At 43.2% G+C, this 72089-nt stretch overlaps 1 protein-coding gene and 1 long non-coding RNA gene across 2 annotated transcripts; both read right to left on the reverse strand.

The window, feature by feature from the left end:
* Positions 1–28889: 28889 nt before the first annotated feature.
* LOC123031617 lies at positions 28890–38032 on the reverse strand. The gene is made up of 3 exons (XR_006416336.1): positions 37789–38032; positions 36590–36592; positions 28890–28901 (listed from the first exon to the last, which is right to left on the reverse strand). It is a non-coding gene; the product is annotated as an uncharacterized LOC123031617 (long non-coding RNA).
* A 14465-nt stretch (positions 38033–52497) lies between these two features.
* HTR1A (5-hydroxytryptamine receptor 1A) lies at positions 52498–53817 on the reverse strand. Its single transcript, XM_044446119.1, has one exon. It carries the CDS (start codon positions 53815–53817, stop codon positions 52498–52500), a length of 1320 nt encoding a protein of 439 aa, XP_044302054.1.
* Between the last annotated feature and the right edge of the window lie 18272 nt (positions 53818–72089).

The raw sequence follows: 72089 nt of genomic DNA on the forward strand, positions 1-72089 counted from the left end.
ATAGCACGATGTCTTCAGCTAATCCAGGGTCTTCTTGGGTGCTTTTATAAAAGAAGATGATGTGGCAAGTTTCAATCATAAAATATCTAGGCTGGCCCATATCTTCCTGCTCCTTTTCCACACCAGTATACACTGCAGCTGAGTTCTGTAAGGCATGCAATTAAACAGTGCTGACATCTGTGTAGTCTCAGGAGCTGAACAAGTATCAGACCATACCCTGAAAAGCTGTCTTTGGTTTAAGTCACCTACTGCTGGGGGGTGGGGGTGGGGGTAGATTTTACAAAGCATTTCTAGAATCATAGCAGAAATTTACTCCATCAGTATGCTGGTAGGCTGGTTGCTGTATCCAATGCCTACTCGATTTAGGAGGGGGTGGAAAGAAACTAAAATGGCACAAACACAACAGGCATACTCACAACGTTATTGGAAAGTGTCCATGAACTGGGGCTGTGGAGGCAAAAATGCTCAAATACACACTTCACGCAATCCCTAGTCAAGTGCTTTCTGAACCTAGACAATACACTGGTTGGGGTGGGAACTGACAACAAGCAATTGAGTTCTATCTCCTTATTGGGAGTTCTGCTCCATCACCTTTTACAAGGTGAAGAGGCAACTTTCACCATCTGAGACAGAATCCAGAAGTTCCAAGTTTCTACATCCTCAAATGGAAAAGGTTCCTTTCTATAGAACTCATCCTTCCAGCTTGTGTGGGGTGATGGCGAGGAATGAAGGCACTTGTGACCCCATCTTTGTTCTTCCTTTTTTGTGTGACTTAAACACAGAAGAAGATATCTTGAAAGTCCAGGGTCGGTCTTTCATTTGGGACAGTCTGCATATAGTACTGGATTATTAGAGATGTAAAGATATTTGTATATTTATTTTATTTAACTTCTATACTGCCCAACAGCTGAAACTCTCTGGGTGTTTACAAGCGTTCCCTGACAATGTGTCAGCTCAGGGCCCAGGTGATTTGGAATGCCAAGATTCAGCCGATGAAAATTTTGAAAGCATCTCTAGACTTTCAATACCTTAATCCTTTTTCCCAAAGGTGCAAGCAAAATAATTAATACATAAAGATGAACACATACTTAATATAACTGCTCTGCAAAGAAGTTACCATGCAATGCTTTACTGTTTCCTAGTTCATACTCTCAACATAAATATGGTGGAGAAGCATGACTATGCATCAGCTCCTACCATACCCAACGTGTCTAATAAGCTACATACAGAAATATGCACAGGTAATTTGTAAAATTTGCTCTTCTCAAAGGCAAACTGAAATCTTAAGAAGCTACATTGGATAATGCCTGGAACAATGCCCTTTCAGACTACATTCTGTACAGAACTGGCTGAAGCTTTATCCATAGATCAGGATTAGGGTTGCTGGGCTACAACTCCCATCATTCTTCCCCACTGATTATGCTGACTAGGAATGAGGGGAATTGCAATCTGGAAACATATGAGGAAGTATGTCCCCTACCCATCAATTAAGTACTACTTGAGATGCATCTGCTCTCAAGGCCAGTTCTAGCAAGTAGTATCATTCCTTTTAAAGTTGCTTTTAACTGATGTAAAAACTGCTAGGTGTGTGTGTTTGTTTTTAGATGGTTTTTATTGTATATCTGTTTGCTTTAATTCAGAAGCCTCTTAAGAATTCTGGTAAATTAATGGGTGGAATATGAAAATCAAATCTAATCAATCATCTGGCATCCTGGAAAAAGGCCTCCACATTTAGAGAGGGGGAAGAAAGAATATTAGGATGGCAAATATAGAATAGAATTGCTTTTTAAAAAAGAAATAAATGAAATAAAACACTGCAGAGCACACCAAGCCATAAATTAAATTTCTTGTGATCAAAATATGTGTGCATGAATGCTAATAAACCAGGGAGATGGTGAGCCTATAAAGTAAAGACAGAAAGAAAGAGAAAAGAGACTGATATCTAAATTGAAGGATGGAGAAGGATGACTGCAAGTACAAAGTATACATATCAAGAAAATAGCGGAAGATTTCTTTGCAAAGCTATACCAGAATGATGAGATTTCAACTGAGAAAGTAAACGAATATATCCGAAAGGGAGACCTGCCAAAGTTACCAGAGAAATACCAAAAAGTATTGAATCAAGAAGTAACAATCACAGAAGTAATAGAGGCAATTAAGTGACAAAAGAATGATAAAACTCCTGGCCCAGCAGAGTTTTATAAATCCTTTGAAGGAATTTTTGCTACACTTCTTAAGGATATATGTAATGCAGAATTGTTAAATGCTAAAATACCAAAGACAGAGGCAAATATCACATTAATACTGAAAGAAGACATGGACTTGACGCAGATTCAAAATTATAGACCAATGTCACTATTAAACGTGGATTACAAAATTTTTGCCTCCATAATGGCATAAAGATTGAAGAAGTATCTACCAGACTTTATTCACTCAGATCAAAATGGTTTTTTACCTAAAAGACCAATGAGGAATAACTTGAGAACTATCTTGGACATCTTAGAGTATTATGAGATACATACGGAAAAACCAATGGCACTATTATTCATGGATGCACAGAAGGCTTTTGACAATGTTAACTGGCAATTTATGAAGCAACAGCTAGCTCAAATGGAGTTTGGTGAAAAGTTTATTAATGTGATATCAAGCCTCTATCAAAAGCAGTCTGCTAGGATTATAATCAATGGAGAATTTACAAATATTATAGATATACAAAAGGGTACAAGTCAAGGATGCCCGCTATCACCTCTGTTGTTTATATTGATCTTTGAAGAGTTAAACAGAAATATCAGGGATGATATGGACATTAAAGGCACTAGAATCAAAGATGGAAGCTATAAACTGCAAGCATTTGCAGATGATCTAGTTTTCATAACGGAGGAATCCTTAGTAACAATGCCTAAACTCCTACAAAGGATTGAAGAATATGGCGAGGTTACTGGGATGAAAATAAATAGAGAAAAGATGAAATTGTTAGTAAAAAATTTCACACAGGAGCAGAGAAAAACTCTGCTGGAACAAGTAGACTTGCAGATTGTTAAAAAGGTTAAATATTTGGGAATTTATCTTACAGCTAAGGGTACCACTCTGAAAGAAGACAGTTATAATAAAATATTTAAGGATATTAAGAGTGATTTGGAAAAATGGGCTAATTTGCAGTTATCCTTGCTGGGAAGAATAGCACTAGCTAAAATGAATATTTTACCAAAGCTTTTGTTTCTATTCCAAATGATTCCTATAAAAATTGATAGAAAATTTTTTGATGAGTTAAATTTTCAAATCTCAAGATATGGAGAAAGAAGAAACCAAGAATTAAATTAAAAATACTTCAGGAGGCTAAAGAGAATGGGGGCTTTGGTCTCCCTGATTGGATGCTGTACTATCAAGCTTCTGTTTTAACGTGGCTAAAAGAATGGATAACTTTAACAAATAAGAGAATCTTGTATCTTGAAGGGCATGATTTGCAAATGGGTTGGCATGCTTATACGTGGCATGAAAAGGCTAAGCTACATGGCTCTTTTTAAAGTCACTATATTAGGAAATCATTAATGTCAGTGTGGGAAAAGACAAAATTGTATAATAAATTACCAAGATGGCTTTCACCTATGGAAGCTTTTGTATATCCAAATGCATTGAACTTTGAAGGGATCATAAGATATGATGTCATTCTGGATAATGATGGAGGATTGAAATTGAATCAAGACAAGGACTAATATTTCTTGGTGGCATAAGGTACAGATACAATCGAGATATGCTAAAGACTATAAAACATGGGGCTTTTATAAAGATTTAACAGCATTTGATCAGGTGATGCTTAAATCAGATGAGAAAATGATTAAAAGACTATATCATTTCTTACTCGAAAGGAGAATGGAAGATGAACAGGTTAAGGAAACTATGATAACGTGGGCACAAAACTTTGGATATAATATTGAATTAGAAAAATGACAAAAGCTGTGGGAGAGAAATATTAAGGTAACATTAGCAACTTCGTATAAAAAAAACCTGTATAAAATGTTTTATAGATGGTATCTGTCGCCAAATAGATTAGCTAAGATGTTTCCAAATATGTCAAATGGATGTTGGAAATGTAAACATAAACTGGGTACTTTTTATCATATGTGATGGACTTGCAATAATGCGAAAAAGTATTGGATTAAAATACATAAATGGCTTGAGAAAATGTTACAAAAATCCTTAGCTTTTAAACCTGAAGTCGTCTTATTAGGCATTATACCTGTTGATATTAGTAAACAAGAAATGTACTTGATTTTACATGTAATTACTGCGGCGAGGATTGCATTTGCTCAACACTGGAAAAGTGAAGAACTACCCACCGACGAACTCATCCTAAAAACGATCTTGGACTGTGCAGAAATGGATAGATTGTCATTGAAGAAGAAAGAAGATACTGATTTCTATCAAACTTGGGCCTCTTTTTATTATTGGCTAGAGAAACAGGACTTCGTATAGATTTAAATCTGTTTTTAAGTTATCATAAATGGAAAAAAATGTGAGGGCTGACCCAGCAGGTCCGATGTTTCTGATGATTGATGTTGTTTTTAGTTTTTCTTTGTTTTAGGGTTATAATTTTGAATAAAACTTATTATTAAAAAAAAAGACTAAGAGCAGGAGGAAGAGAATGATGTAAGCTGCTTTGAGTTCTTTAAACAAGAAAATGGTGGGATATTACTCAAATAAATAAATGTATGTATTTAAAAAAATATGTGTGCATGTACTGCATATTCTATATAGAGCACATTATGATCTTTTGTGATATTTTTCTTAACCTTTATGCAAGCAAAATTTTAAAAATGAAGCAAAATATGTACCAGCAGTTCTTGGGGTGGAAGTAAAAGAGTAGCTACTATTCTCAAATAATCTGGCTCATGGCAAGGATCTAAAGTGTTAGCATGGTCCCTGGAGAAGCATGTTGTTCAGTATCTGTTGTTCTGCAAACCAAGTTCTGTACAACTTCTTAAGAAACCCTATGGGAGTAAATACCATATCAGTCCCCTTTGTTACTTCTTCCGCCTTCTTTACTAACAATTTTCCCTATATCTCCATGGAGAAGAAACCCAGACACACCTAATAGGATGTTGTAACTCCAACCCCTATACCAGATTAATTCTGCAGATGTCTTTAGCACATCTAGCATTTATTTCATGCATATCAGAAATACTAGCATTCCTTGGTCCAGAAAGCAAAACTCAGCGATACGAATAAGTCCCTGAAAGTATAGCTTGAATATAGCTGCCAAAACACTGACCAATGGTTGACGTTGCTAACCAGTAATTATTTCATGAATTTGACCAGTTAAGATCTGCAAGTAGCCATTACTGGAGTCTGAAAAGAGTAAATTTCATTCTAAGCCAGCCGACAAAGATAGTGGCCCATCTCCTGATGTTCCCAGATCTCCCTTCTTCTGCCTTGGATTATTTCTTGACCAAACAAGTTTTTTAGGCAGTCCTTTTGGTGCTCTAGTCTCAGGCTGATTATTGCTTTTTAAGTAAATGCCAGCACTTTAAAATGTGTCCAGAAAGAGACCAACAGCTACTGTGGCCCCTCTTGAATTGGTAAGACATGGCCCAGGTAGGAGCTTGGACTGGGGGACTTCGCACTAAGCACTTTCCATGAAGTCTTCCATAGAGTACTATAGCCCCCCTTAGAAATTAGCAGTGTACGGATACCAGTCGCCAAACTAACAATACTCACATGGATACCAGTGACCAATTTAGCTACTCCAGTGGCAGACCAGACTAAACGGAGTGTCACAAAGTCATCCATTCCTCAGGTCACAATTCTAAGCCAACCCAGAGAGCCAGAATCTAAACAATAAAAATAGAATTGGTTACCTAGCCAACAGTGTGATTTTTATTGGGTTAGGGTTCACTAGCTCAATTACAATATGGAGTCCGATAGGGAACCATTTCATTTCCAGTGCAGTACATGCTTTCTAACCATGTAGATCCAAGTCTGTTTGCTTGTAATCTGACCTGGAAATAGACTTGGATATGCCCATTTATTTATTTTGTTTTAACTTTTGCTACTAATAACACTGCAATAAATGGCTAAACATAAGGAGCTAGAATAGTACTCTGCTAACTTTGATAAAGTCATCTGATTTGGTACAAGAAACTGACTCTTCAGACTGGCAAAAATCAAGAGAATCACATGAGCAAAAGCACTTATCTATTAAATGCCTGAAAGAATAAAAACAGAATTCATTGCTTCTGAAGCCAGGGCAGTTCAAGGTTTGTTAAAACAACAAAGATCCATACTTTTCATTGAGTGAGCAAGATACATACCAGTTATTGTAAGAATGGTAATTCAGTTCAATGAAAGCATTTCCAGATTAATGAAAACATTATGCCTTTGCACAGGGACGGGTGGTGTGAATTGGTGTCCTGCAACAGCAGTGGGTTGGACCCAATGGCCTTCACAGCCCCTTCCAACTCTACTATTCTATGAATCTAAAGCCATGTCCATCCAATGTGCAATCTTCTGAGCCAGGACTACAAGTTGTCCTGCACAGAGAGAACCTTGCAAGATTCAAACAGTTGGTGCTTTTTCATTTGATTTATTTCCTAGAAAGGTTTAGGGCTGCTTAATCTTTCATGCTCTTTATGGCAGAAAGAATTTATGTCTAATTAGAAGGCTTTATTTTCTCTACAATGCCTGGAGTGTGTCTTTACAAGAGTCTCTGATGTCTGGCCTCCCTTTACACCCAACACCTTGATTAATCCCCTCTTTCATATTTTCTCCCTTATTTATTGAATGCATGTCAGATTGTTTTGCTGTTCTTGTTTCTTGGCTTTCATTTTGTTTTGTTTTTCTTTGCCCAATATATTTCTAGGCAGATAAAAGATGGAGAAGGTTCAACAGCATTTACACACAGGGACTGTATGGTGCCCCCCTCCTGCCTCCGTGACTTTGGCCAATGCTCGCCACTAGATTCACTGCCATGATTCCTTTATCCGTCACATTTTCTTGGCTAGGCTGGGATCACTTTTAAACCTTAAAAATTAATACACAGTAGGCAAGGTCAAGGAGAAGGTGTCACAAAGGAGAACCGAGGGGATCTCTAATAAGGAGAACCACCAGGAGCTCCTCTAAGTACTTGCCAGCCCCTACACAGGCGTTCATCCTCAGGATGGGCTCCAAGTGGGAGGGAACAAGCACTAGGGTAGCTACTTGTGAATTGCCAAAAGAAAAAGCATAATGCCCAGAGAGAGGAGAAAAGAGGGCAGTGGACATTTGCAAATGCTATTTAAACATATAGCAGCAAATTTTAAATTGATAATTGCAATTCAAATAGTAATACAATACTTTTCACCATGCAGCAAAGGGAATCTCGTGTGCCTGCCTGCTCAGCCCATGGTCCAGGTGCTCCTTGTTGACAATCAGTCTTAGGTATCATTATCTTTAAACTATTGTCTTGCAAATAGAGGACTGCCCTGTAAAAGAGGACACCTGACCCCTCTAAGAGACATGCCAGCTCCATCCACCCACCCCATATCGCCATCCCTGTTCATATTCCCTGCACCTCTTTTGCTGGGCTCATGTGCTTGGGGAAGCCCCCATGGATGCAGGCGTCCCTCTGCGGCAGAGCTTTGCCCTCTTCATGGGAAGGGCAGTGGAAGGGGGAGCAGCTAATGCTCCCATCCCAACTCATGGGCATGCAGAGCTGGTTACGAATGCCTGCACAGGGCCAATGAGGTTGTTTTCTTCCTGAGACAGAAGGAAAATGGGGGTTACACATACAGAAGTGACTCTCCGAACAAAAAGAAACACGCTGACTTTCTCTCTTACTGCACCCTCTCCATCGATAAGCAGCATAACAACTCTGTGACAGGGACAACTTCCTTTATAGTTCCTTAAACTGATTTTAGGTTGCCTTTAAGGGCAGAACCTTCTCAAAAGTGGGCTACAAGCAGCTGGCACAGATTTGTGTCACATGCCCCTTGCCAGCTGTATCTGGACAGCTGCATTCTGCACCAGCAGACATCTCCAAAAATATTTTAAAGGAAGACACGCTCAGCCTGCACTGCAGTGGTCCAGCTGGATGCCAATAGCATATGAACAACAGTGGCCATCGCCACCACTAGAGATTCCCCAGTTAGTGCACAGCCCAGGAGCATATTGGTCCTTCAGGGACAGAGCAAGCCCATCTAAGATTAATTTATTATTCCATGCAGTTATTCAGTTGCTATGCTCGTAGCAGCCCCATCTTTTCTAGATGCACTGTCAGGTTGCTTATTCTCATCCATCTCAAACTCCCTCCAGACACCACTATGGGTGCTCAAGGGCCAACCTAGAATCATTAGATCAAAACAAGAGATAGAGTTGAGTGTCATCTGCATATCAAAGGCACTTAAGCTCAGACTTCTGAATGACTTCCCCAGTGATTTCATTTGAAAAGTTTAGTTCAGTTTAAAAGTTTAAGGGAGAAGATGGAACCTTGCAGAACTCCACAGACCAATGGCCAGTGAGTATAGCAAAAGTCCCCAAGCATCACCTTCAGACTGTTCATCTATGAAGGCCTGAAACTAACATGGCAGTGTGCTTCCTAAACCCAACCTAAATGAACAATTTAGAGGAGTATTGTTGTTGATGCTATCAAAAGCTGAGAGTTCTAGGAAACCAACAGGGTTGTGCTCCCGACCCCTCTGGCATAGATCTTTTACTAGGCAGCTGAAGCTGTTTCTTTCCCAAATTCATGCCTGAAAGTGGATTGGAATGGAGCCAAATAATCAACATCATCCAACATAACATTTTGCCCCTATACTAGTAGATTTGACACTGAATGGTAACTACCAGAAACAAATAGCTCCAAGCTAGGTTTCTTCAGCAGTGCCATCTCTGCTAACAGAGAACACCTTTTCCCTCAAAAGGGCATTAATCAATTCCAAGGTCGAAATATCAGCCCATTTCTGAATGGCATCACACGCTAGGATGAAGAAGGGTCCAGAGGGCAAGTGGTAGGCATTAATTCTCCAAGCAATATGTCCATGTCCTCAGGCTGTACAAGTTGAAAGATACCTGCAATAACACGACTGCTTAGTACTCTGGTCACAACCAGTTCTGACTCTGTTAAAACAATAGCATCTAAATTGGCAAGGAAACAAGCAAGCTTATCTGTAAAATGTCCAGCAAACTGATCACACTGGACCTTGAGGGCTCAAGTTGTTCTCCAGGGCCAGTGATGTACGGATGTTACAAAATGTGTTCTCATGGACTGCAGGTCGCTTCATTCTATCATCTGCTCGCCAATAGAACCATATTTCACACAAATGCATTTGTACACTCTCATGCAAATGCTCAGATACACAAATTTGTATTCTGGAAAATATAGAAATCCTTGCAAAATAAGCAAATCCCTGAAAAAAATGTGTGTTTTCATGCTTTTGTCTGTGAAGGAAATATGCATTTTTGATCAGCCTTTTAAATGTATTTTTCCAAACTGAATTTGCATAAAATTACATAATACTTTCATTTTAATATATTTTCTACAACTGAATTTGCATAAAATATTTTTTAAAAACTGGTCCACAAATTATGGAATTGATACAACCTCAGGGAAAGTAAGTTTGTAGAGAAATCTCTAGATCAGATACTAAGACATTTGAACTCATTTGAGTCTGTTGCAGATTTCTCCAACACTGAGGGCCTTCTGCAATGCACTACAAAAAGCATCTCTGGGTGACATGGTTCAGAAGTAATGGGTGGAGGAGAAGCATGAACTCTTCAGTGGCCCAGAATAGAATATAAGATGGATTCTGAACTGTGTTGGGTAGTTCCTGTTAAAATTTTTGCCAGTTGCTCTCCAGGTGCCAGCCCTGCCACTTCAATGTCCTCGACCCATCAGAACATGCTTTCTTCCTCTGACACACTCTCTCTCTCTTTCAGAGGTTTGACCACCTTGGACCCAAAGTACAAAGTGCTGACAGTAAGGCTGTAATCTCCTTCTCCCCCACTTCCTTCTATATATTTATATCAGATATGGAATGGCCATATATTTCCCACATCCAATCATCCAAGTAGGAGAGGAAGAGAAGAGTTTACCAGATAGTGTTTCGAGCAGCGCTTGTAGCCTAGCAAGCCAGATTGCAACTTCCCCCAGATGAGTTAGAGCACAAGCTTCCAGGGCAGTCACCTCTGAGAACCCGAGAATGCTACAAGCCAGAACTCTTTGGTAGGCTTATGGATATTGTATTTCCCATGGCCAGAAAGTTTCTTAATGGAGCCTGTATGACTAACCCATAAACAAGCTGTAACAGCAGCTTTCTGGTGGAATAACTACCTTTGCCTGTGAACACCGGGGGCATCTCATGGCCACTGCAGAAAAAGATATGCCACAGACAGACTTTGGTCCCATCCATCAAGGAAATTCTTACCATGCCCTTCATATTTCACCAGTCGACCTCAATTCAGAAAGCCCATGTCTGTGGGCAATATTTCATCTATATGATCTCTATACTTCCTCAAGTTATTGAACTGCTGTAGCACTGAGCAGTAGCATCACCCACAGCCATAAATTGTCCACTTACAAAGATTCAGCACTTTCTGAATTGGCTTTGAGTTCCCAATCCATTACATTTGGATGCAATGTTAATAAAGCATACATATTGGTTGGCTGGTGGTAGTGTTACAAGTGAAAGAACAATGCAACACTCTTAATAGCAGCATAGATCAGTTGAACGTTTGCTTCTCTGTGTCCTGGAACATTAAGGTAATAGATCAGTTGAACAGTTTGAGGGTAAGCAGCAGGTTTGACAGGCTGATCCACAACCTTGTGAACTCTAATAATGGTGCCAAAGTTTAGGACTGTGGGGTGTCTGATACTGAGCTTAAGAGCTTGCCCTTCCTAAAAATCATTATGAACCAACACCAAACTCCAATGAAGCTGTAGCCTCACTTGTCATACCTGTCACTGTTATCATGTCTGGCCAGTCTAAATGTCCCACTTTTATAATTGTTCAGTAAATACAAATACTCCCTAAAATGACAGGGAAAACAAAAAGGTCTTCTACCCTTTTTAAATAATTAACGGGCAAACCTCACTGTGGAGGGCATTTCACAGACCAGGAATTACCACTGAAAAGCCGTTCTTTTACATTCCTTTCACTGTGTGTTTAACTTTTTTATATATTAGGATATTCAATTATATAGAAGGATAGGGATGATCAACATGCTGTATGGATTGTGTGCATGTTACATGCCATCAAGTCATCTCCAATTTATGGTGACCCTATGAATGAAAGCCCTCCAAAATGTCCCGTCTATCACTGCTCCATTTTGCTCTTCAAAGCTCCAGGGTGTAGTTTCCTCTATGAATTCAACCCACCTCATATTTGGTCTTCCCCTTCATCTTCTGCCTTCAACTCTAGTCCTTTAAGGGAGCAACTATAACCTTGTGCAAGTTCATTTTTCTAATCAAAATCCAGTTGCCAATTACCCTTCTCCTTCCCCCATTCCAGTTAGCTCAGCCAAAATGGCTCAGAGCTCTAGAGCCGAAGTTGTACCTCTGGTAAGGAATTCATTGGAAGACTAGAGGGTTGAATTCAGATTTTCTGCTGTCTCTCATGATAAACCCCCAGCTTCCTGAGATGAACCATCTTTAACTGGGGAGCCTACTTCAGTTTCCCCTTCTGGTCTGGCACTTGATGACCAAAACCCAACGAAGAATTCAGTTGCCTTCTCAGATAACTTCTTGCTTCCTGAGGCTAAGTATCCAGAATATTTCCTGGAAGCCCACCTCTAGAGTCTTCCCCGACTTGTTCTTGACATTTCTGCCTTCAGTGATTCCAACTGCTATTTTGGAATCAGCTTTGTGTTTCCACTGCCCTGCTCTTTCCTTTTCTCAGATTTTTGTTTCCTGCCTGGCAGCTCCACCTGGCAATAGACTGTATTGAGTCTCTGGCATTCGTGTTTATACTCATGCAACAATCTGAAGGAGGCCTGTAACAGAGGCGAAGAATGCTGGAAGTTGTCAGAGCTTTTTTCTTTGTCTAACATGCATTGATTGAGCCCTGAGCTAATTTCTCCATTTGAGCTGTAGATAGTCCCCAGTTTAGTTAGCTTAGGAATCCTTGGAGTTACAGGATTAGGTTTTTGGTCAAACATCCACAGAATTGCACACAAACACTTTTGTTTGAAGCCCAGAGCTATAATCATCAATAATTGAGTCATTCATTCTTCTCAAATAATACCCATACAATAACCACATAAGAGAAAATTGCCTTGGTCAATATTCTCACCCCTTAGTATGGGAGTTGGTATTCTAATTCTAATAGTCCCAACTTGAAAATATATGAAAAAGACTGGAGAAAAAAAGGGAAAATATCATTTCACAAATTTGAAGGGCATGATGGGACTTCTGTAACTGATGGAGCATGGGACAATCACAAGGTGGAAGACCATGAAGGTAGGATTCCCTTTCACATGTTTTAGGAGTTGAGGTATGACCAAAGGAACATGCTAATTCCAGCATAGCCTCACTCAGGGATCCACCGATCACGAGACCCCTATTTCTGAAGAGGGCCAATTCTAAAAGCCAGAAACTAGCCTAAAATATGAGTTGCAGAAATATAGACATAAACTGATTTGTTTGCTTGCTTGTCTGCTATTTTAGGTTCTATTCATGATGCTTCAATCTTTCAGCTGACATTTTATTGTATTGATCTTTTGAAAAACTGTAATTATTATTTTCAGTTTGCCACTTCAGAAGTTCTTCTGGGTTGGAAAAATGAACTATGCATTTTAATATAAATAAATCTGTGTGCAAGGGCAAAAGGGGAGATGATTGCTGTATGATGTGACCCAGACAAAGGTTTTCAGTTGGATCTAAAACACACTTTGCCTACATTTTCCCCTGCTACTTTAAGTTAAGAAGGATAGGTTCAAGCAATTGTTCTGCTTATGGCAAAGTCCTATGCACGTTTAGACAGAAGAAAGGTTTTTCGGCTCCCACCACGCTCTGTCTAAACGTGCATAGAGTTGCACCTTTAGAGGAGCTGGCAGGATGTTCTGTAAATAGTGGTCACCTTGTTTGAGCATCCCTTTGTCTTCTAGGAAGTGGTGTCATATTAGGACCACAGACACTCAGCTTCAAATTCTCACTTGGCCACGAAACTCACTAAATGATTCCAGGCCAGTCAATTAAAGCCATTGTTTCATGCATTAGCCACTTTGTCCATCATTTTGGAATAAAAAATAGGATACAAACATTATAGTGAATAACTAGAATCATTCTAAAGCAGGAGTGAACAACTTGTGTTTCCCCAGCCTAAAACTCCCATCAGCACTTGCCATAATGGTTAATGGTGAAGGATGATGGGAGCTGTAGACCAAAATATCCAAAGGGCTGCAAGTTGCCCATCTCTTATCTAAAGGTATGAAGTATGACATCCATGATCATTACAGATGATCTTGCAAACTGCTTCCACAAAATGAGGAGCGCAAAGAAGATCAGAGGAGAGGCCTAGCAAGCAACAACAGCAACAACTTATCATCTGCTACTATTTAAATGTTCTACTGTAACTTTCAAAATCCTTCTGTCATGTGATTCAATGCATTTTTACTAAGAACATGAGAGTCTTTCAAGATATAACTGAAGTGCTTTCTCTCAGCAAGCTACAGGCATTTCTTCACTGATTGAGGCAGCCTATTTCAACCACAGGAAATGACCAGAGCAGTCAGGTCAGGCTGGGTGGAAAAGAACGAAATCTTTCTCATATTCAATCAGTCACCAATTACAATTTATCAGCAGGAGAGCAGGCCTGAAATGAGTTCCTTTTCAAATGCAACTCTCCACACACTGCCTTGGATGTGTGGATGCCTGAAATTCAGCAAATAAGCTGGCACACTTACTTATTTTCAAACAGTTTCTTTGTCTGAGATGTCTGAGAAAAACATCAAAATCTTTAAGTCGATGGAAATTTGTTGGATCATTTTTGCTTGTTTTGTTTAGCCCTGGGCTTTTCTGTTTTTTCTTTAGATCTCTCATCAGAGTTTCATTCTGGTATGATTAAATGTTAAAGAAGTCCAGGTCTCATTACTGAGAACAGAATGTTGTCACATCCAAACTACAGCAAAATTAAACACTCCAGTGCAAAGCCCTTTGGACTAGATCTCAAGTCAGATCTTCCATGCTTTTACTGTTCATGCAGCGAGAGAGTGTTTAATAGTCCCAACTGATGTAAGTAAACATCAGCTTGTCCAGTCTAAAGAACTTTTCTTCCATGCCATTGCAAATAAGTATGTTTTATTTATTATGCCACATGAGAAATTCCCACTGGAGAGTCCTTTTTGCACCATACTGGAATTTGGCCCATGACTTCATGGCTGATTGCTTTCTTCTGAAGCTACAGCAGTACAAAAGGCAAATGCTTTCATCCCTAGTTGTGCCATTCAGCTCTGCCTTTTATTATGCAAGTTTCTGCTCTGGCACACTCACAAAAATCTGTTCCTTTAGATGGAAATATTAACTTTATTTTCAGAGCAGTGTGGAGAGGCCAATACTACTATGGACTTGCCCACACTATTACGGGGAAATGTTTTTTTTTGAAAGGACAAAGCTAAAACTTACTCACTTACTGCCTTTCACGTGGTCACCTAGTGGTGACAGCCATTGGTCAGGCATCACAAGTTGTAAAATACAACCGTGTGTGTGTGTGTGTGTGTGTGTGTGTGTGTGTGTTCAGAAGTAGTCTTCATAGAGTTCAATAAGAATTACTGTCGGGTATATAAGGTTACAGACTGCCTTTCCAACATTTTGCTCTTCTCAAAGCGAGAAGGTTCTTTTTCCCCTCCTGAACTTGTAAAGCCAGAATCTTTGGTCTAAGAACAGAGGTGCAGAATGTTAGGCCAGGGGCTGAAATTAACCCACCAAGGCCTTCCACTCCATCTTTTCTCCGGAGCTCCCCAGAAAATTATGCTGCTTCTCCTTTCCCCACTCATATTCTCCCAACCACCAGTCACTGGTAGTTCCTCCTTCCACCTTCTGCAAGATTGAAATGCCACTCCTAAAGCTTAGTTCCTTGCTATAAGGCCTTTAAGTTACAATATGATGGTATTTATTTGGTGTGTTGAGGCCATCCCTTTTGTCCTTGGCCTGCCCACTTTTGACTCCAGCCCCACCTACTGGTGGGAGTCAACCCCTGAACACTTCTCTGAGGTGGGATTCAGGCTTGGGCTACAAAGGCTTCTGTGCTTCTACTCTAAGGTTTTACTTCTCAGTAAGCTTTGGTTACTTGGAAATGTAAGAACTAGGAAATAGTTAATGGAAAGCTACAAGCTACTATTTATGACTATTTTTCTGATTTCAGTGGAGTATCCTTACTTGCAAATATTTCTGGATATGAGCAGCTTCCTTTCCACTAATATACACCTAAATCTAGATGTTATTTTTGTACCTTTTGTTTGCATCCCAGACTAGTCTTGTCCAGGGCTCTGAGAGAAATTTGCAACAGGCTTTTACAAGTCATGCAGATTCGGCAGATTTACAGATTTAAGTGCAAAAGTGCAACTGCACTTTTTTTTACTGGAGAGGGGATTGTACAAATGCAGTAATGTGCATGAGCCCAAAAATGCACTTGCACAAAACTCATTAGCACATTTTGCAAAAAGGAATGGAAATCTCATACATCCTCCCTCCATGCAGACACACACACACACACCCCTGGGTGGTCAAAGGGAAGCAGATTCCATCAATTGCTGAACTATAAAATAAAAGAGCCTGACAATCTGCAAAACAGATTTGACAAAATCTGTGCCGCACGGTCTTATCCTACTGTATCTGCAGGTCCACTGTGCTGCAACTAACAAAGCTAACTGGCATGATGTATTTCACTTTGGGCAGAGTTCATAAGAGGGGCTTCTCGGCCTTTTTTCCCCTTAGCATGAATGCAAATGAAATATCTGGTCTTGTGTAGGGAGCCTGAAGAGCATCTGGGAGATGTGCAGATCTCCCTTTCTCTGGAGAGACCAAATGCATCCTCCTCCAGTTCCCAATATGAAGAGATTAGGGCCACAGCGCCCTCTGGTGGGCTCCCTTCTACATCAGGGCACCCCACGAGACCGGGCTGATCTGGTAGCAGCAGTGCTTTAATGAGCACCAGGATGCATGGGAGACAATTTCCTCAATGTCTCAGGCTGATGCAGCATCCAAGGCGCTCTGAGGCACTGGAAGAAATGGAGATAATGGCACCAAGCCTCCTTGGAGCTCCCTGGAGTGCCCAGATAGGGGAACCCAGGGTGAGCATATTCAGGCTCCGGCAACTTTCCAGGAATGCCCTGTGCAGATGCCAGTCCTGGCAGCAGGAAAATCCAGCACCGAAGCCCTGATAAACTCTGTACATGAGGGCTAGGTCTGCAAAGGCATTGGGTCACAGCTTACCTGTCTATCTAAAATGCAGGTGGGTATTTAAATCAGGAATGGGGCACAAGTGGCCTTCCAGATGCTGAAGGGGGCAAGAAGCCTTCAGCAAGGTCAGAGCTGATGCCTCTAAATGTTTGTCCACACAACTTTTCGAGGCAAAGCAACTGTCCATGGATTTTGTAAAATTACTATTCAGTTCCAAAACAACTGTTCATCAGTTATATATCTGCCTTTATACATGGCATGGGGTCGCTTCTAATGCAGCACAATTACCATTTTTCTTTTGCTTTTCTTAGAAGAGATATGATGATAAAAAGTAAAGTAACATCAGAGAATTCCTAAGAATTGTGCACAGAACTGATAGAGCAAATACTGTTTCGAAGATACTCAGTTACTCTTTGCAATTAGCATATTCCTGATAAAAGTATATCTAGAGATGTCAGACAATGCCCTCTTAGCAAAGACATTTGAGTGTTGCACATCTTGAGTCCTATAATACAGTTTTTGAAAAAAAAAATCTAGTCTTGCTTTGCTTCAACAGCTGCATTATATTTTATCACTGTTTTGGCAGAAGGCTGATAGAAGACCTGCCGCCATTGCATTGCAGTTGCTTAAACAGAGACTGCTTTCAACAAATGCAATTTGTTGCAGTAGATTCACAGGTGAAAGCCATTTTTTAATATTCTGGCCTTGAAAGGAGCATGGCTGCCAAAATTGTGCACTTGTCCAGAGTTCCTTGATACTATTTTCCTTGCACACAAAGCTTCAAATGGCCAGCTGTCGCTCCGTTCAAAGTGCTGCCTGCTGCCTTCTATACAAAGGGAGGGAAAATTTGAGAGGTCTGGAGGGCTCTGCACACCCACCTCTACCATGTTCATGTTCCATAGCAAAAATGGTAAAAGATGAACGTGACCCTTTTGGTGCTACATAGCAGCTAAGGATATTATCCTCCCAGTTTCTGGGGTCGCCACAAATTCAGCAGGGTGTGGGGCCACATGAGGGAGCAGTAGGGATGGACACAGGCCATGGGCCACGTGTTGCCCAGCCCTGCCTTCGACAAAGCCAGACGATTCCTCTGTTTAGACCAGTATTTTCAACACTGACCAGCGTTGCCTGTACATGATTCCAAATGAGTTTTTCTAGCCCTTCCTGGAGATCTGGAACCTTCTGCATGCAAAGCAGGTGCTCTGCCAGCGAACCACAATCCCTCCCACTGTGTTTTCCCAGGATGAGCACACAGCATCTTTCAGTGATTGGCGAGGGCTCTAACATCTGCTAATCCATCATCATCACTTCCTCTTCATGTTTGGTGGCTGATTTTATTATTTTATTTTATTTTATTTTTTGGACAAACTCTTGGATGACTGCTCAATTTCTCTTATTGCTAGAGAAAAGTATCCCTGTTAAGAGTTGGAGCTCTCCAAGGTTCTGGCTGTGGCCATGAACTGTCCCATGGACACCTACCCCTTCTAGGACCCACCAGGGTTCCGCTCCACCTGGTTTTATTTCTTCAGATTTTAAAAAAATTAAAGCTTTTTTTAAAAGACTGGGCACCCAGCATTCTGTAAAGTGAAGTGCCACCTTCTAGTTTTGAAGCCCAGAACATACTTGTGGCCTATTTTAGATTCTTGGTCGTGCAACTTTTCTGTTTGTCTCACCAGTTTACCTTCTGGAAAATGAGTGGTTTGTGACCAGCCATTATGATTGCTGCAGGAATGAGCCATATCCGCATGGAATACATTTTGTGACAGGAGCCAGGACATACATTAACATTTCCAGAAGCTCGACACTCCTGGTCTAGAGCCACCAGGAACAACAGTGTATATACATCTCCTATGTCCATCCATCATGATAAAATGAAGGTGCATTGGACACCATTTTGCCAGTACAAAAAAGCTGGCACCAACTCTGCCATTAAACCTAGGCTGCCCTTTCACACACACACACACACACACACACACTCAGAGAGAGAGAGAGAGAGAGAGAGAGAGAGAGAGAGAGAGAGAGAGAGAGATCACCCTGCCTTCATTTTCCACCCTCAAAAATTGAAAGCTAGGTACCTCCCGTACAGTACAGCACTGTTTGCAGTTTGCCATTGTCTCTCAGCAAGAGTTACTCCAAGCATAACTGACTTAAATACTTTATCTGTGAACCTAAATTGAGTTAATGATAGAACCACATTCTTACAGTGACAGTACATGTCTTATCAATAACACCTACTCTAATATAATATTGGTGTAAAAGAATAGTGACTGATTAAGGGGTTTCTCTCCATCTGTTATGGTACTAGAACCCAAAGGGGTCATCTCATGAAACTGAATACTGTCAGGTTCAGGGCAAAGAAAAAGAAGCCCTTGCTTCTGCAAGATGCACTGGTAGCCAGTAAAGCAGACAGCTTTAAAAGGGGAAAGTTATCAATGGCTACTAATCCTGATGGCTACAGATTACTTCCAGTATCAGGAATACCTCTGAAAACCAGTTACTGGGGAACATGGAAAGAGGTTGCTGTTGCCTCCATAGGGTTCCTGACCTCTTTGGCCTTTGTCCCCAGTTCCCTCTGGAATGTGGTCTGGAAGAGCTTCTCCAAAATTGAACTAGTCCCTTGAGATGATATTGGTTCCACACCCCTGAATATGAGAACCTGCTGTCACAGGGCAGTTTTGCTCTTCAGCCCTTGCACAACCTGAAGTACTTTTAGCTCATGCTCCAAGATGGGAAGATGGAATCCTACGCTTGCTTGCTTGCTTTTCCTCCTATGAGTATAAAGTAACAGTGTTTGCTAACTTATCTTTCTTCTCAGTGGCAGGAGGTTCCCCCAGTAGGAAAAGTAACAAATGCAGAAGCTGAAATTCATAGCAACTTTCTCCAAACTAAGGAAAAGAAGCAAACCAAGGCAACACGACTTGCCAGTAAGACAAGCAACATGATATCTCCTTTAATCTCAGCACCCACCGAATGCTTTGTTGCTGCTCTAATTTTCCTGTGTAATGCACTGTTTATTCAATATCTTTCCTGCTTCGTTTTGTTTCTTAAAAACTAGAGGCACAAGATTTTAGGCAGAAAGGCTGCCTGGTTTCTGGATCAGGTGAGCAAATGAGAACAAGGATATTGTTTTGGAATTTATGCAATAAAACTCCAACCAAATGCTACGTTTTTGGCTGTGATTTGGGCTGCTTCATGCATCTTATCTCAGAAAGACAAATGTGAAATATGGGGAATATGTTTCCCATTAAGCACACTGACTTGCTAGGAGTTAATGAATGTGTAATATATAGATGTAAGGCACTTTACTATCTACAATTCAAAGTAGTTGATGTAATCTGGAGATATTTTCATTTTAAGCAGAAGGGAAGAGGGAGCTCTTCAACCACAATAGAAAAAAACCTTTTCCAACTCCACCTTACCTTCAGGCAGGTTTTTTTTTTTTTTTTTTTTTTTTTTTTTTAGGAATGCTGGTGAAGCTGCCAAATCTTTTTATGGACAAGGATGATGGTGGTAAGCTACAAACCAACGAAACTTGCAATGCCAAAGAGAGCGTCTGCAATTGAGCAGTATAAAAAATGAAGTAAATAAATGAATAAATGAGATGTCCATAGCCTCATCATTAATGTATCAGATCAGTGTATCTGTGAAAGATCCAAAACTACATGTAATCTTCACCATTACAAGCATAAGTTGCAACTGCAGTAGGACTTAAGGTTGCTAGAACTGAGCTATACAAAACACATTTACTGAACTACAGAAGCATTCACAGACATTCACATGAAGTTCAATCAGGAAAGCACCTTTATTTTATCATGGTGCCCATTTGCCATTCAACAAATAAACAAGAGACCAAATAGTTCTTCCAAGAAGTTTTAGACATAAAGGGAGGCTCAAATATGTACATTCATTCCTAGAAAATTGTCATGCCACCTGATAACTCTTACATGTTCTCAGTTACTTGTTCTTCTTATTATTACATTGCATTTATACCCTGCTTTTCTTTCCCTTGCAAGGAACCAAAGGTGTCTTACAAGGTTCTCCTCCTCTTCATTTTGTCCTCAAAACAAACCCTGTGAGGCAGGTTAGGCTGACAGTTAGTGTCTGACCCAAAATTACCCAGTGAATTTCATGAATGAGTGGAGACTAGCCTACCTCACAGGGTTCTTGTTCTGAGGATAAAATTGAGAGAGGGAGAAGTTTGTGAGCTTTGTGAAGTTTGTGAGAAAGGTTAAACCCTGAAAGGCTCTAGAAATGCAGACTATTACTTAACATTCTGGGTCTTGACTTTAAAGTGAGTTGTTTTATTTATTCCGTGGCTCAAAGTATTACTTGATCCTGTATATTTTATTCTTGTGAAGAACCAAGCACACTATTTCCATTTGTAAAATGTTTTCCTTTCAAGAAGTGAAAAGAAATAATACAATATGGCATGTCTGATGAATCACATGCACACATGAATGCACCCCACAAATGAGGACTTACCAAGTGCTACAGGTAAAGAGATAGTAGTGAATACTCAAAGACAGGGATGTATGAATCACCAAAGCTTAAGCTCACCAAATTTCTCTGAATTTGATCTCAAAGCTGGTTCTGAGTTGAGCCCATCTCAGATCATGAGCTTTTCTTTTCTTTTGTTTCTTTTCAGATGAAAAGGCTGGACATGGACATGGTAGGCATGTCATGAGTGGAACCAGCTGGAGCCAGGGGTCAGACTAGATGGCCCAGAAGACCCTTTCTGACTCGCTCTATTTCTACGTTCTATGTTTCTATGAATAGCCATGGATATTTTTCCAAATGTACAAATCAATTGCACACATCAGTCTGAATGGACCCATTCTTCTCCCATGAATTAAATGAAAGCACATCTTCAGTATGCTTTTCTCATGCATTTTGCAGCCATATGCACACTGTCAGATGGCATTTATCTCATGCCCACAAACAGTTTTTGACTGCAGACTCTGTCCACGTCTGTGTTTAGTCCCCAAGATGTGAACTGAGGAAATCCTGATCAAAACCACTGAAACAAATTTCTTCTACATCCACTCAAAGGGCTGAGATTTGTTTCTCTGGAGCATCTGCTAGACATTGGGAATGGCAGCTATAGCCAAAGGCCCAAGCAGCACTTACAGCATGGCCCAGGAGGCTGCTTCTGCTGCACCTTCCAGGACTGCCGCAGCAACGAAGCAGAACGTGGAGGTAAAACCACTTTGCAGCTTGCCAGGCTAACAGCAGCACCATTCCCACACCTAGGGCTGGAAGCTCTGCAGACAACTAGGAAAGCCCAGGTACTCACTGAAAGTGCCTTGCCTGGCTTTAAGCTCTGTGGCTCCAGCGGAAGCGGAGAGAAGTATCCCCTCCAGGTTTTAGTCAAAGCATTTAAGCAACTGCACATGGTGCTGAACCTGCAAAGTCAGTTCAGCCCCATGGAAGGCTTCTGTCAAGGAAGACCAAACCCCTGGGTAGAATGCATGGCCCCACCACCACTGCCACCAGAGGACTGCTACTTGCTCAGCAATTCCTCCAAAAGCTTTCCATGTGCTCCCCAGTCTAGTGATGAAGCCAGGATAGTCCAAACTACTGACGTGGATCATGGAATAGGTCCCCTGCAAGCATGGCAATGCATTGGCATCCAGCATACTGCTCCCTGCAAAACACAATGACCAAGGAGTCTGCGAGGGGAGCAATGATGGCTTTTCCAAGATATGTTCAAAAGGGGAACATTAGGAAAACAGAACAGTGAGGACAATTGTTCGTCAAGCCAGCTTGCACATGCTCTTGTGTGTCACGCTTTTCCTGCCATGGCGTGGGTGCCACTGGCAAGATATCCTGTCTCTTGCCCTCCCACATCTCTTTCTAGAAAAGCTCTAGGGAAGATTTGGGAGAGCATGGAAGCGGCAGAGTGAGGGGAAATGTGCTCCATTGGTAGATATTTTTCATAACTGACACAACTCGACTTCACCCATTAAGAGCACAATCCTATGCCTGTTTGTCAGAAAAGGTCATAAAATTCCCAGCATTCTCCAGCCGGTAGTGGGTATTGGGAACCCCCTAAGTTTTTGGATTCCCCCCACCCCGTCCTCCGTCTAAACATTCATTGGACTGAGCCTTAATAGTTAATCTTAAGGAGAAAAGTGTCAACGATGCAAAGAACTTTTCTTCCCTGTTTGTTTTTCAGCCTGCTGGTTCAGTCCGGATATGCCTGAACTATTGTTGTCTGCACCCAAATAAAAATGCCCTTATCTACAGTGATCTTGCAAAGCTGGAAGTAATCAGATGAAAACAGGAGAGCCCTGTGTGCTGGCTAACTCCATAATGATGAATGTTTTCCTTCAGCTAGTACCAATTTTGGCATCCTTTTTCTGCAAGATTGTTTTGAAACACTGCAATCAGGTCAGGCAGCCTTTCTGGATCTTTTGCCCCTTTTGGCAATTTGAGAAACTGCCCTGGGCACCAGTATAACAAGTCTACATTAACCCGGTTTTCAGCACCAACATAAACCTCATTTATAAAAGGCAAGGTCTTTTCTCCTCCACCCCTCTACCAAATCATTGTTTCTCACAACTCATCTTTTCTCTCTCACTTTGAATCATTCCCCCATAGCTGCTCTCTCATTCTTTCTCCCTTCTAACCACTTGCTCCATCTTGTCTTCATTTCCTAAGAGGGTCTCTGGGCCCCATCCTGTAGTTCAGAGGCATTCTTGGGAGGTGAAGACAGCAGCAATCGGAAGCCATCACTTTGCTTTGAAGTGACCCCACCTGCCATTAAGAACTGCAAGCTTTTCTGCACAAGGCCCCTATTGTATGCTTATGATTCCCTATTCACTGCTGCCTGAAGATTCATTAGACAATAATGCGAGGCTGTTCTATTGCTCAGTTCTTTAAAAGTGCTTTCGTGGATTTTATTTTATTTATTTTTTTATCAGAGTGTGGAAAATGAAGTACTATTTCTCAAAGTGAAATTATTTTTCCAACTTGTACAATGGCAGTATTCTGCTATAGTATATCACCACCTGGAGGTTATATGGTGGAAGATTAGGAAAGGAAAAGCTGTATGTGTAGAATTTACATTTCAGCTCTGCAAGGAAACTGCAAATAAACACAGTCGATAATGTTTTAAAGTTTTTAAACATGGGAGAGATTTGATAGGCACCAAGAAAGATGTCTAGGGGTACTTTGGCACCCAAGGGCAGCATGTTGCTGATCCCTTATGCACATTGACCAACAAAGGCTTGGATTAGACTAAACTTCCCTCGAGTCAGCTGCTGCCTGGCATCAGTCAGTCCTCTTTTCTAATTCAGAAACACCAAATGGCACTTCAAATCACCAGTATGCCCATAAGATTCTGAATCCATAAACCACTGGGTGGAATAGCAAAAACCCCAGAAGACGGAATGAAGATCCAAGGAGACCTTGATAAGCTTGAACACTGGGCTGAAAGCAACGGAATGAGATTCAGTGGGGACAAGTGCCAAGTCCTCCATCTAGAAAAAAATAAACCAAAGGCATCGATACAAGATGGGGAAATACGTGGCTCAACGGAACTGAAAAAGAAAACTATCTCGGAGTAATTGTGGACAATAGGCTAAACATGAGCCAACAATGCAATGCAGCCATCAAAATGGCAAATGCTATTTTTGGATGCATTAACAGAAGTATTACTTCCAAATCACAATAAGTAGTAGGTTCCTCTATAACACCTCACTAGTCAGACCTCACCTGGAGTACTGTGTCCAGTTCTGCACACCAAGATTTAAGAAAGATGCAGGTAAATTAGAAAGGGTCCAGTGGAGGGCAACAAAAGTGATCTGGGTTTGGAAACTCTGTCCTTTGAGGAGAGACTGAGAAAACTGGGCATGTTCAGCCTTGAGAAGAGAAGACTAGGGGGTGGGGGGCACATGATATCCTTCTATAAGTACCTCAAAGGCTGTCACAAAGAGGAAGGCCAAGATCTCTTCTTGCTGATGCTAGAGTGTAGGACATGGAATAGTCAATTCAAGTTGCGACAGCTCAGATTCAGACTGGGCATAAGGAGAAGCTTTATCACTGTCAGAGCAATACAACAGTGGAACCAGCTGCCTAGAGAGGTGGTGGGCTCTCCCACACAGGAGACATTCAGAAAGAAACTGGACAGCCATCTGAGTGGGACGGTGTGACATGGTGTCCTGCAATAACAGGGGGTTGGACTTGATGGCCTTCATGGCACTTTCCAACTCTAGTATTCTATGATTCTATGATTTGCAATCCTATGCACATACACTAGAAAGTAAGCTTCATTTACACTTATTTTTCTGTAAAATGCATACTGTTGCACTTTAAGTTAGTTGGAAGCACCAGTTCTAAGTAACATACAGGAATGAAACTAGTGCAGTCCATATAAAGGCTGAATGATACAGCATCGTGCTGGATAAGCCATGTGCCGTGACCAATCCACCATATAAAAGCTGTTCTATTTTCAGCTGACACCTTCCCTGAGTCCTATTTTAGGTTTGCTGCTTGAGTTACCTGTCTCTGAATGAGCACAATTGGCAGTTGTAGCACCAGAACTGTTGGCAAACTAGGAAGTACAATTCAAACACAGAGCATGAACTGATGCCCCAGATTATGTACAGGCATTATCTTTACTGATATTAAAAAGAAAAGAAAAACCCAAGAGCCTATAGGCCAAGGTATTAACCATTAGCTAACTGGACAGCATTTGAGACCTTCTTCACATGTCTACCAATCATTTGTCCCAATTCCTAAAGTGGAGGGTTTGGCACACAATTCCTTCCATTATGAACCTGATGTGAGATGCAATGCAGGTGTGCCATGCTGACCCACACACACACAGGCTTGATGATGTGCGTGTGTTGCTGAATTATGTTCCCACCCTGCAGGGTTTTCAGCTGGACATTGGAAGTGGCTGCTTTGAGTCTTCTGGGTGGCTAAAAGATATCCAAGGGAGGCCAGTGACTCCCAAGGGTCCTTATCTATGGCAGGTTCCATGTTGAGCTTTGTAGGCACTATCCATGGTACTCCATGGTGGTGAATCCATTTTCATGAAGTCATCAGCTTCACAGCCTTGAGCTTTCAAGAGCTGAACAGGGCGGTCAAGGATGGGACATTTTGGTGGGCACTCATTCTTAGGGGTGCTGTAAGTGAACAAGAGTACATTTTGCTGCAGGTGGAAATATTATAGACACATTTCTGAAAATCTGGTCAGAAGCTGCTAAGCCAAAGTTAAGCTGAAAGGCCAAATTAACAACAACAAAAAAATGTTCTTGCTCTGGACATGGGACTCAGCCTGGTGACAGGTGCCAATAGGAGGACTGGGGGGACAAGAGCGGGAAGCAGGCACTTCAGGACTCTCATTGTGTCCTATCATTAGTCAGGCACAATATGGGCATTCCATCCTCCAGCCAAAAGAGATCCTGTGCCTCCAGGGAGTGCTGTCCAAATAACTCACATGTCAATTATATCGGAGAGTTTCTCAAAAGAAAAATGCAAGGCTCACCCAGTTATTTCCATTGCCATCTATGAGAAAGCAGCTGCGCTCATACACATTCATCCAAAATTGATATTATAACTCAACAGAGCAGCTAGCCAATACAGACAGCAGTACCATTTACTCAATCTGGATGCACCATATAATTTGGCTGTCAAAGGTTTGATCAATTTTATTATAGCAGGAGCAACTAAGCCCATAGCCAAACTGACAGGGGTCCAGAATAATTGTTTCAACAACTTGATGCGCAGCAATGTTTCTGACAGGTAGCTGAGGCTGCTATTAAATCAGACCAGAGACCTACTGAATGGGAAACCAGAAACAGAAGTTATGCTCCAAATCATTATTTGTTCACATATTTAGCCAGAAGGAGTTACACAGAGGTGCTGCTGCTATTGAGAAGATCCAACTAGCAGCTGAGGCAAAGACCTCCCTCAAATGGTTGGATAGCACAATAGTAGGTTAGATGAATAAATTGTCTGACCTTGTTGAAGGTTGCTCCCAGGCAAGTTTAGACAGAAGAAAGGGCCTACAATTCTCAGCATGCCTCAGCCATGCAGAGGTTTGTGCCCTAAGTAAATATTCTGACCTTCTATAAGATGGAGAAACCCCTAGCTTACAAATATGTGGCTGCACTATCCTGAAAGGGAACATTCTGTTGGCAAGAGTCATTTGTTTGGTATATAGTGATGTTTGCCATAAGGGGAATACATCATAACAACATGAGTATGTTTCAAATGGTGTGGAGGAATATTTGCTTATTACTGAAAGGGCAGGAGGATCTTACCTTGGCAAACTCAACTGAAACCAAGAAAAAGAACAAGCAGGTTGTTCTTCCCCCAAAGCGGTTGAACTTCATCATACAGTTTCTTGAAAAAGATTCAACATAGTCAATTTGGAAATTTGCCAGCATTCCATAGTTACTGAAGTCAGAAACATGAGTTTCTACTGAGTGTCTTCACCTATGCATCGATCTGCTCTGATATAGAGAAGAAGCCATTTTTCGTTTTGGAATTAGACCCTCAGTCCAACTAGCCCAGTTTCACTGAGAATGACTGGAGCATCTCCCCAGATTCAGGAGTTTTCCAGCCCTACCTGAAGATGCTTGGAGTTCAATTTGTGTCCTTCCACATGCGAAGCCTATACCCTGTCACTGGACCATGGCCCTTCCCTGAAGATTCATCTTGAGTGCTACCTTTTCATGTTGTTCTGGGCAGAAAGTGTGTGCCTGGGTGCGAAGGAAGACTACATGTGGGTCAAGGCTGTTCAGCCCATCAGAATTACAAACTTACAGTTTCTCCTCCCCATTGCCCACAATGAACTATTAGTGGTCCATTAATACCAATAAACCAGGATTAGTACTCCAGGGCTGGCGTGCCTGACAAATCTGGATCAAGACTGCCCGGGGGAAGAGTGGCATTGGAATCAACACATCCGTACCCCAGCAACCCTAACCCTGAGCTTACCCACTGCCAATATCAGGAGAAAACCAGAGACGGTCACGTTCGAGGGGCCCCAGAGCAGCACAAGGTGCAACGCAGCATGGCCCCTGCCCTCGAGAGGCCCCTGCTATGCCGTCCAAGCCACCTCCAGCCATGAACCTCCATGTCAGAGCTGTGCTCTCAGCCCTTTCCCTGCAGTCACCAGCATCTCCTCCTCCTCACAGTCTCACCATGCCACTCAGACAATGCCCTCCCATGGCTTTTCAGTATTCTTTTAATTAGGTCACTATACTCTCCCATTTAAAATAAGGCTAACAAATGTGACAAAGGATGTAAATATGCAGAGAGAGATCTCAGGGCTAAAAGCAGACCCTTAGAAGTCATCAAGCAGCACTTTGCCAGTGAGTTTTCCCAGTCCTCCGGCATACTGAAAGGAGACCTTTTCACATTGGTGGGTGCTTTTTAAAACATAGTTGGCCTAGCAAGACGCACGGTGCCTGTAACTTATTTACAATTAGGACTGGAAAGGGGCCAACATTTTCTAGCAGCTGAGGCAGAATATTCAATGTTCTAGCAGCTGTGGTGTGTGTGTGTGTGTGTGTGTGTGTGTGTGTGTGAGAGAGAGAGAGAGAGAGAGAGAGAGAGAGAGAGAGAGAGAGAGAGAGAGAGAGAGAGAGAACTTTTTTTAAACCTCCCAGAGAGCCTCAGTTGTTGGGTGGTATTAAAAACTAACTAACTAAAGAAATAAAGAAGAGATGCTTCCCATCTCTTTGCCCAGCAAGCAGCCTTTAGTGGTGGTAGTGATGATGCAGCTTTATATTCTTTATTGTAAGCCATCCCAAGACACTAGTGGTGGATGGGTTAGAAAAGCATTCAATAAATAAATAAGCAAGCAAGCAAGCAAGCAAGCAAGCAAGCAAGCAAGCAAGCAAGCAAGCATTGTTGGAAGAACTGGCTGAGGTGAGGAGAGTGGCAGGAACACCAGTCCAGTGTTGGTCCACCAGGATATGGCCTTCTCAGTGGTAGGCCCAAACTCTGGGCCCCCCTCACTAGCTCCTCTCCCTTTTTCCCCATTCAGAAAGACTGCAGGTTTTATCTTCTTCCAGCAGGCCAGCATATTGGAATACTGTTCCCCCAAGTGGATCACTTTTACTCTTGGTTCTTTTCTGCTTTACCATTTTACAGCTGCTCTTGTTATTCGTTGTTGTTGCTTTAAATGTTTAGGATATTGATTTTGGGTTTTAGGGACCTTCTTTTGGCCAGCAGGCAGCAAGTAAAATGTAATATTGAAGATATTGATATTGCCACTAGATCCACAGAGTTCCTGTGTGTATAGAGTGCTGTGAAACTGGCATACAGAAATTGTCTGGAATGCAAAGCGCTGTGCTTACTTGCCTGTTTACTTTGAGCACAAGTCTGTGTAGCTTTTAATTGAGTTTTCTGAGTAAACTTGCATAGGAGTGTGTTCTTTGTTCCTTCGGACAGCTGCTATATACACCCACTGCCATATCTGGTGCCTCTGCCAGGTTTCAGATGGCCATTCAGCAAGACTAAATCAGTGGACCCCTCTCCTTCTGCGGCTCTACATCTGCACAGACACCTCCACTTGCTGCTCCCCCTCACCTTTCTCATCACTGTTGATCGCTGCTCACTTGCCCTACAAAAAGCCAACGTGCATGCAGGCAGTGTCATCTCACTGCTCCACCTTCGTGCCACCCCTGTTTTCCAGCCCAGAGCGAGAGGTGGGTAAAGATGCAGATTGTGATGGTGAAGATGAGGAGCAAGTCCCAGGAATCTTGCTGGACTGTGGGTGCAAAGCAAACACCCCCACACAGCTAACCCTCGATGCTGGTCCTGCCTGCATCCCAATCTGTTCTTAAAACTACCCTTCATCTCAAAAGGTCTTTTGACCATTCAGGAAACCTAAAGCCTTCTTGGGCAAGTTCTGTAGCTCCTTTATCACAGGGTGCCATATTGCAGGTGGCTCAACTGGCAGCTTATAACTTCATGATGTCCAAAATCCTGTCCCTGAAGTACTTCCCTAGATCTACATCATGTTGGAGTGGATCTGTTTAGAAGCTGGAATTTCATCCCATAAACTGCAAAATTAGAGGGGCAAGGGGCACAGGGCTGCCTAGTGGAGCCCTGTTCCTATGTGCCACAGTCATGCCTGCAGCTGCTGTCTCCAACAGCAGAAATGCTCCCCCACCATCTGCATATACGGCCAGCAGAGGAATGTCCTGATGTATACAAGCAGACTCCTTCATGGAAGCAGGGACTCTGGGCCCATCAGAGTCATCCTCTATACGCAAGCATCAGCATATATGGATGTCCTCCATGCCCCTTTCTGTGGACAGTGGGAAGGCTTTACTGCCACAGGCATTGGCAGTAGAGAGTAGCCATTGGAAGCAGGGCTAGTTCAGCTGCCTCTGTGGTCCCTCTCACATGCTTTTCCCCCCAATGCATGCAGGAGGTTTTGTGGACCTCCCGTTGGTGAGGGACACCCTATCTCCATGAAGGTAGGAATCAAATGGCTGTTTGGCTGGCTGGATGAAGGGATGGAATCTATCCATTTTTCAGTAACATACACCAGAAGAGATTTGGGTGGCATTATTCTGAATAAAGGTAAAGATAAAGGTAAAGGTTTCCCCTTGACATTAAAGTCCAGTCATGTCTGACTCTAGGGGGTGGTGCTCATCTCTGTTTCCTAGCTGAGGGAGCCAGCGTTTGTCTGCAGACAGTCTCCGTGGTCATGTGGCCAGCATGACTAAACACCGAAGTGCACGGAACTCTGTTACCTGCCCACCGAAGTGGTACCTTTTTATCTACTTGCATTTGCATGCTTTCAAACTGCAAGGTTGGCAGGAGCTGGGACAGAGCAACAGAAACTCACCCCATTGTGCAGATTCGAACCAACAACCTTTCGATCAACCAGTCCAGCCGCACAGCAGTTTAAACCACTGCTCCACCTGCATCCCTTATTATTCTGAATAGGTCTTTCTAAATACAGAATCACAAATATGGAAATCACCAAAAAGGCCATCTACTTAGCCCTCTTTTCAGGGGAGGACCACCTGTTCACAGACCTTCCATCTGTTCACTGGACTTGCCTACATAATCCGTACTACCACACAATGCAACCTGGGAACAGTTGTACTACAAAAGGCAAAGAGCTCCAGACCATTCCAAAAATGAGCTTGGCTGCATAGACTCAGATCCTTGTGGTGTGGCATGCTGCTGAAGGATGGTCAGTATGAGTACAAAAACCAGTCATGTCTTAATATAGCACGATCATACATCTGTCCATTTAGAAGGCACAAGCTGAGTCCAGTGAGACTTACTTCAGGCAAGTAAGTAGGTTCAGGACATGGCTAAGAAGTTTAATCCCCCCAACTCCAGGTAGGGCTAGGAAAGGATCCTGTTCAAAACCCCAAAGAACAACTGCCAGCCAAGGCCACGCAATACTGATACTTTGGTATTAGGAAACTTCCTATGTTCCTACCTATGTATATCAATGTATAATCCCATAAAGGAAGCCGCAGGGCTCTCAAGGACAGGACATTTTTAAGTACATTAATTCATGGAGTCACCATAAGGCAGAGATGAATTGATGGCCTATCGCAACAATAAATGTATAGGACTGTAGTCTTGCATTGCAATCAAGATATTTACTCAGAAATGAGTTGCACTATGTTCAATTATGTTTACTCCCTAGTAAGTGTGTTTGAAATTGCAGCCACAGCCTCCAGTAGAAGTCAAGGAAGACATCAAAGAAGGGACCCCCCTCCCAACTGAAAACCTTATTTTCTGAGTAAAAGTTTGTCTGTTTGTTTATACATGTATTTATAGGCTGCCTGCAATTGCTGAGGCCTTCCTAAGCTGCTTACAATACATAAGATGACCATTTATCCTTTCTGTTTGTCTCAGTCCCTGATGCTTTACCTCTATCCACAGAAGGACATAGAGAGGAGCCAGGTGTTAGAAGGCTTACATGCATCTAGAACTTGCTTTAACATTTCCAAAATAAAGCCAGCAACAATCTGCATAGAGCTGCCTTCATATTCCTTAAACTAACTCAACAGAAAAGAGCACAAGCTGTTCAGGACTGCAGCACTGAAAGACTTGGAGAAGGAGCATCATTTATTCATTCTTATTGCATTGATTTTAGCATTTATATCCTGACTTTTTCATCTTGCAAGGAACCCAGAGTGGCTTACCTTCTCCTCATTTCCATTTTATCCTCATATAACCTGTAAGATAGGCATAGGTGAGAGGCAGAAGCTGGCCCAAATTTACTCCAAGAACTTCATTCCCAAGTCCAGACTTGAATACAGAGTTTGATTCCAAAAATCTAACTACTATGTATTGCTAGCTTTCTACTCCACATAGTAAGGTTATGGTAATTATACTCATGTTTCCTCCAGCAATTGTGCACACTTCATTAAAAGAAGGCCATTCTCTTCTTCAAGGTCCCAAGCTGTTTTCATAAAACAAACAATAATTTACAATCACAATCATGCATGTATGTAAAATTGTGTGAAGGATGTTTTCAGTCATTGGAGACTTCTATCAAATCTGGCATGCTAGTTATTTCACTAGTGACAACACTGGTAACATACTGTTGGTTGACAGGGCCGGCCGTAACATTTGGGAGTGCCTCAGGCAGCACATCCTGGGAGTGGCAGAGAATTTGTGGAACTGGATGAGCCACATGTCCTCTTTCATGTCCCTCTGTTGACCTTCTGCCCTTCGATGCAATGGAGGAATGCAGTAACCAAGAGTGTTGAAGAAAGCTTCAACTTCCTGTCCAGTTGGCTTCTGGATACAGAATGGGAAGGGTGCCAGCTTGTCCTTCAGCTCAGGCAAAAATAAATAAATAAAAATAAATACCATTAGGTGGTCCTGTTGGCTGTATTTCTACCATGAAATGACCAGAAATGCCCATACAAGGGAAAGAACAGGGAATGTTGCAACCAAGAGAAATATTAAAGCTGTGATACTCAACTGTGTGCATGTGATATGTATTCTGATCCACTTTACTCAGTATGTATCACCTTGATATCATTCAAATGGCAAAGCAGAGTAGAGGCTTCCTCTCTACCAATGAAGTATAGGCCAAGATCACTCCTGCAAAGCATGTTTATTCAATAATCTCTGGAATTCACAGCCATCAGAGTACTTCACACCTCCTGAGAGCACTAAAGAAGATTCTAGCCATCACCAAGTCAATGGTCCTTGCTCTTTTTAGCTGGAGAACCCAAATTACTGCTTGATGGTACTTTATCAGAATTGGAGACTGTGTTGCTTTGATGGACTTACAATTTATAACATATTTTTAGGATCAACAGTTCCAGGGTTTTGATTGTTTTACATGTTTTGTCCGTTAGTCATTTTATTATTGTTGTTTGGTATCTTATGATATTATTGTATGCATGTGGATTTATATTGTAAGCAACCGTAGGAATGGTGGTAGAAACATAGACTATAAATAAAGTTGTTGCTGATGAACAGCAAGAAACATTCTTAACAGAAAAATCAATCCATGTGTTACTGCTTAACAGAGATATTAAAACGGTCAGGTTCAATGCAAGCTTAGTGGTACTTTAAGTAGGCTCTCTGAAATTAATGAGGCATAAGTTACTCCTGATGTACTTGCCCCATTGATTTCACGCATGCTGGGTGCATCGCTGAGGCTGGGTCCAGTTCATCAAGCCCAGAGTTGCTGGAGCTTATCTCAGTCTATTGAGGAACTTCTGTCGCTCAACATAGCTTAAAACTAAAAAGACCACAACGGGTGCAATTTCTCCTATCACAACACCATGAAGGAAATATGGGATTGCCCTCTGCCACATGGCAGCTCTATAAAGCCGCAGAAGCATTCTTCAAAGCCAAAGCTAGATACACAGACTCCTTCACACTGAGCAGTAAATGATATTATGCAATGCCAGTGGTATTTGTCTCGCACAGAAAAGGAAGAGAAAGAGGCAACCAAAGTAAAAATAAAAATTAAATGAAAAGCAGACTTGGTAAAACTCATCTATGGGGAAAGGTCAGTGACATTGCAGCTTCTTAGTTTATAGGGCAAAAGGCAAAGAATGGATAAATCGGGTGTTTTTCTGCCTCTCTCATAATATTCAAAACTGGAGCCATGCAGTGTAGCTGAATGGGTTCAAAACAGACAAAAGGGGGCGTTTTTTCACACAATACTTAGCTGAACTGTGGAATCCACAGGTGCTTCAGATGAAAGGGCTGCAGTTTGCCAGGGCAAACAGGCCCAGTGCCAGCTCCTGGCCTGCATGGGCCTGTGCAGCACATGACCCGGGGCTGAGGTGGCTTACTGTGACCTCCTTTCTTATTTTGCAGAAACGTTTTATAGCTGAGGATGGCCTGCCAGGCCTGTGCCTGAAGCAAATGTTCATTCATTTACTTTTACTTAAGAAATATAGTCTCCTTTACTATAATGAAATCTTGCATCTTCCCAACTAAATGCATTTCGCATCAGGGTGCATAAGCAAACCTCATTTATTCATGTAGTCGTAGTGGTGCGGTGGTTCAAATGAATTTAAAATGCAAAATGTTCAGGGTAGTTCTTTTTAATCAGGGCTTGAAAATAGATCTAACATACCAGGAATGTAGAAACAGTTGTAAAGCAGAGGAAGGAGCAATGTTAATTGTATGCTCCCTGATTGAAAGAATGCCTATGGTTATCTAAAGGAGGACAGAAGATAATTAAGTCCAAGGACAACAGTATCTGGCTACACTGCTGCAGATTCATGGAGGAGAATATCAGTGGCTGCATGACCAGATTGGTTCTTAGAGCCAGCTGGGCTTAATGTTTCTGACTTCCCTGCCACCAAACATAGAGCTTGAGGGTCAGACCCCATAAGTCTTCTCATATAATTAATATTTTTCATGTAAAGATGGTTTTCCCCATAATTTTCAGACAGAATATTCTGGTTTCTTTCCTTTCCCTCTTTCTTTCTCAGTGACCTGGTTGCCTTTCTGAAAGACTGGAAAAATATGTATAAAGTACAAAAGAGAACTTTCTTCTTCCTTGTTCCTAGTTGGTTATTTTTCTGGTCATTTTCCACTTTGGATTTGTTTTGTTTTTAAAAGGGCTCATAACTAAAGGCACTAAACTACCCTTCGGTCAAGATAAAACCAGCATTGCAAGGAGGTGGGCCTAGTCCCATTCCGTTCTATTTAAACTGATCAGCATAAATATGATTCCGAAAAGGAGAGCCCTTTTCCCCAGCAAAGCAGTGTCTGCCTTTTGTGAACAGTTTGGGCATTATGCTCATAGCCTATGCCCCAAGTGCAAAGCCTCAAGTTTGTGATCCAAATCCTGCCCCACAGAGCCCCCACCAGCCATGTTCCTTTATTTATTTATCCCTCTATTTATTTTATTTACATGCATTTATAGACTGCCTATAATTGCCGAGGCTTTCCTAGGGCTTACAGTGGTGGTTCCTAGGCGGTTCCTTTCCTTGGTGCCACCACTTTCCTTCAACTGCCAATTGTTTGGTGCTTCCCTGGTTTTTGTTCAGGTTTTTTCTCCCATTTGCAAAGGTTGGCATGCTTTTCCCTAAGGCAGTAAACTGGCAGTAAGAGCTTTACGCTGTGGTGTGCAGTAAGGTCAGTATTTTGACTCCCTCTCCTTTCCCTTTTTGCCTTCTGCCCACCCACCAGCAGAGTGCAGCCCCTAAGAGCGCTTCTGAAATGGAATCTGGCCCTTGGGATGAAAAAGGTTCAACAATCCCGAACTACACGCTTATGGGGTTTTAACAAAATGGCCTCCCCCACGACACACACAAACCCATTAAAAATGTTTCCAGAAACACAGAGGTAGCTAGTCTTCTTTAGTGAGTTCCCCTACTGGAAGGTTTATTTACAAGCAGCAATGGAAATTGTTCCGCAATACAGAAAGCCATTAACAGCTACTAGCATTTTATTCTGTCTGCTCCCTAAACTGGCCACTAGGCTACCAAAGTGCCATTTTCTTTGCAAATGGGTTCTTTCATCCCATCCTAAATCAAACAAAACAACAACAACAAGCAGTCATCTAGGTTTTCTTAGGGTTGTTCTCTCAAACCTTATCTTTGTGTTCCAATCTGCGTATAACAGCTACATTGCCAAGAAGGTTAATTTGATTTCAAAGTGGATTTCTTTGGCTTTTGCTCCTGCATTACCATCATTTGTGCATGTGTACAGAAACACATGAGAAAGGCTCAATGACCCATGAAAATGCTTTTTAAATTGCCTAATTTTGACTCCATGGTATCCATGTAGGTATCCAAATCTAGATGCATGGCATTGTAGGATGTACCTGGCTGCCCTTCATTAGGCAGGAGCAGGCTAGTCTTGTCGCAAGCATGCTCAACAATAGGACATTGCCAATGGGTAGGGATTGGGCGATCCCTTGCCAAAAGCTCCCAGCCCAGGCTCCAGGCAGCCCAGCCTTCCAGGTAAGCACAGAAACCACCTGAATTCAAAGGTGCCAATCAGTGCTCACAATGGGTATTTCAATTCAATGAGTGTCTGTCATTGCAACCTGGTCATCCAAGGTATAGAAGGGGACTGCTGCCAGCCTTCTGGGTCAATTGCCATTTTGCAGTGATCAAACTTATTCTTGAGAATCAAATACTGCTCTTTTCTGTCTCTCACCCTTGCCCTGTTTAACTGGGCTTAGCGCCTCAGGCCTGGACCCCCTGAGTCCAACAGTATGCTATGCTTTGGCTTTAGGCAACCAAGACATCACAAAGCACAGAATGATGTTGCTGATGCCATTCATTGCCTTCTCTCATCTACAAGCGAGGTAGTTGTTCAGTGCCTATCCCACTTTGTAATTGTCAGTCAGGTCGGACTGAAGATACAGGCCGTCCCAGTGACGCAGGCATGCTCTCATGTGGGGGGTGTTTTGGCAGTTTTCCTCGCAAGCCTCAGCCCAGCACCTGATGAAGCAAGGTGAAGTACGCCATTTTGAACGAGGAAATGAAGTACGTGTGAGATTGTAATGTTGTTCTGAATATTTCACAGCTTAGCTTAAGTTCTGCAGATGTACAGCATGACTCAGACGTTATATTGGTTCAACTCTGCTTCTTCGCTACACAGTGCCACTGCAGATCACAAATAAAACCATTTGGTTCCGCTCAGCCACAGCAAACATGCACAAGAAATGCATCGGAATCCTTCCTTGTCCATATTTCCTTGGTGTGTCTGATGTTACTGCTTATCTTGGGACCAACTCTAGGAATATTTCAGTTTTGAATTATCTGAAATACTTTGATGCCTTTAAACACACTTTAAGGAACATCAAGACATAGTTAAATATGGGCTAAGTTGTTACATCATTCACACTTTGAAAAATAAAAATGAAAATGAAACAGACTGAAACCAGTCACTTTTATTTTGAAGAAGAAGAAGCTGAGAAGCTCCTAACTGTGATTTGCTCTTGATCCAGATCATGGCCCAGGCCAGTTTCCCAGTGAAAATTCCACCTATCCTGCTTGCTGTTTGCCCTCAGATGTAAACAGCTACTTCAGAGGCAAATGGAAAATTAGGGCAAGGGGAATTTTGCCAAGAAATGGGTCTGCACCTCTCCACTTAATGAACTGACAGGCATCAGTAGCGCTATCCCTCAGGCTCTCTGTCAGCAACACATACTTCTCTGCATGCTGAAAAGAAACCAGTGGGATCAGGGCCAGCGTCTTGGCTGTGGAGGACAACCTGTGGCCTTCCAGATAACTTGCAACTCCCAGCCATCCCTAGCCAGCACAGCAAATTGTAAGGGGCCGAGGGATTTGGAAGTCAACATTTTAAGGGGTCACAAATTGTCCATGCCTGAAAGGTGAAGCTAAAGGGTTTTTCAAGCCCTTCATACCTCCCACCCAAACTTCCTAGTTCCCTCTGAGCATAGTTGCAGTCCTCACCGTTGCTTGGAGAACATGACTTTTTCCAGCAACCCCATTGTTTTGCAAAGTAATTGGCGGGTGACTTTGTCTCAAATGGGCATGTAAGGCCTATTAGCTTCAGGGGACACCTTTCATGGTGGAGAAGAGAACTACAAGAACTGGTTTGTGGATGGGATCCATGCAGCTGGCTGAATTGCTGGACCACAGGAACTGCCGTGATGAGCACCTGCACTTCAAATTTCCCAGTACACCTCTAGGGTTCTCAGGACAGTCAACATTGCTGTCTTGCATAATTTATTCCATTTTACCTAGCTGAGAGTAGAAACATAGAAACAGAGTGAGTCAGAAGGGGCCTCCCAGGCCATCTAGTCTGACCCCTGGCTCCAGCTGGATCTGCTCATGGCATGCCTACCATGTGCACATCCAGCCTATCCTCGAACACGTCCCATGGAAGCCCATTCCATATCCTTGGGGTCCTAAATGTCAGGAAGTACTTCCTGGCATCCACTTTGAATCTTGGTTGCCTGAGCTTTGCTCCATTGGAACATGTCCTGCCCTCCTCTTCAGGGGAAAACAGGTCCTTACCCACCTCACGTACCTGTATGTCACCAACAGATCCCCTCGGTGTCTCCTCTTCTCCAGGCTGAAGAGACCCAGTTCCCTCAGTCTTGCCTCATATGGCCTTCCCTGCAATCTGGCAACAATCCTCGTGGCCCTACGCTGCACTGATTCCAAACTGGCTATATCCTTCCTGTAGTGTGGAGTACAGAACTGAACACAATACTTCAGTTGCAGGCACACCAGAGTCATACAGAGTGGTAGTAATACATCTCTCAATCTAGAAGCCACGCTTCTGGCTATGCATCCAAGGGTGGCGTTCGCCCTCTTGGCCGTCACATTACACTGCTGGTTCATGTTTAGCCTGCAGTCGACCAGTACCCTGAGATCCCTTTCCCAAGTGCTGCTCTCCAGCCACTTGTCCCCTAACCTGTACTTATGACACCCATTCCTATGCCCCAAGTGCAAGACCTTGCACTTATCCACATTGAACGCCATCCTGTTTTCCCCTGCCCACTTCCATAGTCTGTCCAGATCCTTTTGGATCTGGAGGACTTGCTCATCAGTTGTGGCCATCACTCCCATTTTGGTATCATTTGCAGATTTGATCAGCAGACCGGTCACTCCCTTCTCCAGGTCATTGATGAAAAGATTGAACAGGATCAGTCCCAGGACAGAGCCCGGGGAGACCCCACTCATCACTGGCTGCCATCTCAGTGATTCCCCACGAATAGTTACCCTCTGCTTTCAGTCTGTCAACCATGCCCTTATTCATCAGACAGTGCATTGGTCTATCCCAAAACTCCTCAATTTCTCAACCAGGCCTTTATCAAAGGCCTTGCTGAAATCCAGGTAAACCACATCCACCGTGTCCCACCCATCTAGCCACCTTGAAACCTTGTCATTGAATTCCACAAAGTTCTTCTGGCAGGATCTGTTTTTGCAGAAGCCATGTTATGTGGCCACCAACCTCCCTTCCTTATCTAGGGGTACCAGATCTCTCGCTACTAAGAGTCTTTCCATTGTTTTTCCAAGAATGGGCGTAAGGCTAACCAGCCTGTAATTCCCCATGTCCCCTCTACTGCTCTTTTTGAAAAGTGGGACCACTGACGCCACCCTCCAGTCCTCTGGAACCTCACCCGTTGTCCATGAGGTCTCAAAAATGGAGGCCAATGGGCACGAGAGTACCCCTGCCAACTCCCAAAGTACTCTCAGATGTAACCCGTCAGGGTCCATCACCTTTGTGATGTCCAGTGCCCTGAGGAGCTCCTCAACTTCTGGGAGGGGGAGGGGAAAGACTCTAGTCTGTGCCCCTAAATCCCTGGCCTCATCCAGTCCCCCATGTAGATCTCCCCTGAGTAAGAACTGTGCAAGGCACTGAACCTCTAGGGTAGCCAGATGCCAAAGAGGTAGTGATCCCACACAAGTCACAGTGGTGTAGAAGCGGAAATTTCTGCATGACCATTTCCCATTCTGCTGGGATTCCTTCTTCTAAGCAGCTATTAAAAGTGTAGCAGATGGCCCATGTTTTCTTGCTTCAGGACACCCAATGAAGCCCTCTGTTTAGCGGCTCTGCTCACACTTCTGAGAGTTACTGACTTAAGGACTAGATCCTTGATTTTTTAAAAATGCATACCTGTGATTCTCAGAATGTTGACTTCTGCAACTGCCTCTGTGGCTTCATGCTGCAATTACCAAATAAGCTCACATAGCCTTGCCTAGAGGCACTCTCTTTCCAATGAAAACTTGATCTAATTCTTGTGAGATCAAATACAGGATTCCAGCTGTCTTCCCTCTGGGCAGATTCAGATACCTCTACCTGTAATAAAGCCTGTATGTCCTTAAATATTTGTAGCTGTATGCAAAACGTTCTTTGACACCCATTTAGATCTTTTTTATCATTGCCCATGCTAGACAAAACTCAAATAAAGCTTTCAAAATTGCGCTTGCCAAGGACTCAAAATATTGATTCAATTTTCTCCTACGAAAGAACAAATGCATAATGTAATTTTTTAAAAATCAAACCAAAGTACTACCAGAAAAAAACTGCACCACATAAGCCCATTGTTTCAGCACAAGTTCCTTATCAGAAAGAAGGGGAAATGATTGATGGGTTTTATCACTGCTGGCAATTAGTTGCCTATAGGATGCCTCTTTTTGAATAACTGTTTACAGTTGCTGCTGGGCAAGGGTAAGCAATGGAGAAAATTAATCGTCAGAACTGGATTAAGCAGTAGTTAAGGAACCTTCTGAAATTACTCTCCTCCAGGTTTCTCCCTGGATTTCAGAGAGCCTAGATTTCTGAGATCCCCAAAATACAGAGTCTTGCTACCAAAATACAGCTCGGGTGTCCGGGATTCTTCAGAACTATTTTCATTTTCAAATTCTGCACACAAAACCCTGCTTAGACCCTTTACCCCAAAGGCTGGGAAGAAAGAGAGCTCGGCACTGGGACCATCTTCAGAGCAGGTTTGTCAGAATGCCGACAGACCTCGTTCTTCTGAATGCAAGAATGTACTAACAAAGTTATCAGCATTGGACCACATGATTCTTAAATCAGATGAGAAAATGATTAAAAGATTGTATAACTTTCTCCTGGATAGGAGAATGGAAGATGAACAGGTTAAGGAAACTATGATAACGTGGGCACAAAATTTTGGATATAACATTGAGTTAGAGAAATGGCAAAAACTGTGGGAAAGAAATATTAAAGTAACATTAGCCACCTCATACAAAGAAAACCTGTATAAAATGTTTTATAGATGGTATTTGTCACCAAAGAGGTTAAGCTAAGATGTTTCCAAATATGTCAAATGGATGTTGGAAATGTAAACACAAACTGGGTACTTTTCATCATATGTGGTGGACCTGTGATAAGGTAAAAAAGTATTGGATTAAAATACACAAATGGCTTGAGGAAATGTTACAAAAACCTCTAACATTTAAACCTGAAGTTTTCTTATTAGGCATTGTACCTGATGATGTTGGTAAACAAGCAATGTATTTGATTCTACATGTAACTACTGCTGCGAGGATTGCATTTGCAACATTGGAAGAGTGAAGAGCCACCTACTGACAAACTGATTCTAAAAAAGATCTTGGACTGTGCCGAAATGGACAGATTGACTTTGTCTCTGAAGGAGAAAGAAGATACAGACTTCTATCAAACCTGGGACTTTTTTTATTATTGGCTAGAGAAATGGGACTATGCATAGATTTAAATATGTTTATACTTTAACATAAAAAGAAAAAATGTGGGGGGCTGACCCAGTAGGTCTGATGTTTTTGATGATTGATGTCTTTTTAGTTCCTTTTTTGTTAGGTCTATTAAGAATAAAACTTATTCCAAAAAAAAAAATGTACTAACAACGCGGCTTTCAAATTTTACTATTGCTTGGAAGAATTTAGCACAGAGGATGCGCAGAAAATAAAGAAAATAATCACGGGCTGGCTACATCTTTACTTCTTTGATGTGGTGCCTATTAATGATAATTGCAGTAATAAAAATGACTTCATGTTAGCAGTTTAAATAGCAACATTGCTTGGCAATATGGTCTCCATTCAAGGCTAAAGGCCATGTTTCAGCTGGCTGAAGAATGTTTGTTAACGCTTACTTGTGTTCGCTATGAATCTATGCACTCCATAGTAAGAACTTCCCAGAGAGCTTCGGTTGTGAGGTGGTCTAGACCTAAATAAACCCTCCAAGTTCAGTGGTGCTTACTCTGATGGAATGATGCATGGGATTTATTAAAATTTAGAATTTGTCTAAATTTTGAATTTGTCTACCAGTAGTACAGGAAAGTGGGAGCCCAGTTGCTGCACTTTTGTTGTTGTTGTTGTTGATTTACTGAGCTTTTTTAAAATCTTTTAAACTTAAAGAAAAGATAGACAACTAGGCTACAATCCTGTGCACAATTACAATTACCTGGCAGTAAGTCCCATTGCAATCAGTGGCAAATATTTTTGAGTAGACATGCATAGGATTGTGTTGTTCCAGACTTTCCAGGCAGAAGTTCCAGACGTGAGGCCAAGAGAGTCTTCTGGGCTAATAAGCATGGGTAATGACAGCTACACAATAGTTTCATATTGAAAATGCATATTGCTGGAATGCAAAAGCAGCGGGGACGGTAGCCTTCGCACCCTGGTTGCTGACTTTCTGGAAGATACTTATTGGTTACGGAGAGGCTCAGCCTTCCCCAACGTTGTGCCCTCCAGATGTGTCAGGCTACAACTTCCATCATGCCCAGACAATATGCAAGTTATGGAGCTTGTAGCCCCACACATCTGGAACACACCAGCTTGAGGAAGACTGGTCTGGACAGATCTTTGACCTGATTTGGCATGGCCCCTCTTGCCTGTCTCCGGTGACTCCCCAAGGACAGACAGAATCCAAAACTAGTTTTTGGAAGATTTCTGCTATCAATACCTTTCTATCAGCAGAACAATAATTCTGAAATATATATATAGAGAGAGAGCACAAATCAATAACTGCAGGGGAAAACATTTTGGTGTAGTGCTTTGTTTTGCTTTTAAGTATTTGCACTACAGAATTCAAGCACGGTGAATCACAGAGTTGAAACTCTGAATGAACCTTGGAGGTTATCTATCCCAACAGTTGCTCAATGCATGATCCGAAATTCAGAATGCTATTGCTGCATCCCTGACAGATGGCAGGCCAGCTTCTGCTGAAATATCTCTTGCAAAGGACAGCTCACCACTTCTCGGTGTGTTTCACTGTTGAACAGTTTTTCTGTCCAGTAGGAAGTTCTCAGAATAACTGATTAGCTAACATCTGTTTCCCTGTGATTTCCACCCACTGCTTCTAGTCCTGCCCTGTGAAGAAACAGGGGCCACGCCTGCTCCATCTTCTGTCTGACAGCCCTTCAGATATTGGAAAACAACTACCATATTCTCCCCACCACATACACAGACACACAAACCATTCTTTTCCCCAGCTCTTTCAGCCATTCTTCTTTTGCCGGGTTCCAAGCAGTTACTTTCCATATATGCTACTCCAGGGTTTGGGCATGCCCTATGTGGGATTTCTCAAATGCTTTTAGCTGAGATTCCCTTCCCTGCCAAGTCACAAGCTGGATCTGAACGAGCCCTCAGTCTTTCAGAATTTACAGGAAACGGTGCAATTCAAGAAAGCCCCACTGTGCACAAAGGACCACAGGCAGTTTTATTTCTCCCCACCCACTTCAGCCTGCCAATAGTGGGCATGGGCTAGATATGGATAAACGATCAGCTAGTGACCAGTACTGATAACAATGCACTTTCTTTTTTATACAAACTTTCATTTTTGCTAATAAGAAATAATGTTATTGAAAGACACCTGTTTGTGTTTAGCACCTCTAAGCCAGAGATCAGGTGAAAGTCAGTCTTCAGGTGTTTTGGACATCGACGCCTAGCATTCCTAAGCATGGGCCACACTAGTAGGGTCTCCTGGTAGCTAAAGCCCAAAACCCTTCTGTCCATCTCTGCTCTAGGTTATTCTTTTAAATGGATATGCTCATAGTGGCCATTGCCATTTTATTCCGTTGCCTTGCCCTAGCAGTACTGTGCATTTCTTTGTAGAAATACTCCTTCTTGTAGAACCAGCTGCCAGCTGGAACCAGCTCTTCACGGCCTGCAGTTGCAAATATATTCAGCACCATAACCAGAGTTCAACATGCCAGTGCAGCAGGAACTTCCAGCTTAGAGAAAAGGAACAAAATCAACTCCAGAAAATTTCCCTAGAGAGAGCTGTGTGAGGCTCTGCAGGGCCGCTAGTATCCATAACTCACTGGAGCTATCAAGTTCTCTAAGTACTGAACCTTGATAGCACGTGTGTGCAAGCACACACATGTGCCTCAGGTCCACCAAGATGGTCCATGGGTATTTTGTAGAAGTATAGCCACGAAGCTTCAGGTTTAACTATCATTTTGCAAATAGGTTTCCAGCTGATGAAGATAAATCCAACTCTAGCCCAGTACTATGAGCCAGACATAACTGCAAAACAATGACGCAATTCTGGTGTACTTCCCAGGTGCTGACTCATTGATGGCAGCTGCTGAGGCATCAAAGAGGCAGCGCTCTACACTGGCTAGCAAACACTGTTCCTGTTGAGAATCACAAACCTCTCCTTATTGCTGTGCTCTGTACTGCTCAATTGGACTCTTATGCACATCTTTCAGTGAGGTAAAGCCAGGAGACATAATATATTTATGGATTCCAATTACAAGCACCCCCACATACGCCAAGCATGAAATGTATGCTGTGTATTCGGGGGGGGGGGGACCTCACATGAAAAGATCTTCTAGTGCTTTCATGTTCAAGTATATACTTCCATGTATCTGTAGGCTTATACTCCCTATCTCCTTCTCCCCATGAAAGAGAAATCATCATATGCAACTGAAAGACTCAGGATGGATTCCCACATCCTGTGTTTTCCAAGGGAAACTTTCCTTGCACTTCAATGATATAATTTTTGTTTGTACACTATTTCCCATAATAATCCACTGATATAATTCTTCAGTGAGGATTCTGAAACCAGAAAAAGTGGGAACTATAACTAGTGCCAGGAGCAAGAACAGATATTGAAAAGTTCTGGGGCATATACTTACACAGTACCAAAAAAGGAAAAAATATGAATTTGCATGTCTTCTTTGCATATTATTTAAAGCATGTGTGTGTGTCTGTAAGGACCCTGTCCCCTATTTGCAGAAAGGGATCTTGGACGGGGGAAGGGAGGTCATTTGACTTCAGGAAAAGAAATAGGTAGAAGGATTCACAGTGGGGGGAACAATGGATGAAGGACACATAGACCCCAAGCCAGCTAATCCTTGGAGATCAGATACAACAGATCTCATCAAGGTCCCATCATCATTACAGCAAATGTCCATGCATACAGGTGAATGGGGCAGGTGACCTCCCAGAGATTCAAGTTTCCATCCCTAGCTGGCCTCCCTCAAACTTCACCTCTGGCCAGGCACGTGAATCTGTTTTTCAAACCATCCCCTCTGAAATAAATTGGGTCAAACCTTGTCTCTACATGAGACATACTGATTTTAAACATCCTCTTCTCTCTCCAGGGAACCATGGGAGCTGTAGTTCTGAATGGGAAGGCAGAATTTCCCACATCCCACCAAACTACTTTGAGGAAGCCTTAAAAGGGAAAAGTGATAAAATAATGATGGAGAACGATTACTAGCCTAGCCACAGTCAGTAACTCACCTTTCCCTTAAGCTGACAAATTATGTCAGATAGAGACATGGTTAAAACAGTAGTATGATTTATATTTCTGATCCTCTGAAGGCAAAGTAATGATGAAGATCTCTGATGAGCTATAAAGTCTCCTCCAGGAACATTTATTAAAAGCCAAAGTGCTCATGCAGCCATTTTTATGCCTGGAGCAGAATATGTACGAACATTTCCCAAAGAGAATTGACCATCAAAAAGAAACTTGGAAAGGATGGTCAAGAGTTCTATTTGTTTTATGAAGTTTTTGTGTCAGTCTTGGGGAAATGCAAAGGATTAAAAGATAAATAGTTTGCCTAAGTATCTAACACTAGAGCAACTTTATGCTAATAATCTGGCCAGTCAAGTCCAGAACCTCCTTAGGTAAAGGGCAAAGGGGAGGGGAAGGGAAGAGGAAGGGAGTTAAGCCTTAAGGGAGTTAAGGGAGGAAAGGAGTCAAGGCATTCTATGCTCTCTTAGTTGCATCCTGTATCTGGCAATGTAATGTTTCTTTTATTTTCTTTAGTTCTATATTCCCTGGTGTGTATATTTAATGCACTTCTCAAGAACAGAGGCTTCACAAGAATAATCTTGGACATTTAATTAACCCATTAATAGTCTTCTTTTCCGTGAGGGCAAAAACAGGTCCAGGATGACAAAAATAAGCTTTGTATTTAACACAAATAAAACAAAACCCCCCTTCATAACATCATTTGTGGGAAACATCTTGTTGCAATGAGTGTCATTCACCAGTTGTGCAAACCTTATGAGTTAATGTATAGAGTCCTCTGGACTTTGTATACATAAACTTAACAAAAGTAGTTTTTCTACCCCCTGCTTTTTAGTCATTCCTAAGAAGGCACTATGGCTATGCCAGCAAACTCCATTCATTCTTGTGCAGTCATCCTTCAGGTCACAGAAGAGCACACAACATTCATAGCTTCATTTTCAGTACCCAGAACTTCTAGGATACGGTCATGAAAGAAAGAAGGGGAAGTGAGATCAAAGATCACTTTAATTGAGAAAATGCAGATCCAGTTTGATCAGAAAATTAGACTATTTATAGAACATATTAAAATTATTGATGTCATTGAACAGAGTAAGACGCTTCAATTCATGAGTGGGCATATACATTCACAAGAATCACAGAATAAGCATTCCCTTTATCGCTAGGTAGAACAAACTGTATCAAACTAGGAAGGAAGATCATCTTTTTTTGGATCAAGCATGAGATCATAAATGAATGTCACAAAGATTTCACGCTATTTCATAGTGCAAAAATTAGCATCCCTGTCAAATGTGGAACAAGGGCTTGGGAGGTTCGAGTAGGTCACAGTCCATACCCTGTATGAGGCTAGGGGGTGTTCTGCGAAATGGGCATTCTGTCACCTCCCTAGGAATTCTGATTCTGGAAAGGACCTGCGGGGTCAGCTCTCCTAAGCACTCGCGGCCCGCACTCCATTGAGGAAACCTTTGCTTGATTGAACCTTTCCAGGCCAAGAATTATTCCAGCATGCAAGAGTTCATCAACACCATTGCTCAGCTGATCTGACAATCAGGGAGTGAGTACTAACACTTAATATCTATTTATATTACTGCATGTTAAATTGATCTTACTATACACCTCCATGTTCTTAGTACTAGTCTTTTAATTGTTCAGAAACTGACCCTCAAACATCCACATCAGTTTTTCATAACCTTTTCTTTTACATTTTTAGCCACACCTGAGAGACAGGCACATGGATTGTAAATGCATTTATTTGGAAGCAAGGCTTGCAACAGAATATCCTTCCAAGTTAGGGTGCTTGTGCTTTAAGCCAAGGGAACATAAAATCAATTTTCAAAATGGATTTTCACAGGTCTTTGATTAATTCTGTTCATGTCACTGCTAACACTGACAAAGTCAGCTGATTTAATGTAGGTTATGATTACATTAAAGGGACAGAAGTATGCTAGGAAGGAAAGCTATTTCATTGTGAGATGGTCTGGGAAATATTGGAACAAGAAATGTAAAAGAAGGGACAGAAACAAAATTCGGGCAGCACATATTAAGCAATTCAATGGTCCTTAGTAAGTGACCTGTAGTTTTGTTTTTGTTTGTTTTTTGTTTTGTTATGGAGCTCTTTCTTTCTTTCTTTCTTTCTTTCTTTCTTTCTTTCTTTCTCTATTAAGGACTGTTTTTAATATCTGGCCATATCTGTGCCAGGAGGGAGGGGCAAACCTGTTGTAAGGCCTCATGAGTTCACCGTGAGGGTAGGATACAAGTCTTTTCAATGAATTTAAAAGACTAAAGTCACTTATTCTGGGGCAATGCTGAGGTGCACGTATCCCAGTGTAAACCATGCCTGCCTCAGCGCCACATGGGCAGTGGAGACGGGAGCTGCACACTGAATGGTTTAGCGGGATGTGTGGCCAAAGCAGGGGAGCGAGGCACCATTTGTGCTCCACTCAGGATGGCCCGGTACTTTTTGCCTCCTGTGCAGCATTTTTCCTCAGCGCCGGTGATGGGAGAACACACTACAACATGGGGGGTGGGGGCACACAGTGCAGCTTCTATGGTGGAGTGCTTTCCCCCACCCACTGGCATCTGCTGCCTGAAGGACTCACTTGACTTTGCTTCATGGTACGTTTCGCCCTGGTTCTCCTTCAGGCAGCAAACGTCTTGATTTGGTACTGTCAGTCACAGGAACATCAGTGGGATTTTAACTGCAAGCGTCAAGCATAAGGGCTTCCTATCCTGTCCTGTCCTGTCCTGTCCTGTCCTGTCCTATCCAAACTTATACTTCTAGTTCTAATCATGTGGGGCTTTGATTCAGCCTTTGGGGAAACATAGCATTCCTGCATGTCATTGCAAAATAGTTTTCCTCCTTGCTGGTACAGCATATCAACAGCTCCGTCAGTATACTTACTGCAAAAGCACCCTTGAAATAGATCATTTCAATAATATTTTTGCTGTATCCATACCAGCTGAGCAACTGACATGCTGTACCAGCAAAGACTTCATTTGTCTCTTTGCAACATGGATATTATCTCCACATGATTAAAGTGTTAGGCAATTCCTGACTGTCAGACTCTGATATGCAGAGTTTGTTCTTGTTCTTAGGAAGTTACACCCCATCCCCAAAAATATGCTCTCTACAGATAAACTTACGATGGATGGAGGAGCTCCATCTACACATACAAGGCTTTTGGCTCCATGAGGGAATTCAGCTGGTTGAAGGGGAGAGGCAATCTTTGCTCCATCTCAAATTTGCTGTGGTAGGTTGGACCAAGTATACCTGAACAGTGGGGGAAGATGACGTGGGAGGCCACAGAAAAGGGAAATAGTGCAGTGTTCTAGGTGGAACTGTGGTCAAGAGCTGCTTGCACTCATAGAACAAAGTCTGGATCAAACCCATTATACAGAAGTACACATTGCATAATTCAATGAATTTAATTCTATGTAAATAAGTTTAGAGACATGACTAGCCTTAATTTGGAAATATATCCCATGCATTTAAATAAAACTCAGGACTCCCTTGTTGTTGCCTTTCGCTTGCCCCTCCTGCGAAGGAGGACCTGCTGTGTTCAGTGGGACATAAGTTTCTTATGGGTCGCAGCTGGAAACAGGTATCCATCAAAATGTGTTTTTTAAAACTGAATGTTGGCCTTTCTGGGATAATCCAAGGAGGCATGGACTCCAAATAGCTTGGTGGTGTGTCAAGATTTAACTGGTGGGGGACAGTGTTCTGTGGGATGAACATCAGTATGGCTGGTTCTTAAAAAACAGAAGGACACCCCATGCTGGAAAATAGACGTCTTTGGAAGGAAAAGAAAAGGGGAAATTCTGAATGTGATAGACAACTGCTGAAGTGGGATAGGGTAAATTGTTGTTTTAAAAGGGCAATAGAAATATTCCCACCCTCAGCCTCTAAAGGTTTATAAAAGGAACTTCAGAAGTGTCCTGACAGTGCCAAGGAATAGAGTTGTGCCCATTTCCCCATTTTCTACACAACAGTCAAAATTCCAGTAGGTGCACTGTTGGAGGAATCACACTTTCCACCCATTTGAGAGCTGGGGAAGTATGAAGCAAGCACGTAGGGAAGCAAGTGTGGGGAAAAGGTATTGGAGTTGTTCACAAGAATTTTGTAGTGTCATGACTTCCATCAGCTGGAATTCCCCTTGAAGGATATATGCGAGGAACCATCAAGAACATATATCTCCAGGGGCCAAAAGCAAAGGTAGCCAGATTGGCCACAGCAAAAACATACTTATCCGTATGTGTTTTTCTAGGACAAACCCATGAACTAAATCAGCACAAATGTAGCCTTTTAAAAATGTATTGATGAAGAATTCTGATATATTTGCCATGGTTATGATGCACTGCAAAAGCTTTTAAAGGAAGCAAACGTTCTACAGAAATGCTTCTGGTTTCCATGTATGTGTACTTAGGGTTGTAACTTAGCTAGCTAATGTCCCAAGACCCATAACTCTCACTGTCTGCAAGCAGTACAGTGCATATTCAAGCAATCTGTGGAAGAGATGGGTATTATGCACCTGATCCTGTTGCTTGTACATTTTAGGCTGTCATCTTTGTTTTATTTTTAAGTACTGGATCATCAGCTGTATGCAGCAAACAAACCATCAGGAATCCTTTTGTTCAAGCTCCTCTGAAATGATTGGAAATTGTTTAAGACCACTTTCATGCTCTGTCACAAGTCCCATTCATATCAATAGGGTAGATCCTGCCTGTTCCCCTGCAAGGTAATTGTGACGATGAAAAGAAAGGATTTGATGTGAGCCAAGGGCTTTGTGGGAAGGGTAAAGAGATCGCTTCTTGCCTCAGCTAATAATTGCCCTTTTGCACTACAGGTGCTTCCAGATGGATGGTGCCTAATGCTACCAATCAAAAATATTGTGCAGTTATTCTGTCTCTTCCTCTTAATGGATTTTTTTATGGAAAGAAGGGGGGAATAGGCAGACAAAGCAGTGGGGAAACATAGGTGGGTGTTAAGTGGAAGATGGCAATGTCAAGCTCCCTTTAAAATTCTGTGAATGAGGCAAGCCAATTGCATGACATGAGCCACATCTGGCAGCTGGGGATGATGGAAGCTATTGCCTACACATCTGGAAGGCAACACAATAGGAAATTCTTAGGAGGGCAGGTGATGACACCTGCTGATTTCCCTAGTGATATTTAAAGTGCAATTTTAAAATGAATTAAAATTAAAAAGCTGTGTGATCCCTCTTTGCAACTTGCAAGCCGCAAGTCGTATGGCTCCTGCCAGTCGGACTTTGGTGGGGCTACGCAGTCAGGGGCTTGCCATGAAAGGCAGTAGCTCCATTACATTTCCCACAATATAACTATACGAGGGTCTTTAAAAATTATGCGCGCGCACACCCACACACACACAAACCTAACTGGTGGCACATATTTGTGATAAAACATTTCACTATTTGATGATGTATTCAAGTACACATTCAGTTTCATTTATGGAACATCAGCTTGATCTGTCTATTGCTATCTTTTAAACAAAGTTTTTTACCATCCTCACTCAAAGGCTAGCCAGAGATTACTCAGATGATGTCCTCTGACATTAATGGGCCTACTCAGGAGTAAGCAACCAGAGACTTGCAACCAGTTAGGGGCAAGTGCGGCAGACAGTGCATGCATTTTATCTATTTACATGGTTTTAGGAGCCCAGAGTCTCAGAAGATGAACCCAATGAAAAGAAAAATGGAAGAGAAGGGATGCCCTTATCTGGACCAAAAGGTTGTAAGCACTTGCAATTTGCTCAGTTTACCTTCCTTGCATTTACTATTCCAAGGAAGAGAAAGAGTCCAGTCATGGAGATGTGATCTCGCTCTCTTTCTCTCTCAATTTCTTTTTCCTGTTTCCAAAGGAAACCCAGGGCACAATCCACCAGAAACTGCTTTGTCCTTGGAATTACTTTTTGCAATTTGCATCCTAACAAAGGTTTTAAAAAGTAATAAACTAATTATTGCCATCTTTATGAAATATTCCACTACTTCTCTGTCCTGATAGCTTATGTAAACATCAGGCTAACTGTGCCTCATCCATTCTATTTGTCTTTTTCTTTCTTCCACAAGCCTGCTGAAGAGTTCAGTGTAACAGGGAAGCTCACTGCCAGAAATTTAAACACTAAAATACCCAATAAAATCCACTGATTTGTTTTCTGCTTCTTTAAGAGGAGCATCAAAGATTCTTTCCGATCAAGGCTGTAATCCTCCTACAGCTCAATCTGAGGCGTTTTTACTCTGAAGTAAGTCCCACCATCAACTGCCTTTCCCCCAACAAGTGGAAATCCTTTTCCTTCAGTGGAAATCCCTTGCACTGAGTGAATACCTTAAAAGTAAACCTGTGTGGGATCATATTGCCCCACACTCTTTTAAAAATAAAAACACAAAAAGCACCAGAAGCTGACTGTTCAAATCATATTCTTATGCAAGGGACTGAGCTTTATCCCTCTCTTTCCTTCCCAAATGGGGTTCCCAACAATATATGGGATACAAGCGGATGAGTTAACAAGGGAAGGGATGCTTCAAGCACCAGCTGCTGTTCCCCCTCCAAAATGCACTTTTCACAAGGTCATCAGCCCATCTCTCAAACCCCCCTACTTGGCTCAGTTGCTTCGCTCCCTTTCAGAGTTCGTACTTACTCAGTCTGAATAAGAAACAAAGTTTTCCGCTTCTTGTTTTTTACTCCACGTTTGGGCAGCGGAGGGAGGAAAAACCAGACGAGATTACTTTTGTTTTGTTTGAAATGCATAGGATGGTTTTATTGTGGTTTCAATTCAGGCAGATACCCTGTTGTTTGGTTGTTTGGTTGGATTTTCAGGTCTGCAAGCCCTCCTAACCCCAAACCGCCCCACATCCTGTTTCACAGCCCACCCTCCTCCAATCTCCAGAGACAATCAGATCAGATTATGTATGCACGGTTGGAGTAAGGAGTAAACTCTGAGAAGGAGTCGAGGCTGAGGCCAGGAGCGACAACACAAAGAAATGGACAGTCAGGCTTCCCAATGCCATCCTACCTTCCTGAGCTGGCTTCGTTGAGGAGTAGTTCAAAAAAGGACAGAGACTGATGGATGAACACGGACTATAGTCTCACATTGCCCGTCAATGAACTTGACCACTTGTGTCTGTGTTTGAACCCAAGGCAGAGCCAAAAGAGAGGCCTCCATAATAGCGCCCAAGCTGACACAGGGGGTAGAGATGATGCCCCCTTTTCCTCCCCCTCTCCCAGTAAAGGAGCTAGCCATGGCCCAGCCCTATTGCATTCCAGGTCATGTCAATGGGGCAAGGAGGAGAAAGTCTGCAATGCCTCTATGATGAGCAGAAGATGGGTGGAAAGGTTTGTAAAGACAGAGGAGATTCAAGGCAGGGAGGGGGGAGAACAGGAAACCCACTGGGGCCCTTCCTTCCCTACCCCTCTCCCAGTCACCACCCCTTCTCTCCTCCCCTCTCCTGAAAAGTGTCTGCTTCTGCTGCCGGCGCCACGCCTCCTCCTCCAGTCACTCACTGCGTGCAAAACTTGCACTTGATGATCTTCTTAAAAGCACTTTGGAAATCTTTGTTGAAGTAAGCATAGATGACGGGATTGAGGAGGGAGTTGGAGTAGCCCAGCCAGTTGATGACAGCCCCCAGCCAGTCTGGCATGTAGCAGCCTGAGTCACAGAAGGGCAAGACTAGGGCCACAATGAAGAAGGGCAGCCAGCAGAAGATGAAGGTGCCCATGATAATGCCCAAAGTCTTGACCGTCTTCCTCTCGCGGGCCAAAGCCATCTTGCGCTTGGCCTCAGCATTCCTGGGTTCGTTCTTGCGCTCGTTGGCCGGCGTGGCAGCCCCAGCTTGCAGGTGCTGGTGATGCTGGTGGTGGTGGTGGTGGTGGTGGTGGTTGGGCAGTGGCAGGTGACTCTTGGCAGAGTTCGATGGTGTAACCTCAAGTATCTCCAAGGCAGAAGGAGCTACAGGGCCATCCTCTCCTGAACGGATGGTGCCATTGACACAGGCACCACCCACCCCTTTGTGCTCTCCTGCACCTTTCCACCTTTTGGCCTGCTGCTGGGGCCCCCCATTGCTCCTCTTAGGCTCACTGGCAGGTGAGGCAGAGAGGCAGGTGTCCACCACCTTCTCCTCCTCCTTCTCCTGCTGCTTCTTGTCAGTCTTCTTGACTGTCTTGCGGATGCGGAAGCGGGCTGCCTTGAAGATGCGCCCGTAGAGCACCAGCATGAGGATCAGCGGGATGTAAAAGGCGCCAAAGGTGGAATAGATGGTGTAGCCGGGATCTTTGCTGATGGTGCAGGCGTTGGGGTCGGACCTGTCTTCGGGGGTCCGCCAGCCCAACATGGGTGGGATGGAGATGAGGAAGCCAATCAGCCAGGTCAGGCTGATGAGCACGGCAGCGCGCCGGGGCGTCCGCTTGTTGACATAGTCAATGGGGTCGGTGATGGCCCAGTAGCGGTCCAGGGCAATGGCACACAGGTGGAGGATGGACGAGGTGCAGCACAGCACGTCGAGCGAGTTGAAGATGTCGCAGGTCACCTGGCCCAGCGTCCACTTGCCCAGCACCTGGTACAGGGCGGCCATGGGCAGCACCAGCACTGACACCATCAGGTCCGTGACGGCCAGCGAGCCGATCAGGTAGTTGGCCACCGTCTGCAGCGAGCGCTCCAGCGCGATGGCGGCGATCACGCACGCGTTGCCCAGCACGGCGAAGAGGATCAGCGCGCCCAGCACCACCGACGTGCCCAGCTGGTAGCCCAGGCTGGCGCTCAGCGCGGGGCCGGCCGCCAGCTGGCTGCCGTTGCCCGTCTCCGCCGTCGTGCTGTTCGGCATCTCCATGGCGGGCGGGCGGGCGGGCGGGCGGCGGCGGCGGCGGCGCGGGGGGCGCGGGGAGCGGCGGCAGAAGCGGGCGGCAGCGCCTTCACTCCGGCAGCTGCGGCGGACGGCGCTCCCCGAGGGTCTCCACCATGGCCCCACCGACGGGATGGGCGCAGGCGGGCAGCGGCCCCGGGCGGCTGCGGGCTCACTCGCGCCCCTCAGCGGGCGAGGGCGCGCGGGCGGCGGCAGGGCTCGCTCGCGGCTCCCCCGGGCAGCGCCAGGGCCGGTCCCGCAGCGCCGGCTGCATCTCGCCCCGGGCCGGGCATGGCCGCGGGCAGCGTCGAGTGCTCCTTCGCTCGGCTGCCCTCCCGCGCCCTCCGCCTCCGCGCAGCGCCGGAGCCCGCGCCGCCGAGCCCCACTTGCTGCTCGCTGCCTCCCCGCTCCGGCCGGCCGGCCGTCGCTCGCTCGCTCGCTCTCGGCGGCTCCTGCCTGCCCCGCTCTTACCCAGCCCTCGCCATCCCGGCACTCACGTGCGGAGCTCGGCTTCCCTCAGCCTTCTCCGCTGCCCTGCCCTGCCTTGCTCCGTTGGGTCCTCTCCCTGCCGCTGCCGCTGCCGCTGCCGCTGCTGCTGCTGCCGCCTCGCCCGCTGCCTCTGCCTCACTTCTTGTCTCGGCTTCGGTCAAAGTTACTTATTCATCTCGCCTCCCTCTCGCTCCTCCTCGGCTCCCCGCCCGCCCTGCTCCTCGCCGTCCTTGCGTCTCCTGCCGCTGCCCCGCTGCTCCCGCACTCGCCGCTGCCGCTTCTTTTCTGCAGCCGCTCCCCCTCCCCTTTTGTAGCGCCGGCTGGCTGCTCCCTGCTCCTCTCGCGCGTCCCACCCCCGTTCCCCACTCCGATCCTCTCCCCCCTCTTGCTCAGTGGGTTGCTTTGCTCCGCTTCGCTCGGCCTTTTGGGTTTCCCACTCTTGTTGTTGTTGGGGGGGGGTTGCCCTCTGGTCCCTCCCCTTGCTGTCATTCGCACTTCGCCACTAAGTCTTGCCGATCCCCTCCCCTTGCCGACAAAGACACACATGTCCTCCCCTCCTCTCCCCACTCCTTCCTTGGCCCCTCCCTCTTCTCTTTCCCCCCACCCCCAAAACACACCTTAAGTGCTATAAGGCGGCCTTTCCCGCGGACGGTCTCTTTCGTCAGCGGACTCCGGAGCCCCGGTGCGGGGCAGAGGAGGAACACCTGGCACCCTGAAAGCGCCGTCTAGGTCTCGCCCCCTCCCCCGCAGCTTATCTCAGCTAGGCAGGGCCTCCCAAGGAGACGGAATCCCCAGCAAGCCGATTTTCCTCCTCCCCGTCTCTCCCCACGCTCGCGAAACCCAAACCTCCCACAGGCGCGGCGGCAAGCGGGGGTAATCGCTCCAAAGAGCGGAAAGTTCCTGCGAAAGTGAGAGGGAATCAGCCTTTCCCTGCCAGGCGGCCTCACCCTGCCACGCTTTGGGTGCTGCCCTTCTGGGTAGGATTAGCCCTGCCAAAAGTGCAAGGGCCAGCAAGGAGAATGAGCTGTTCGTTGGCCCAAAGCCAGGCGGGAAGAAGCGGGGCGCGGGGCGGGGGGCAGCGCCTGGCCGAGGACAGACGGACGGGGAACGCGATGCTTCTCCTTTCCTTTCAACGTACGCTCCGGGGCTGGAGGGCGCATTTCTGTCCAACCGAACGCAGGATGGCTTTTGAGGCTGCAAGAAGGATCCCCCCGCCCCCGTCCTCTTTCTCTGTCTAGGATGCGGCGCATTGCAACGCAGGCAACGCACGAGCATCCCATACACCTTCCCTCCCCGCCTGGCTCGATCGACCGGAGGCGATAAGGTCGCTTCTCCCCGGTGCCTTCCCAGCTCAGACCAAATCAAACGGTCTTTCAGCACCGTGGACAGCGGTAAGCTTCGAGGAGATTTGTCGCCACCTGCAGGTACGCCACTTCGGCCTTGGAGTGCAGCTCACACACCTGCGGATGGAGAGACGCCGAAATGCGTCGAGCTCGGCAGCGAAGGGAGTGCGAAGGACCGATCGCGCATTTCGGTGCCCAGAAAGCCGCTTTTCGCTGCAAAACGGAAAAAAGGAAGCGCCTCGGGACTTGAAAGCGGTGCTGCTGTAGTTTCAAGGCATCTGGCTGGAAAATTCCATGAGAACATCACAAGAGCCTGGCTGGATCAGGCCCGTGACCCATCTAATGCAGCAATCTGTTCAAACAGTGTCCAGCCAGCTGCTCACAGGAAACCCACAGGCAGGACCTGAGTGCAACAGAACCCTCCCACTCGTGTTCCCCAGCTACTGGTATACATTGGCACACTGCTTCTGATATTGGAGGCTAAGTATAGATATCAGGACTCATAGCCAGTAATAGAATTGGTACAATCCCCTTTTAAGGCCATTACTGTATCTTGCAGGGGTGAAATCCATCACTTAACTATGCAAAGACTTCCTTTAACCTCTCCTGAATCTCCCACTAAGCAGCTTCATGGGATGACCCCACTGGGTTCTACTACTATCAGAAAGAGAATGAGAGAGAGAGATCTCCCCATTCACTTTCTCCACAATATGCATAATTTTGTACAACTTTGTAATATCTCCCCTTACCTTTAAGCTGAAAAGGAATTGCTTCTACCCACTTCAAATTCCATCTTACCTTTTTCAACCCCAGACCAGTGATCAAAGGTGTGTGTGAGGGGGAGAGTACATAGCCAGGCTGGTTTATTGCAAAAAGTGCTCAGATGGTCCATTTTTCTGTCACTCACTCTCCTCTCCCTTCAGTCTTTCTCTGACATTTATTGCTGCATTTCACAAACAGGTGAATCAAAGTTTAAGAGTAGCTGAGTGTGGGAGTCTTGACCTTGGAAGTTGCAGTTAGTATTTTTGCTTAGCCTAAACCAAACACTCTGAAGACGGTGTCCTTCAGATATTCCCCATAATCCCTACCTCTACTGCCAGCATAACTGGAAGACTCCAGCTAGGGGAGGCTGTTCTCAGTCAAAAATGCTCCATAAATGCTGAGATGAAATGCAAAAAATATTGGTGGGGGGAGAAGGGAATCCATAAAAGACCATGATTAAGATCTGAACTAAAAGATACCAGGGCACAAAGATGTCATATCCTTTACCCAGAAAGCCTCCACTCCTAATCACAGGAGGCAGGAGGGGCCCTCTAAATATATTTCAAGAAGTGAAAGAAAAGTATTCTGTGTATTCTCAAAGGCAGTCCTTTCATCAGTACAGTTTAAAACTTTATTGGAAGTGAAAACAGGTCCTGCAGCTGAATCTAAAAACTCTTCATAGTTCAAACTCTATATGATAAGCACATGTGAATACTTTCCATTAAAGAGTTACCTTTTATTGGAGCCAGCAAAGATTTTCAGTTAACTCAAATTAAAAAGATATTTTCCCCAGGAAGAAATGTATGTTATAAATCTGTTGTTGCTGGAAGTTTTGTTGTATTTATGTGCAAGCATCCACGTGAAAGAGTCATGGTCTGTTTTGCTGTATTTTTGCAAAACAGAGATGATTGTGGACATCATTGTTGCAACACTTCCCATTTTGATAAAAATACTTCTATTATACAACTTTTGAACAGATTTACACAGGCTATATGGTGATCAGTACAAGAACTAAGACAGGTGGGGTAAACTAAGAGAGGTTGCTGTATAGCATAATGTCCTTTAAATATCTTTAAAAAGATTTGTTTACATGGTGTCTAGTCAATCATTTCAAAATACCACTGCAGATAGGAAAGTCCCATCCATACAGTTTGATGTCAGTTTCAGCTAGACACTAGAAACAGGCTGTGGGGAGATTTTTCTATCTGCCTTCTTATTAATTTAAATTTAAAGTTTTTTTTTTAGTAAGGAGCAAAAGATTTATATAATCTGACAAGAAACCAGACTATACCCTTTAATTTATGTCTGTGCTCTCATACACACTTATACACACTCAACGGAGGATCTGCTCTCTCTGCTCAAAGGAGAGTTGCACTGCAGGAAATTACAATGCAACCAACTATTGAAATTGTTGATCCCCAGAAGATAAAGGATGGTGCAGCTTCACTTGATAGCAGGCAGCATATAAAAGAAAAAGTCTAAAATAAGAGCACAAAATGAGAACAATATCTCTTGGAACAATCTGAAATGAGCATCAGATTGACACATCATAAATAAATGTGTTGCTAGCCAGTAAACATTTCTAAAGAGTTCAAAGGGTTTGTGTCTGATGACAAATTTAGCTGGCAAATTTGCTTTGTTGACAAGAGCTTTTCATTGGAAGAAAATGAGTTGAAAATGCTGGGGGAAATAAATAATCTTGGGGGGATTTTCAGTTTCTTTTCAGATAGTGCTACTCATGAAGAAAGAGGATTCTTCAATCCAAATTGCCCTAGATTGCCCTCGTGTAATACATATTTGGCCATTTTTAGTGACTGTAGAATGTTACTCTTAAAAACATTATATACAAATTGCCCTGCTGGAATGTTCTACATTTCTTTTTCAAAAATAGCTAATCCTCTGAAAGTTCACTAACCAGTCATCAGAAGCTAACCCCTGCAATTTATTTCTGATAACTTGTAATCTATTGCATTGCCCCCCAGAACAGTGATTTATCTGCCATGTAAAGACAGTGTGGTTTAGTGGTGAGAGTCTTGGACTGGGATTCAGGCGACATGGATTCTAGTCCTCATAGGGCCACGAGACTTACTGAATGACCGAAGTCAGTCACTGTCACTCAGCATATCCTATCTTGCAGGGTTGTACAGAAAAAAGAAAGAAAGAAGAACTGTTGAAGCTTCCTTGGGTTCCTTCCAGTAGAAAAAAAGGAGATATAAATGTAATGGTAAATAAATATTATATACTAACTCTGAACTCATTTTCTGAGTGTTAACCTTATGAAGCCAGAATCCCAATATCCAAGCACAAGAGCTGGGATATTGCTAATCAAACAGTATAGAAATGGTCTAAATAAATACAAAAATAAATCAGCACCAGAAGAAGGAGGAGGAGGAGGAGGTATCAGCAGGTTTGCAGAAGTGCAAAGGTTAGGGTGAAACTTAAGGTGCAGGCGAAGACACTCTAGGAAAACTAGTCCAATGAGGACTGAACATATTCAGTGGCAATGGAGTGCTGACTGACCACAGGGGTAGGTGGATGGGATGGAATGGAGTCCACGGAAAAAGAGTCTATTGAACTTGTTGGATCCCTCAGCAGAACCACTACACAAAGCAGGTCCTACTTGCCATGACCTGCTGGGGCATTAGCTCCAGCTTCTCTCAAGCAACCAGAAATATTTCATGCAAAGTACTCATGTGTGAATCCCGTGGGAGAATGTACATTTCTGTTTACATAGGAGATACAACTGCCATTGTGAATTTCAGCTGCTTCTGAATTCCAAATGGCAATTCAAAATTCAGAATGGCCAGCAACAGTGTACCAAGTAAGAGCTTTCATTTCTGTTATGGCAGAGTCCTTCATAAGCCTTTATACATATCTGCTTCCCTCAATGAACAATAGATCATGAGATTCATCAGCCTAAATCTGTAGAAATGAATGTTCTCATGCATCATGGGAGTGAAAGCTAAGTGGTAGAGCCCATTCTTTGCATTTACAGTCACAAGCTCCATCCTGCGCATTATCAGTTAAAAGGATCTGGGTTATCAGGGAAGGAAAAGAATTCATCATTTGTGAGAACTTGGGGCACCACTGGTGATCAGAGCAGGTCCCACCAGTGGTTTTCCTGCTGGTCAGCAGCCTCTGGGCATCTTTTTGCCTAGAGATCACTGACCAGCCCCTTGAAGGAAGCTACATCATGGCATGGCTTTGTTCTGGGGAGGGAAGGGTGAATTCGGAAGAAGGCACGGCGGCCACCACTCAGGAATGTCCAGCAGAAAAAAGAATTACTGGAAAAAATAAAAGAAATGGCCACCGTTGACACCACTGCCAAAGGTAAAGGGAACTCCAGTTATGAAACCCCAAGTCTTTCTTTTCATGCTTTTTCTTCTGCTCCTCAGTTCAAGCTTCTCTTCACAGAAATTTCAGGTCAGCGCTACATTATGACATCAGATGTTTTATTTTCAGTCTCTTTCCTAATGATGTCCAAGAATCAATTCTTCTGTTTTACTGTCACAGCACAGTGTGCTGACATTTTCAGTGAGTTTCTTTTCTGCCTTCAGACCTCTTTTGTGGATGATTACAGCTATTTTAGATTCCCATTGCAGTTAGTTTTCTTCCTCTCAAGAACTCCCCTTACCCCCAGACTTCTTAATGTGCAGCAATTTGCGCTTTCTTACATTGATCTCTACGTCTGCCATTCTGTTGCCCTCTTATCTGGTCTGCAAAGATGACTGTGAAGTTCTTCGCACTGATCAGCATTACAATGTTTGGAAAATGTAGCTCTGTGTTCCCTTCTGGCTGCAGATAATTTCTGATGCAGGCTGCAATCCTAAACACACTTAATAAGGTATAAGTCCTTTTGAGATAAGTCATGAGATTTCATTTTAAGGAGACAAGTGTCAGCTGCAACGATAGAAGTGCTGATGTTGTCCCTTTACTTGGTTCTTGGTCTGTCAGAGTAAAGCATTAAGGACATATTCTAATACCAGCCATACATTTAGGTGCAATCCTGTGATGCCCTCCCAGAGACCATAAGATACTACAGACCTCCCACTCTGCAGGAAGAGATGGCAATCTGCCTACCAGCAGGGCAAGCCACTGTGCAGGTCTTTCCAGATGGTGCAGCAGCTTTCCCCCCCCCCCCCCCCCCGGTAAGGGAGACACATGGCAGGAAGAGAGACTTCCGCTCACAAATAGATCAGGGATGGGAAGCCTGCAGGCCTGCAGATGCTATTGAACCCCAACTTCCATCAGCCACAACCAGCATGGTCAATAGTCAGGGATGGAGTTATGGTGCATCAACACCTGGAGGGCACAGTTTCCCCATCCTTGACCTCAACTAAGTAAGCACTGGTTTGTCCCAAGTTTGTGAGGCATGGCATCCATAATGAAAAGTTCCATTTCCTCAACAGAGTTGAGACTTACTATTGCATTGCTTATTTCAGGAAATAAAATTCCCTTTGGGGAAAAGAGCAATTCACATTTCCTAGCTTCCAATAAACCTCTTGTCCCTTCTAAAGAGACAGAGAATAGTACAGGGGTCACTACCCCTCAGTGTTTCTGGGGGCTCCAATTTTCCCCTTTACCTCTAAAGAAAATCTTTTTCCTAGTGCTGCAGTCAGAAACCTCCTTCTGACCAGAGATAAGAGCAAAGATGAAATAAGAATGGGTTTCTTTCTTTCACACTAAACTGGAGGGACAGGCTCCACATGAACCAAAATGGAACCAGAAAGCTAGGCCGACATGGTATCCCTCCTAGAGTTCTTATAGAGCTCAAATATAAAATTGCTGACCTTTTTACCAAAATATAGTATAGCCCTATAATCAGCTTCTGTGCCCAAGGACTGGTGGATAGTCAATGTAACAGTAAATTTTGAAAAGGAATCCAGAGGGGATCCAGGGAATTACAAGATTGTTTGCTTAATGTCTGTTCTGGGTAATTTGGTTGAAAGGATTATTAAAGACAGAATCAGTAACTACATAGATGGAGAAGCCCTGCTGAAAAAGAATCAACATTGCTTCTGCAATAGTAAGACCTATCTCACTAAAATATTAGAGTTTCCTGAAAGCGTCTATATGCAACCTGGACAAGGGCAATCTGGTAGATGCTCTCTACTTGAACTTCCAAAAGGCTTTTGATAAAGTACTTCAGCGAAGGCTCTTGAGCAATCTGAGCAGTCATGGAATAAAGCTATCTTATGGATCAGGAACTGGTGCAAGAACAGAAAACAGACAGTTGGAAGAAATGATAATTTCTCCAGTGGAGGGATGCAAGCTGTCGGGTCCCACAAGGTTCTGTATTAGGCCCAATGCTGTTCAACCAATTCCTACATGATATGGAAATAGGAGTAAGCAATGAAGTGGATAACATCAAACTCTTTAGCATGGTTAAAACAAAAAGATTGTAAGCAGCTCCAGAAGGGTTTCTTTAAGTTGGGAGAAAGGGTATCAAACTAACAGCTGCAGTTCAGTGTAAGCAAGAATGTAATGTAATGCATATTGCAGCAAACCAATCCCAGCTTCAAGTATAGGCTAATGGGACTGATTTCTGGTGGACAGCTCAGTGAAAATGTTGACCTAGTGCTCAGCTGCTGTGAAAATGGCGAACTCCATGTTAGGCATAATTAGGAAAGGAATTGAAAATAAAACTGCAAAGATTGTACCCACCTTGTACAATTTTTATGCAACCATACTTACAATACTTTGTACAGTTCTGATCACCTTACCTGAAAGAATATACTATTGAATTGGGCAACTAAAATATTCAAGGGTTTTGAGCAACTCCTCTGGGAGGAACAGCTAACTAGGACTGTTTGGCTTAGAAAAAAGGCAAATAATGGGGAGACATCATAGAAGCATCTAAAATTATGCACCTTGTGGAGAAAATGGAGAAGGAGACATTTTTCTCCTTCCAGAATATTAGAACTAAAATAGTAGAATGCCATGAAGCTGATTGGCGGGTAATTCCAGACAGGTAAAAGATAGGACTTCTTCACAAAGTGCATGGTTAAACTATGGGATTCACTGCTAGAGGAAGCAGTGATGGCCACCAATCTGAATGGCTTCAAAGCAGGACTGGATACATTCATGGCGGAGAAATTGCTAGTCTTGCTGGCTATGTGCTAGCTCTATTATCAGAGTTGGTATGCCTGCATTCACCAGTTGCTGGGGAGCTTGGGTAGGCGAAACTCTTGTACTCATCCTGCTTCAGGCATCTTGTGGTCATTTCGTTTGCCACTGTGTGAATGAACTGTTGGACTGGATGGTCATTGGTCTGATCCTACATGGCTTTTTATAGACTCATAGAATTCTAGTGTTAGAAGGGGCCAGAAGGCCATCAGGCCCAACCCCCACCTGTTTTAGGACACTTAAAGTGACACCATCCCATTCAGATGATTGTCCAGACACTTTTTGATGTCTCTAGCAAGTGAGAGCCCACAACTTCCCCAGCTAATAGGTTCTATTGTCATACTGCTCTTACAGTGAGAAAATTCTTCATGGTTTCCAGTTTAAATTTGTTTTTTTTTTTCAAAAACTTAAGACTGTTATTTGGTGTAATTCACTGTTGAATAAATAAGAGATCTTGTTCTTCCTCTTTGTGACAGCCTTTCAGGAACTTGTAGAGTGCTAACATGATGGCAAAAGAAGAAGGGGACGGCAGAGAATGAGGTGGCTAGATGGAGTCACTGAAGCAGTTGGTGTGAGCTTGGGTGGACTCCGGGGGATGGTGGAGGACAGGGAGGCCTGGAGGAATGTTGTCCAAGGGGTCGCAATGGGTCGGACACGACTTCATGACTAGCAACGACAAAAGAGTGCTAACTAGGCTGAACATGCCTAGTTCTTTCAATTTTCCCCATAGGGCTTTGCCTCTAGTCCCTGAATCTTCCTTCTTGCCCTCCTCTTACTCTTTCTAGATTTGCTGCATCTTTTTGAAGCTTAGGTGCCCAGAGCTGGACACGGTACTCCAGGTGAGGTCTGACTAGTGCTGAGTGTACAGAACTATACTAATACTTCATGTATTTTGGGAGTGATGCTTCTATTAATGCAGCCCAAAATAGCATTTGCCCTTTTTGCAGCTGCATCACATTTTTGGCTCATATTTAGCTTGCAGTCTACAACAACTCCAAGAACTTTCTTATTTGCAGTATTGTTGAGCCAAATATTCCGCATCTTGTAGCAATCAATTTGGATTCTTGTTTCTAAGTGGAGGAATTGGCATTTGTCCCTACTGAATTTCATCATGTTGTTATCTGTCTAGCATTCTAACCTATCGAGATTACCCTGTGCCTTTTCTCTGTTTTCCAGGATATTTCCTATCCCAACCAGTTTTGTGTCATCTGCAAATTTAATTACCTTTCCTTGTACTTCCTCATCTAAATCATTAATGCACATATTGAAGAGTACCAGTCCCAGAACAGAACCATGTGGGTCCCCCCTTGTCACCCCTCCCCAGTTTGAGAACGTGCCGTTGAGCACGCCTCGAGTCTGATTTTGCAGTCAGTTGTGGATCCACCTAATGGGTGCAATCTCTAGCCCATTTTTTGCTAGTTTGATCGTCAGGATGTCATGGGGCATTTTGTCAAAAGCTTTACTAAAGTCTAGATAGATTATGTCCACAGCATTCCCACAGTCCATTTGGGAGGTTACCCAGTGAAAAAATGAATGGCAGTATTTGTTCTTGAGAAATTAATGTTGGCTTCTAGTAACTTTGTCTTCAAAGTGTTTGGAGACTATTTGTTTTATAATTTGCTCTAGAATTTTTTCAGGGATTCAGACTAACTGGTCTATAATTCCCAGGTTCACCTTTTTTCCCTTTCTTGTAGACAGGGACAGCATTAGCTCTTCTCCAATCATCTGGCACTTCTTCAGTCTTCCATAAAATCTCAAAAATAATAGATAGTGGTTCTGAGAGTTCCCTTTAGAGTGGCTTAGAACTTTGTCATCACCTTGAATTTGTTAAAGTTGGCTTTAAAAAAAATCCAGGGTACACGTTTGGCTACATCTAGTTTTAGTTTCCTGTATGACTGAGAATTCAAGTAAGGCAAGGTCACTTTCCCCCTGAATTCCCACAGCTGTTACTTTGTCCACTATGGCTTCCCTGTTGGTTAGGATCAGGTCAAGTAGAGCCACACCTGTTCCTATTTCTACTTTCCGCTGAGGGAGTTGTCAGTGACACATGTTAGGAATCTCTTAGAGGGGCCATGTTTGGCAGAGTTTGGCTCCCAACAGGTAACAGGGAAATTGAAGTCCCCCATAATGACAACATATTGCCTCCTTGAAATACTGACAATTTGTTTTTCAAAAGTTTCATCTTTCTCTTCTTGATTGGGTGGATGATAGTAGGCTCTAACCATTACATTCTTTTCATTCCTTTTTCCATTTATATCAATCCAGATCTACGTGATGGTATTACTGGTTTCTTCTTCCTGTGTTTCTTTGCAGAGATATGCATCTTTTTGTATCCTGGTCTGTTAGTTCAATTCTTGTTGAACAAGTTATATCCTACAATTTTGAATTGTAATCATAGAATAGAGTCAGAAGGGGCCAAGAAGACCATTGGTCCAACCCTCTGCTGTTGCTGGTCACCAATTTACACCATCCCATTCAGATAACTCTCCAGTTTCTTTTCAAATGTCTTTAGTGTGAGAGAGCCCTCTAGGCAGCTCTCTAGGCAGCTGGCTCCACTGTCACATTGCTTTGACAGTTAAGAATGTTTTCCTGATATCTAGCCTGAATCTGGTTTGTCACAACTTGAGTTGATTATTCCTTGTTCTACATTCTGGTATGGGCAAGAGGAGATCTTGTCCTTCCTCTTTGTGACAGTCTTTCAGGTACTTATAGAATGATATATATGCACTCAGCCTTCTTTTCTCGAGGCTGAACATACCTAGTTCTTCCAGTCTCTCCCTAAAGGGCAATGTATCCTTACCTTGGATCATCTTTGTCGCCTCCTCTAAACCCTTTCCAATTTTTCTGCATCTTTCTTAAATGGACACAGTATTCTAGATGAGGTCTGATGTTCTTGGGATATTGAGAACCATGTAAGTACTTTAAACTTTACACAAATAGATAAATCCATAGTATGGATGGGAGACCAGCAGAAGCCCTTCAGATGAGTAGGATTTCCATATAATAAACAATATAAGAGGACAATGTCTAATTAGTAGCTAATGTTATTAATATGGACTAGAATATGGTACTATTTTTCTTGCCTGACCATTTTGTTTCAGCTATGCAGGCTGTTTTGTGTTTTTGTGTTCTTTGCACTAGAAACTGAAACACATAAGAAGTATCAGGTCCTTGGCTCATCCCATTGCTTATTAACTAGAATGATACCAAAGTGCCAGAGCATGTAGAAGAAGAATCATCCTCATTACCAGTCTGCTTAGATCACTAAGCCCCTTACTGGGTTTTGGAGTTGTGTTGCATTCTTCCGAATGAATCATACAGCTTGTACTGCAACAACTGTAAATAAGACGACTGTGTTCAAATGCCAAGTAAATAATTTTTATCTGCATTTGCAAATGACTTCCTTGTGGAGATTCTCCAGTTGGTAATCATTTTTACTTTGACACTCGAAAATGTGTTTTACATCCAACAAGTATGCAAGTATTAAAATGGTTTTACCAGGCAACACACAAACCTCAAAGCAGGAAATATAAACCTATTAAAACTAATCCATTCAGAATCATTAGTAAAACAATCCATGCAATTGTAACAAAAAACAGATCAAATGAAACATTTACTAAAATTTTTTAGGAAATATTTACTAAAATGAAACATTTACTTCACAATACTGTAAAAGCACTGGAGTAAAGCATTGATGGGTGTATTTTAGTAGTGAAATGCCGATACACGGGCCATACATGTTTTTATTCTCAGGTAAGTGTGCGTAGGATTGCCCCTACTGAACTTGGGAATTACTTCTCAGTAAAGATGCATAGGCTTGTCTTGCAAATGAAACTTGGATCAGGGCTTCCTGCCTACTGACGGCCTCATATGAGGAAGCAGCATTACTGAATTAGGTAGTCACCTATTCATTATTAAAAAGCCACACTGTCTTACCTGTTAAAGCCCCTTTATTAAAAAGCCCCTTCCAAGCCTCAGACATTAGAAATAAAATCCCCGTCCAATCCAGGCTTTAAGCACTGTCATCATTCTCACAGTAAGAACAGTTTACAAAGCCCCATTTAATCCTCTTCATGGAAGTGGTGTTGTGAAATCTGGATTTGTAGGGTCGCAGCACTGGTACCTTTTATGAACAGGAATGCTGATGTCATCTGCCACCTCCCTCAGAATTCCCTGCTTCCTCTGAGCTTCCCACATTTTTGGGTGAGAAATGACATTTTCCAACAACAATATATTGTTTCCCATTGTAACACAAAGACCCTCTGGACTGCCTAGCCTTGAATAGGCAATTAAGGCCCACGAGTTTTACAAAAGGCTTTCAGGGTGAGAAAGAACCTGCTAAAACTGTTTTATTGTGTGTGTGTGCACGCGCGTGTGCATGCACCTCTGCGTATGTAGATATGCATAAGTTCATAGCTCCAGAGAGCCTGTTATATTGGATGGTTTCAGAGTGAAACATACACATACATTTACCTGAGGTCTTTCAAGAATCTTAAATGTTCATATTTGAAGTGTTGGTGCATATCATTCCCATCATATGCCAAACATACAACTTCAGAAAAAATGGTTCAGTTGGAATTGAAAAGCCCTTTGAATGAATAGGAGCCAGCATAAGATTCATCTGTCTAAGCCTTTCAGAAGCACAGTGCAGATATATTACTGTAGTTACAGATTCTAAACTCAGTGATAGAATTATTTTGGGAGGATAGCAGGGAAAATGTAACAGCTTAGAGAGAAATGCCAGTTCATTGTTCTCTTGGGAAGAAAATTTATTGATTTGAGCCTAAGACGGGTAATAAAACAAAACTAATTTCTTCTCCTCCTCCCCTCCCTCCTCCACCCTATCTCTAATGTACGCACTGGAACGGGCAGCTAGATCAGATTCATAGGCCAACCCTATCATTAGGTAGAATGAGATGGTCACCTAAGGTGGCAGATGCTGGCAATGCATCTGGCAGTCCAGGTTGTAGACCACAGGTGCCTATGGCTGGAGAACCAGGGTGAGGGAGGATGGAGGTGGATGGAGATTCTTGGTGTGATGCAGTAGGGCTAGAGGCAAAACCAAAGCCAGGAACAAGCAAGGGTCCGATATTGTCAAGGTGTAGCAGGACCAGAAGCAAAGAGAGTGAGAAACAAGCAAGGGTCATTTATCCAGCAAGGCCTGGTAGATCCAGAGCGAAAGGCAGGATCAAGAACAGGCAGGGTCAGATACACAACATAGCATGGCAGAACCAAAAGTGAAGGTAGAGTCAAGAACAGAGAGTTGTCAGGTATTAACAAGGCATGATGAACCAGTGGCAAAGCAAGGACAGGAGCAGCCAAGGAGCAGTCACTTGGCAAAGGGGTGGTAGAACCAGAGGTAAAGGCAAAGCCAGGAACAGACATAAGTCAAGGCACAAATGAAAATTTTACAGAAGTTAAGGCGACCACAACAAAGACTCTGGCTGCTGTAGCGAAGCTGAGTACTACAGGGAAGCCTTTTATGGAAGCCTCCAGAGATTCCCACTGCACTGAAAGATTAAACAGGCTCCAATTCTTGCAAGTACCTGCTGGTCTGAAGCTTGCAGAGTGAACCATGCTGCCCTTTACCATCACGCCACTAGGGGAAGCTGTGTCAAGGGTTCAAATCCTGACAAGTGTGAGAGGAAGCAGAAACTTCCCTTACCCACTCCATCTGAACCCTCTGGTTGTTCCCTTCATTTACTATATAGTGCTCAGCTGGCCCTAAAATCACCTATATTGAAATAAGACTCCAAGTGTTAGCTTCTGCATATTAAATAAAATGGAGCCATCTTATCCTTCACAAAATGTAAACATGTTGGATAATTAGCTTTCTCCCCCACCCCCAACCACAACCACCTTTTCTCCTTCTAAGCAGATCAACACAAGAGGCTTTTAACAGCCTTTATTACATTAAATGGGCCAGCCAAGTTTTCTTTGTGATAAAAAGAGGTCATTAGATGTCTCAGAAGACATCAGAGAAGTTAGTGAGCCAGCTAATTAGGGAAATACCACTCATCTCAAGAAACTGCTTCCAAACCTAATCCCTCTCCTCCTTTCCCCACCAAAAGGAGCTGGCTACATCCTCAGTGAGGTTCCTGCCGCTTCTGGCCCAGACAAAAGGAATGTCTGGTACTACTTAAGTGGTCTGTCTTCTTGATCAGACACCAAATAATGGGAGTAATCATGTTGCAGCCCTTTCTGTTCAGCAGTGTCTTTCTCACCAGACAATGAGCATACTGTCCTTGACATTTAAGCTAAGAATTTCAGCCATGCCTCGACTTTATTTCAGATTCAGAATCTGGGGTATCTACCTTGGAATGCTACATTTGAGAAGAAACAGGCCCCATCCTGACACAAAATGTCTTGAACCAGCTGTACTTTTGTCTCCATTAAAATTACTACTGCTTGTATTAGTTCATCTTGTTCAATAAATTTTGTCCAGCCAACTCAACATTCTGCTAACACCTGAAAGATAGTAAATGGCAGTCATGACAGCTATTTTGTTCACAATAAATGTGAGCCCTAACATGGGGCATTGACAGTAAAAATGGCATTCCATGATCCATCAGTATGGAGTGGCAACATTGCTAACATCATATGAACTGGAAAAACTTCAGGAAATCTGATTTTATTTGAAGACAATATTCCTTGCTATGTCCTTCAGCAGCTATACCTGATAAGCAGACTCTGTCTGTTGGATCACTGTCAGGGGAGCTTTGTGAACCACCCAGAGAACTTCAGCTGTTGATGGGTATACTGTTTTCTTCTAAGTCAGAGCACTGGTCCATGGGACAGGCAGTAGCTTTGCAGAGTTTCTGGAAGGTCATTCTCATAACCTGGTACCTGAACTTTAACTGTACATGTCAGATATTAAACCTGAGACCTGTTGCCAAGTGTGTGCTATGAAACTAAGTCTTCCCTGTTGAGAAGTTTTTCTGGAGAAGTTTTCCAGGCTATACAACAACTCTCCTACCTGTCAACTACATGGGCCTCTTTGGTTTTGGTACACACATTATGACTCTCCATACTTCCAGAGATCTACTGGCCTCAGGTTCTTCCTTCACTGTTTGGAGTTTAGTAAAGACTTTGTCTTTTTTGCAAGTTTGTGAATGTCTTCAGCTTTTTCTTTACTGCCTGATTTAGAATTGCATTTTAGCTGGCTCTATTTTAGCTCTCAGATCACTTGGATTGATTCTATTATGTTTTTAATGAATGATTTAAAGGGTTATTTTGAAGGCTGAGAGGCAGAAACAAATAATTTGATGGATAAATAAATAAAGTATTGCACCTGCATAATGATCCATTGCATCAGCTTCTATTGTGGGTAGGATGCTGACTTGGAAGGAGGCTGACTTGCCCTTCATCCTCTCTTGCACTGTAACTCCAATTTCTTCTGCAACAGGGATACTGAACCTTTTCTATCAAAGATGACCAAATTTCAATTTGAGAAGGGTCTTGGCTGCCACATCCCATCAGCTATGTGGCCAAGGGCAGAAACAATTCTTACCAATATAGACCTTTACCCATCAATCATACCACATAGCTCAATCTTATGTATGCCTACTCAGGAGTAAACTCCAATGCAACACCAGTTTCAGTCCTGCAAACAGAGCTCAATTATAAAGACTGTTCAAAAGTAAGCAACAGCTTGAATGCCTGAAAAAAAAAAAAAAAACAGTTCAGTTATCTGCAGGGTATTTCAATCTTAATTGCCTTTAAGCTCTGAATTAAGGCTTTTATCTTAATTGTCTTAACATGGATTGGAGAGGACAGCAGAAGCACTTGCAGGAAGGATGGGGAGATCCCCCAAGTTGCCCCTGGGCCAACAATGCCCTATAGCCGTAATAGGGGCACTGAAGCTCAATTTCACATCGTAGCTGCATGGCATAACATCACTGGGGATGCCATGCACTTGCATGTGTCCAGTGCAATGACAAACTGCCACACCAATGTTCCTCTTTCACTCAGGTCTGTCCTGAAGACAGGACTGAACTGTTAAAATTCTGCATAAAATTTTATGAAGGTATACACTTGATTATGAGTGGGAGGAAATCTCAGAAGCATTAAGAAAATTATACAAAGACAAGGATATTTAAATAATGTTTTGTCCATTTCATATTCCAGTAACTTAATGAAAAATGGCTTGTCTTGCATAACAAAATATAACCAACAGCCCATGTCTGATTATGTATCCATTGGAGTAAATTCTACTTAATTTTATGGAATGAATATTTAAAGTACTTGGAGGACTACAGCACAAAGTGTGTTAGTTTAGCAGTTGATAATAATGGCTCCCTATTCTCCAGATAGGTGAAGATATGGGTGAAGGAGGAGAGTGCAAAAGTTGGCTTGAAACTCAACATTAAGAAAACTAAGATCATGACAGCTGGTCCTCTCACTTCCTGGCAAATAGATGGGGAAGAAATGGAGGTAGTGACAGATTTTATTTTCCTGGGCTCCAAGATCACCACAGATGGGGACTGCAGCCAAGAAATTAAAAGTTGCTTGCTCCTGGGGAGGAAAGCTATGGCAAATCTAGACAACATACTAAAAAGCAGAGACATCACCCTGCCATCAGAAGTGTGTATAGTCAAGGCTATGGCTTTCCCAATTGCAATGTATGGCTGTGAAAGTTGGACCATAAGGAAGGCTGAGCGCCGAAGAATTGAGGCCTTTGAAATGTAATGCTGGAGGAGACTCCTGCGAGTCTCTTGGACTGCAAGGCAATCAAACCGGTCAGTCCTAGAGGAGATCAACCCTGACTGCTCTTTTGAAGGCCAGATTCTGAAGATGAAACTCAAATACTTTGGCCACCTAATGAGAAGGAAGGACTCCCTGAAGAAGAGCCGAATGCTGGGAACAATTGAAGGCAAAAGAAGACAGAGACAGCAGAGAATGAGGTGGCTAGATGGAGTCACTGAGGCCGTCGGCGTGAGCTTAGGTGGACTCCGGGAGATGGTGGAGGACAGGAAGGCCTGGAGGAATGTTGTCCATAGGGTCGCAATGGGTCAGGCATGACTTTGCGACTAACAACAACATCTCCAAAGAGAGATAGACATCAATTATAGCCATGACCTTCTGCCTCCACGTAATGACAATCTTGACCATCAGTAAACAAGTGTAATGCCTACCAAAGGGTCAGAATAAGACCCATTGCACAGTCTGCAGAGGTGGGCAGCAGCACAAGCAGAAAGTCCAGGAACCCAGAGAGGTCCATCCCTGCATCCCAGCTCAGAAGGGTCCATCCCATCTGCTGCTGCCATCTTCCTCTTCCTCCTCTACCCAGCTGACAAAGGGCAGCAAAACGGCTTTACTGCAGCACCCTGTTCTAAATGGATTTTTTAGCATTATGTTTTAAGTTTTTAAAAATAGCAACTTGAACCAAGCAGATGCTGCCCTTTCAAGGAGGGCATAGCCAATGAGGCTGCAGAGCCATCTTTACAGTGCTCCTATGTTCTCTCGAGTTGTTTCCCCACTGCCTGATTGGTTTATATCATGGCTACTCAGGAGTAGCTTCTTACAAAGTTTTTC

The sequence above is a fragment of the Varanus komodoensis genome, unplaced genomic scaffold, assembly GCF_004798865.1.
Source record: "Varanus komodoensis strain SLA01 unplaced genomic scaffold, ASM479886v1 scaffold5, whole genome shotgun sequence".
Lineage (NCBI taxonomy): Eukaryota > Metazoa > Chordata > Lepidosauria > Squamata > Varanidae > Varanus > Varanus komodoensis.

Excerpts from the sequence above, each read along its gene's own strand:
- HTR1A (XM_044446119.1), bottom strand. The coding sequence starts at position 53,817 with ATGCCGAACAGCACGACGGCGGAGACGGGCAACGGCAGCCAGCTGGCG.